The following is a 52,526-nucleotide window of genomic DNA, read 5'->3' as shown; positions in this document are numbered from 1 at the left end:
CTGAGGTTTATTACTTAGGCCTGAGATTTACTACTTTATCACTTAAGCTGCCTTGATCTAGTCTAAGTCATTATCCTCACCAGTCTTTGACCCTTGACCCGCCTTTCTGATCTGCCCAGCTCAGAGCAATGGGAAGACACTGCGTGGTTTAAAGGATTATCTGATTCATATTTGGAAACTGTCTTCTTTTAAAGTATAAAAATTTGTAATATTAGCATTTCCAGGCCCCAGGTCTTCCTCAAAAGCTTTCATCTTCTCTCGGAGATCATCTTGCATTTACAACAGCCAAACTTCACTTTTCATTTCCCTTTTGGCCCCTGCATTCAAGGTACCCCACTGCTGACTAATTATGAGATTGATTTGCCTAGGAACAGAAGGTCCACTTTCTCATGCTCCAGTTAATCAAAGTTTGACTAGAATTCTATTCCTAGGGCAATGTCCTAAATGATGGTCCACACAGCTGAAAGAACAAACGGTCTCCTCCCAAGTCTCTCAACAGTATTTCCTCTGTCCTTCTCCACCTCACCTCTCTTACCACAAAGCCATCAGTGTCTTTTGAAGCCTTCCTAGCACTAAGACCCCTATCTTCACAGTTGGCCAAACCATGTGGGAGAGTGGCCTCTGGTAGCATAACTGATTTTCTAACCACCCTGATTCATTTCCCAAAGGATAATCTAACTGGGTTATGAGTTTCAGTGAAACAAGAAGCAGCATTCCAGAACCAAGAAATCCTTGTTATCCTTGCCTCTGATTCCTGAAGCAAGTCACAGAGTTTTGTCAGTTTGGGGACCTCACTCACAAAGATTTGTTTCTGGGCATTTAATTGGTTATCACAGCATTACTACCCTTTCCTGGCTTTGCTGAATGGTGTAGCCAGCCAGGCTGCCCCAAAACACCTGAGCAATCACACTACAGAAGGACATTAAAAGAGCTGAAAGGATAAGTGTACCTCCTGCCAGTTCAGTGCTGGCTTAGAGGCTGAAGGAAAACTGAGGGTTACAGGATAACCAAAAAATGCTCAGGAAATGAGATGTAGAGCTCAGGAAATACACAACAGCCTTTTCCACAGGGGTAATCTGATAGGGCTAGTGGCTGGCCAGTGGAGACAGTGCTATGGGCCAGACTACTTGCCCACAAAATCCCATGAAGCAACAGCTGCAGGAAGGAAGGACCACACAATAAGAAAGGCCCTTCTCTATGAACCTTGGCTTTGTTCTCTGGGTAAGTATTTGGGTACTGGGGTAAAATCACCCCAGGGCATATCTGAGCATTTGCCTAGTGACCTGCACTATATACCATGTTTTCTTGTTAGCTGTGGATAAAATACAACTGGCAGCCCAAAAAACTTTGTTCATTCTCTTCCTGGGATGTAATTCTGCTTTCTGGGGACATCATAGGCACATCTGTGATTCTAAAATGACTTCTATCTAGAACTGCCCATAAGGCTGTCGTCATGGATATTTGCTGGGCATTTGGAGCAAACATTGCCTAATCTTTGCAAGCAGGACTTGCCTTTTACTTAGTACCTGACCCTTAAATTTGAATAGTAAAGTTGATCCTCACAACAGCCTTATGAAGTAGACATTATCTCCATTTTCAGGGCAGAAAACTGGGGCTTAGAAATGTTAAACGATTTTCCCAAAGCCACAGAACTCTAAGATGACATATTCAGGAAAACACTTGGAGACAGAAGACAGGTTGCATGGGAAAAGAGGGGAGGGGCCAAAACGGGTATGAGGGAAAGGAAGAAATATGGCATGAACCCTACATTTCTACTTTGGGAAACCAGGTACATGCAGATAGCCTTTATTAAAATAAGAATAAAGGCAAATTGCAGTGTGACCTCCCTACACCCCTTCTCTTTGGTGATGGACAGTGAAGAGCAGGGAATAATTGAGTTCAGCTTGACTATTAGGTTAGAAGCATCTCTGGAACATCCTAGTACATAGTAAATAGTTATATGAGTCTGGTGCTCAGAGGGAAGTTCTGGACTGAGAGTTCAAGTGTGGAAGACACAAGCCCTAAGAGTGGATTACAAGACCAAGATGTTTGTCAAACATTATGGCCAAGGACATGAATAACCCTGATAAAGGTTATCCCCACATTTAAAGGATGGGTAAAGAGACAAGGACCTATGAAGGAGACACAAATTGCTCAGTCCTTCCCTTACCATCCTGTTTCCCACACACCACAACCTCTCAAGAACAAGAGCTGGCTCAGGAAGAACTGGCTCAGGAAGGATGTGGGGATATGGAGGTTGAGGCAGACAGCGGTTAAAAATCCTTCAGTGTTAAGTGCTTTATCGACCAACCATTGTCTGGAGGTAACCAGGGATGAGCTGTGAGAAGCCAATCTCACTCAAATGCGACAGTATTTCCAGCTTGTTTAACAAGTCTCTTTCATTTTTAATGAGTTTTGAGGGGCCACTCAGTAGCTGATGCTTGCTGTGCTTGGCAAAGAGCCATCAACTCTGGTACCACCTGGTTTTCTTTTTTGAGTTTAGAGAAATTTCGAGGAATGGCAGGGAGGCTGAAAGCAGGTTCAAGCACCTTGGATTTGACCTTGAACAGTCTCCTGTGCCTTTTTCCTTTACTCTTGTGGGATACCACAAGCTAAATTAATGCTGTGGGAATCACTCCACAAATAAAAGACTCTCTGTTTGATCGTGGGGAGTCACTTATATCCTTCCCAGAACTTAATTTTCCTATCTAGGGAAATATTTTAGAAAATTAAAAACCAGCCTCATCCACAGTGGAAACAGATCACCTATTAAGTTCCAAAATGACTTGGAGGACATTGTTGTCAGTATTATACTACTGATGGAACCATTCTGTTCATTCTACAATGAATTGTTGACCATTTGTTATGTATAAGGCACTGGAAATACAGTGATAAATTGTATCAAACAGAGAAGGCCCTTGCTCTCACCAAGCTCACATTCTAGTGAGGAAGATATTTTTTAAAAAGTGAACAATTAATGAAGTAGAATGATAAGGTCTAAAGCAAAAATAAAATTTGATCATAAGAAAGGGTGTTGGGGTGGGAATAAGGGCAACTTTAGTTTAGATGAAGTAGTTGGGAGAGGCTCCGAGCTGGTATTTGTCAAGACATGAAAGATCAGAAGGAGCCGGGCATGCAAAGAGCCAAGGTAAAAATCTTCCCCAGAGGGAAAGTAGAGGCAGAGGACACAGAAAATTAAGAGGTTTTAAGTCATAAAAATGCTCGGAGTATTTAAGGAATTGAAAGCAGGTTAAGGACAACTGGATGTCCATATGCAAAAGACAGAAGTTGAACCCCTACTTCACGTCATACCATAAACAAAAATGAACCCAAAATGGATTAAATATCTAAATATAAGAGCAAAGAACATAAAATTCATAGAAGAATACTTAAACATAAACCTTCTTGACCTTGGGTTATGCACTGTGTCTTAGATATGGCACCAAAAACACAAGCAACAAAGGAAAAAATAAACTGGACTTCATCAGAATTAAAAACTTTTGTGCATCAAAGGATACTATCAAGTTAGTGAGAAGAGGGAATTCCCTGGCTGTCCAGTGGTTAGGACTCTGTGCTTCCACTGCAGGGGGCCTGGGTTCGATATCTGGTCAGGGAACTAAGATTCCACAAGCCATGCAGTGCTGCCAAAAAAAAAAAAAAAAGAAAGAAAGAAAAAGAAAGTGAGAAGACAACCCACAGAATGGAGGGAAATGTTTACAAATCATATATCTGGTAAGGGCCTAGTATCCAGAATATATAAAGAACACTTACAACTCAACAACAAAAAGACAAACAACCTAATTTTTAAATGGGCAAAGGACTTGAGTAAATATTTCTCCAAAGAAAATATGTAAATCGTCAATAAGCTGGTGTGAATGTAAAATCATGCAGCTGCCATGGAAAAGAGCTTAGCAATTCCTCAAAAAAGTTAAACACGTAGTCATCATATAATCCAGCAATTCTACTCCTACCTATATGACTCCCCCCCAAAAATAAAAACAAGTATTAAAAAATTGTGCATGAATATTCACAGCAGCACTTTTCATAGTTGCCAAAAGGTTTAAATAACCCAGCTATCCATCAATTGATGAATAGATAAGCAAATTGTGGTATAGCCATCAATGGAATATTAAACAGCTATAAAAGGAATGAAATTCTGACACATGGATGTCATTATGCTAAATGAAATAAGCCAGACACAAAAGATCATATATAATATGATTTCATTTATATGAAATGTCCAGAATAGGCAAATTTATAGAGACAGAAAGAAGATTATTGTTTGCTAGGGGCTGGGGGGAGGGGATGGAGGAGTGATTACTCAATATGCATTGTTTCTTTTAGGAATGATGAAATATTCCAAAACTAGATAATGGTGAAGGTGTCAGTGTCACAGCTCTGTGTTTATACTGAAAATCATTTAAAATGAGTGAATTGAATGGTATGTGAATTATATACCAAAAAGCTGTAATCACAAAAAAGCAGGCTGTTATAGGACAATAGTGAGGGAAAGTGATAGAAGGGGCAGAGATGTAAATTACCTGAGGATACCATCGTCCTAAGGTTTCATGCAGATCTAAAGCTTATAATGATAAATGTAGGCTGAGCAGCTTCTTTGGCCCCTCTGTGCTAGACCCAAGGTCTCTAAAATCAAAGATCAGAGAACCCTCTAACTCGGGGAAAGAGAATGCTTTCCCCAATTGAAAGTAATGGAGAGAGGATACAGTATGCTTGTTCCAAGGACATGGAGGTTTAATGGTTCCAACTGCATAACATCAAAAGCTCTACTGTCCGGAACTGTGGCTCAAGGATCCCCTTGCTAACATTAACAGCTACATTTTATTAAATGCTTACTCTGTGCCAGGCATTATGTTAGATAAATTCATATAGGTTATCTCATTTGATCCACACAACAATCCAGTGAGGATTTTACACATTTGTATCCCCAATTTGACAACTGAGGAAACTGAGGCATAGCTGGGTGAAATCCTTGCCTAAGATTTCATAGATAAGAAAGAGTACCAAAGTTCTGTCAATCTAAACTTGCTCTTAAGCTCCACATCATACTGCCCTGCCTCCTCTGACCCCCAGGAGTGCTCCTCTTTGTGGTGTTAGAAGAGGGGGCATTGAGATCCTTCTAGAAGTTAGGGGTATGCTCCTAACACCTTCTATTCTTTCTCTGGTAAATTTAGTGGGCTAAATAGACAACATTTTGGTCAACCAGAGGTGTAGCTGGCTGCTTTAAAGGAGATAGGCAGAGTTATTAGAAACGACCTGTCTGTACACATTCATGGTGCTGCTTCTCTGACCCTTTAAGGTCTGTGAGAAAAGAGAAGTGTATGTTGATCATCAGAGTTCAAGCATGGTTTCCCTCATCACATAAACAACTTTACTCTAGAACTGTAGCTTAAAGGTGTCCTTAGATAGCAATCATTGCTAAAAATACTAAGCACTTACTATCCAGTAAGCACTGTGGTAAGTGCTTTTACATAGTTTATCTCATTAGATCCTGACAGCAACCTTGTGTAGGAGATACTGTGTTATCCTCTTTTTTATAATTGGAAGTACTGAAACATAGCTAGAACAAACTTGTCCTAGATCTCTCAGCTCATGAAAATACTGAAGCCAACATCCACTTTCAGTCAGTCAGATCTCAGAGCCCTTGACTTTTTAAAGGTTTTTTAAAAGAGTTATGGTAAAAACACATAAGTAACAATTTCCATCTTAACCATTTTCAAGTGTACAGTTTAACAGTGTTAAGTATTTTCACATTGCTGTGCAAAAGATCTCCAGAACTTTTTCATTTTGCAAAACTGAAGCTCTATACCAGTTAAACAAAAACTTCCCTTTCTCCTCCCCAAAGCCCCTATTAATCATCCCTCTACTTTCTATTTCTATAAATTTGATTAGTTTAGATAGCTTATGTAAGTGTATTTCTACAATATGTCTGTTTTTGTTACTGGCTTATTTCACTGAGCATGCTGCTTTCAAGGTTCATTTATGTTGTATCATGTGACAAGATTTCCTTCCTTTTTAAGGCTGAATAATATTCCACTATATGTATGTCTTAGTCTGTTAAAGCTGCTATAACAAAATACAGTACCATAAACTGGGTGGCTTAAACAACAGATATTTATTTCTCACAGTTCTGGAGGCTAGGAAGTCCAAGATCAAGGTGCTAGCAGATTTAGTCTCTGGTGAGGGCCCACTTCCTGGTTCGTAGATGGCCATCTTCTCGCTGTGTCTTCACTTGAAAGAAAGGGCAATGAAGCTCTTTAGGGTCTCTTATATAAAGGCACTAATCCCATTCGCAAGAGTTCCACCCATGACCTAATCACCCCCCAAAGCCTCCACCTCCAAATACCATCACATTGGGAATTAGGATTTAGCATAAGAATTTGGCGGGTAGGGACACAAACATTCAGTCTATAGCAATGTATATACCACATTTTGTTTATCCATTTATCTGTTGAAGGACATTTGGGCTGCTTGCACCTCCTGGCTATTGTGAATAGTGCTATGAACTCAGGTATGAAAATATCTCTTCAAGATCCTGCTTTCAATTCTTTTGGATATATTCCTAGAAGATTGTTAAATCATATAGTAATTCTATTTTCAAGTTTTTGAGGAAGCTCCATAATGTTTTTTATAGTGGTTGTAACATTTTACAGTCCCACCAATGGTGCACAATGGTCCGGATTTCTTCACATCCTTACCAACACTTGTTACTTTCTGTTTGTTTTTTTTAATAGTAGCCGTCCTAATGAGTGTGAAGTAATATCTCATTATGGTTTTGATTTGCATTTCTCTTATAATTAGAAATGTTTAGCAACTTTTTACATGCTTGTTGGCCACCTGTATGTCATCATTGAAAGAGTGACTATTCAGGTACTTTGCTCATTTTTTAAATTGTGTTATTTGATATTTTTGAGTTTTAGGAGTTAATTATATATTATTGATATTAACCCCTTAGCAGACATATGATTTGCAAATATTTTCTCCCACTCTAAAGTTTGATTTTTCACTCTGTTTTGATTGTGTCCTTCAATGTACAAAAGTTGTTAAGTTTGATGTAGTCCCATTTGACTGCTTTACTCTTAGTGTCATATATAATAAATCATCACCAAATCCAATGTCATGAAGATTTCCCCTATGTTTTATTCTAGCAGTTTTATAGTTTGGGGTCTTATGCTTAGGTCTTTAATCCGTTTTTAATTAATTTTTGTATATAGTGTAAGATAAGTGTATAACTTCATTCTTTTTCATGTGGATACTCAGTTTTCCAAATACAGTTGTTGAAGAGACTATCCTGTCCCCATTGAGTGGTGTTGGGACTCTTGTCAAAGATCATTTCACCATACACATGAGGTTTTATTTCTAGGCTCTATATTCTATTCCATCTGTCTATATGCCTGTCTTTATGTCAGTAACACACTGTTTTGATTGCTGTGGCTTTGTATTATGTTTTAAAATCAGGAAGTGTGAGGCCTCCAACTTTGTACTTTTCCAAAATTGTTTTGCTATTTGGGATCCCTTGAAATTCCGTATGAATTTTAGGATAATTTTTCTGCATTTTTGCAGAAAAATAGAAAAAAATAGAAAAAAAATTTGTCTATTTTTAGACAAATGGGACTACATCAAACTTAGCAACTTTTGTACATCAAAGGACACTAACAACAGGGTGAAAAATGCTGCCTATGGAAGGGGAAAATATTTGCACATCATACATCTGCTAAAAGGTTAATAACTACAATATATAATGAACTTCTTTGACTCCTTTTCTGCAAAATTGCTATGGGGATTTTGATAAAAATTGCATTGAATCTGTAGATTGCTGTGGATAATGTGGACATCTTAACAATATTAAGTCTTACAATCCATGAACATGGCTGTCTTTCCATTTATTTTTGCCTTTAAAAATTTTTTTCACCACTGTTTTGTTGTTTTCAGTGTGTAAGTCTTTCAACTCCATGGTTAGGTTTATTCTTAAGTATTTTATTTTATTTTTATTTTTATTTTTTTTGTGGTATGCGGGCCTCTCACTGTTGTGGCCTCTCCCGTTGCAGAGCACAGGCTCCCGACGTGCAGACTCAGTGGTCATGGCTCACGGGCTCAGCTGCTCCACAGCATGTGGGATCTTCCCAGACCGGGGCACGAACCCACGTCCCCTGCATCGGCAGGCAGACTCTCAACCACTGAGACACCAGGGAAGCCCTAGTATTTTATTATTTTTGATGCTATTGTAAATGGAATTGTTTTCTTAGTTGCATTTATGGATTGTTTGTTAGTGTATAAAAATGCAACATATTTTTGCATGTTGATTTTGTATCCAACAACTTTGCTGAAATAGTTTATTATTTCTAACAGTTTTTTGTGTGGAATCTTTAGGGTTTTCTACATTTAAACTCATGTCATCTACAAACAGGGATTATTTTACTTCACCCTTCTGATTTGGATGCCTTTTACTTATTCTTCTTGCTTAACTGCTCTGACTAGAACTTCCAGTACTATGTCGGATAGAAGTGGTGAGAGTGGGCATCCATGCCTTATTGCTGATCTTAGAGGAAAAGCTTTCAGTTTTCACCATTAAGTATGATGTTAGCTGTGAGCTTTTCATATATAGTCTTTATTATGTTGAGGTAGTTTACTTCTATTCCTGGTTTATTGAGTGCTTTTATCATAAGAGGATATTGGTTCTTGTCAAATGCTTTTTCTGCATTGAAATAATCATGTATGTGTTGTCACTCATAACGCTAATGTGTTGTATTACATTTATTGATTTGTGTATGTTGAACCATCTTTGCATTCAAGGAATAAATTCCACTTGATCATGATGTATAATCCTTTTAATGTGCTGTGGAATTTGGTTTGCTACTATTTTGTTGAGAATTCTTGCATCAATATTCATCAGAGATGTTGGTCTATTTTTTTTTCTTGTAATGTCTTTGTTTGGCTTTGATATCAAGGTAATACTGACCTCATAGAATGACCTTAGAAGTGTTCCTTCTATTTCTGTTTTTCAGAAGAGTTTCAGGAAGATTGGTATTAATTCTTCTTTAAATATTTGGTAGAAATTTGCAGTGAAGCCATCTGGTCTTGGGCTTTTGTTGGTTAGGAAGTTTTTAATTACTGATTGTAATTTCTAACTTGTTATCAGTAAGTTCAGATTTGTTATTTTTTCCTTATTCAGTCTTGGTAGGCTGTGTGTTTCTAGGAATTTATCTTTTTTTCTAGGTTATCCAATTTTTTGGTACATAATTGTTCAGAGTATTATTTTATAAGCTTTTTTTCTCTGCTATCACTTGTAATCTCTCCTCTCTTATTTCTGATTTTAGTTAGTTAAATCTTCTTTGTTTCTAAGTTAAGCTAGCTAAAGTTTAGTCAATTTTGTTGCTCCTTTGAAAAAGCAAACTCTTCATTTAATTGACTTGTTCTATTATTTTTCTGTTCTCTATTTTATTTGTCTCCGTGCTAATCTTTATTATTTTCTTCCTTCTCCTAGCTTTGGATTTATTTTGTTTTCCTTCTTATAATTTTTTTTTTGCTTGTTTGTTTTTTCTCAATTTATTTATTTTTTATATCCCTTTAGGGTCAACATGTTTTCATTTATTTATTTTTTTACAGTAGTTCATTGTTGGTTATCTATTTTAAATATAGCAGTGTGTATATGTCAATACCAAACTCCCAATCTATCCCAATTTCTTGATATGCAAAGTTAGATTGTTGATTTGAGATCTTTTTTATGTACACATTTACAGCTATAAACTTCCCTCTAATCATTGCTTTTGTTGCATCATATAAATTTTGGTATGTTGTGTTTTCATTTCATTTGTCTCAAGGTATTTTCTAATTTCTCCTGTGACTTCTTTTTTGACCTATTGGTTGTTTAAGAATGTATTGTTTAATTTCCACATATTTGTGGATTTTCCAGTTTTCCTTCTGCTCTTGATTTCTACTTTCATTCCATTGTGATCAGAAAAGATACATTGTACGATTTCAATCTTTTTGATTAAGACTTGTTTTGTGGCCCAACTTATGTCTATCCTGGAGTATGTTCCACGTGTACCTGAGGGGAATGTATATTCTGCTATTGTTGGATGAAATGTTCTGCATGTGTTTATTAGATCTAACTGGTCTATGGTGTTGTTCAAGTTCTCTGTTTCCTTATTCATCTTCTGATTTTTCTATACATTATTGAAAGTGGGTATTCAAATCTACTAATATTGTACTATTATCTATTTCTATCTTCAATTCTGTCAAAATTTATTTTGAAGCTCTGAAGTTGGTGCATAAATATTTATAATTACTATATTTTCTTGCTGAATTGACCCATTTATCATTATACAATGTCCTTCTTTGTCTCTTGGAACAGCTTTTGACTTAAAGTCTATTTTGTCTGATATTTTTATGGTCATCCTTGTTCTCTTTTGCCTACCATTTACATCATAGCCCTTACTTTTAGCCACCCACATTGCACTATCTCCCTTCAGGCATCCTCCTGTGGAGTGAGAATGGGTGACTTGAGTTCCTTCTAGAAGTTAGGTGTGTGCTACTAAGACATTTTTTTAATTTTTTCCCATAAATTAGTGAACTAAAGAGCAAGTTCTATATAGTTGTCCAGGGGTCTGGTTAGCCCCCCTCAGAGAAGGAGGTTGGTAGATTATCAGAGTGTCTTGCCTGTACATTCATAAGGCCATTTCTCTAAAACCTCCCACTGCTCCTCTGTTCTGACCAATGAGATGGTGCTTCAACAACTCAAGTCCTTTTGTAAGGGTCTCTGATATTTCTTACCACTGAAATAGAATGGAGCATAAAGGACTCTCAACCCTTTGAACCTCCTTCATCTCATCTTTTGCCAAGAGTGCTCTGTGACCTTAAAATCCAGAGTTGGCTGTGGTCAAGGCTTGTGGAGTTCTTTTAAGTTTTTCCTGTGAGGAAGAATGAAAAGTATAAAATGAGAATTCTTGCTAGATCTGTAATCAACTTTTCTGAAACTCAAGTCCTCTGAACTGACATAAGACTTTGCTTTCAGAATGAACCTCGTTACCCACATCTGAGTACTTAGCTTCCAAGGCTACTTCCTGAGCCCTTCAAAGCAATCTCTGAGAGCACTGCCTATAGGGAAGACCGCTTACAAGCCAGGGCAGTGGCAGGAAAACTAGCTGCTGAAGCTATCAGTCTACCAATGACATGCACTTCCAATTTTATCCCTCATACCACAGCCAGCTTTAGTTCTCACTGACTTCCATCCTTTGCAGAACAACATCTTCCTATAAATGCAAATATTCAGGTTGACCATAGCTGGCTTTGTGCCTGTGGCTCTTTGATAGAAACAAGGCTAATAATAGAGTTTTGTGTGAAAATAAAGAGCTGAATGACATCAAATAATCATGAGGCATCCTGCTGATTAATGGGCCAATTGTCCTGAAGGTCATCTGGTCCGAGCTTGGCTAGAAATCATTAAAATGTGGGTTGTTACACAAAGCAACAGCTGCCTCTTCAGAGCTTCCATTTTAGCCCAGAATAAGAGATGACAATCAAATTTTTGACTCACAGATGGACTGTACCTTTAACTGAAGCTTGCATCAGCTTTTCTTCATGATTCCTAAGAAGGCAACTGATACATGATGCATGTGACCTGATCTTCCCTTTGTGAAATTCCCACATATCCAGTCTCCAGGTGCTCTTTTTCTTACTCTATGTAATTTCTATAAAAATTGAGCTTTCAATATATACATCAAAGTATAAAAAGTGTAGAGTATATACAAATTATAGAGTTTATTGAACCACTGGCTTCCCCCACTAGCTTTTCTTACTGTCATTTATTTTGTTTTCTTCCTTTAGGTGGGGGTAGGGAATGCTTTCCAATGTCTCCCTTTGGGAATAAAGGAAGCCCTCAATAAAAACATTGTATCACCGAAAACAAACTTTTGGTAGGCTTGCCACAAGAGAAAAACAAACAAATAAACAAACCACATCATCAGGAAATAAAAACACCTTTGGTAGGTTTCAATGTGGAAGCCCCCAGTTTAGCGAGTTTTTCCTAGTGTGCAATGTTTGTGTGTGTGCGTATGTGTGTGTTGTTTTTTCTCAATCATTTTTATCATTTTCCTTTTTTAGTGAGAGGAAGCTCTTTATTATCTTTTAATAAAAGATGACCACTTCAGCTTTGCTAAAGCAAACATTCAGGACAGATCAGAAAGGTTAAGACCCTGGGCTCTCTGTTCACCTTGTCCTTGGGTCTAGCCAATGGACCCTCTAATGGGGAGTTGGCCTTCCCGGGAGGCCTTCTGTGTCTTGAAGTTTACCAGCTTCTTGGCTAATTTTTATTTCATCAACCCCCTTCCTTCCCATATACACACAGGAATCAATACTCCTCAGGCCTCATCATGTAAGACATTCAAGCCATAAAATTTTCTCTTAGAAATCCTGGCATTACACAAAGGAGTGGTGACCTTCTTGTTTGTTCCCTGAAATCAATACTTTTTGTTGCTATTTTTTAGCTTTGAAAATGTTTATTTTCTTTTATTTAAAAAATATCTCCTTTGTTTCATCAGCCAAGGTGAACCCCTGTGGGACCTAAAAACTTAAAAGACTTTCTCACCAGTATCTACCTATTCTTTAATCTTTAAGTAATAGCACACTGTACCCCCTGGGTCAGGCCAAGGGGCTCCCCTTAGAGAAGACTTGGCGCTTGGGCTTTGCAAATTTAAATTACGAACAACTGGGGGGCTCAATGTGGTAGACTCCCTGTCTTCGTTCTTTCTCTTTTTGGCAAAGGGATGGATTTTCTTATCTTTAAAACAGAGAATAGTACCATGTAGTTGGCTACAGCTAGTGTGCGGTATGCTTTGGAGATATTTTCTCATGAACACCTAGAGATTTCCTCATATGATTATACACTCTGGAGTTCCAAATGTTTTAATCTGAGCATTATGTTCCCTCTTGGACTCTAACTTCAGGTCTAGCTAATGGTGCCAGTAAACAAGGAGTTTGCCTTTCCAGGAGGCTCTTTTCATTTTAGTTATTTTATTGACTGGAAGCCAGAATTTTGGTAAACCTCTTCTTTGTACCCCCACAAAATTCAGTATCCTCATTCCATTATCCACTTAAGCCATAAAGTCTTATTCTAAGTGTCCTGGCACCTCACAAAGGAATGATGACCTTCAGGTATTAGCCCATAAAGGGATACTAATAGTTACTACATTTTTCGAATGTTATACTTTTTAAAATTTCTGTTTCAACATCAGAACCTCAGTCATGTGGTTTGTCGAGGTGAAATCATTTGTCCTAAAATGCTCTCCTTCGTCAATGTCTACCTATTTTCTTTATTTTAAAAAATTTTTTAAATTGAGATAAAGTTGATGTACAATATTATGTAAGTTAGAGAGTACAGCACAGTGATTCACAATTTTTAAAAGTTATACTCAATTTATAGTTATAAAATAGTGGCTATATTCCCTGTGCTGTACAATATATCCTTGTAGCTTATTTATTTTATGCATAGTAGTTTGTACCTCTTAATCCCCTACCCCTATCTTGCCTCTCCCCACTGGTAACCACTAGTTTGTTCGTTCTTGCACTCCACCACCGCCTCAGAAATCAGTGGTCCCTGACGACTCCTTAAAAATGTGGTGGTTCTCAATAATTATCCATGAAAGAGATACTTCTTAGTTGTCTTCACTTTGGGAAATTTGTGTTTGTTTTTTCCTATTTAGAAAAGAGCCACTAAGTCTTTAGTCAGCCAAGGTAAAAGCTTGGTAGGTCATCATGTAAGCTTGGAGACTCCCTGTCCAATGTCTCAAAGTTCTATAATTGATTAACAATGATTTGCTATTCCCAGAGTGTCCCCAGAGTGACCCTCTAGCCAACAGCCTTTTGTCATTCTTCCTGCCTCTTTCTCTTGCTGTCAGCTTGGATCCTACTCCCAGCCTTGTCCCCAAAGAAACACATGCGCACGGGCGAGCGCGTGTGCACGCGCGCACACACACACACACACACATACACACACACACACTTAAGAAATTTGTAAGTCTCTCACAGGTATGTAGGTATACAAGACTGAAAGTCGTGTATATGAGAGCTCTTTGGGGTGGTTTTTTCCTGTGTGTAGGATATGTGTGTGTTGTGTGTGGGAGAGTTCATTGCTTTTTTCATTGTAAGTTCATTTTTTTCCTTATTGCCTCTTTAGAAATGTCCCCATGAATGTCTCCATTTTCTGTCATCTTAAAACAGCAGCACATGCTGTCCTCTTTGGTCTGACAAAGCTGACCTTCCTCTGCATTGAGACCATCTTATTCTTTCTCTTCTCAATACCAGGCTTTTATTTCAAGTTCTTCCCCAAAACATTTAAAAAGTAAAAACTTGTCTCCACAAAACACAAATTCATTAAGATGCAGGTATAAATGACTAGAAAGTTTGAATGTCATAATTCCCCACCATCTCCCCATTTTTATGTTTTTTTGTTTGTTTGTTTTCTTTTTAAATACAAGATTTTTTTCCCCCCTAGCATGTCTCTTTAGAGATTTCTCCAACAGAAAGTTATGTTAGCCCTCTGGGTCAAGCAGAGGTGACCTTCCCTTAGGAGGTATAAGTGACTGGGATGGTGCCCTATGGCAGCCACTTGCCTTTTTTTTTTCTTATTTTCTTCCTTTAATGGTAAAAGGAAGAAATTCCTATCTTGTAAAAAAAAGAAAATAGCTTTACTGTTAACTAGAGAAAATGAAGCATCCATTTTTCCGGTGGCTTCAAATTTTGCAGCCTTAAATGTTTTAATCTTTTAAACAAATGGAGCCTCTAAACTGAAAGCTTGCCTTTGCAAAAAGCTGTTGGCATGTCAGCTTTCTATTCACGATAAGTGAGTTTTCTGCCTTACCCCCTTTTTTCCACCCCAACCCACCAGTAGCTTTGTGAAGCCACTTGAACTGTAAATCTTTTGTTGTATAACCTAGAACCACACATACGACTAATAGCCTTCCTGAGTTATTCATTATCCATCTAAGAGAAACTTTTCCTTGTTCTTTTTTTCCACCTTTTTAAACATATTTCCCATTTTCTTAAGTCTTTGGAATTTACTTTTGTTTCCTTCTTTTATGTAAACAATAGCCCCCAGGTTTTGTAATCAACCAAGATTAACCCACATGAGTCTTGAAAGTTAGAGATGCCATCACTGACATCTACCTGTTATGTAGTATCCAAATAACTGCTTTCTTTAAATTTAGATTTTCAATGTATTTTTGTTTTCTTCTTCTATTTCATCAATAGCCCATTAAATCATGCAGTCTGTCAATTGATGTGCTCTGGGTTCTGAAAGCTTGAGGGTGCACTGACCAACGTCTGCCTCTTTTGTCCTCTTTAAATAACACTGCACTTTAGTGCTGGGTCAGGCCACATGACCCTCCTCTGGGTAGCCTTTTCACCCCTAGGCTTCCTATTTATGAGGCACTGACCATAGTGGAAATAAAAACATTTCCTTAGCAAACTTTCAAAGAAGTCAATTGCATGGAGGTATAAACGGCTGAAAGGATTCAATGTGGTAGCCTGTGTTTCCATTTATTTTCCTGTTTATTTCAGTGAGAGGAGGGAATTGGTTTCTTTTAACAAAGCATGCATACATGAATCTTCAAGATTTCCTCACTGATTGCTACATATTATTCAGCCATAAATGTTTTAGTTCTAGTAATCTTGACTCCCCAAATTTGATTCTAACCAATAAACCAATGAATAACAATCTTGCATTCCCAGGCTCTTTTCATTTTTTATCATTAGAAATCAGCATTGTTTCCAGTCTCTCCTTTTCTTGCACCCACCCACCACCACAGCAATCAATATTCCCTACTCACCCCACAGGCCTCCTTCCAGGAACCACTTGAAACGTAAGGTCCAGTGTTAACTATCCAGGTACCAAAGAAAACCGTGGTGGGTTTCATGTACTATCCTTCTAATGAAGCACTCTCCTATAAAAATACAATGTGAATAAAAAAATGTAAGCCACAGATATAAGTTAAAAATTTCCAGCACCCCACGTTTAAAAAAAGAACTTATTTTTAACAGTGTATTTTATTTACAGCCATACATACAAATATTATTTCAATATTTAATCAAATATTAAAATTTATTAATGAGATAGTTTACCTAATTTAAAATTTGGTATGTATTCTGCACTTACAGCATATCACAATTCAGGCCAGCCATATTTCAAGTGGTAATTAGTTACATGTCACTAGTGGCTTCTGTATTGGACACCTCAGCTCTATGGGATACTTTTTGTTGCTGTCTAAATTTTTTTGAGATATAATTTACATACTGTCAAGTTCATCCTTTTAAAATGTATAATTCAACACGTTTTAGTATAGTCACGAGGCTGTACAAAAATCACCACTATTTAACTTCAGAGCATTTTCATCTATGCAAAAAGAAACCTTTTACCATTAGCATGTATTCCTCCCTGTCCTGTCCAAGCCCTGGCTACCACTAATCTACTTTCTCTCTCTGTGGATTCGTATTCTGGACATTTCATGTAAATGAAATGTAATATGTGGACTTTTATGTCTGGCTTCCGTCATTTAGCATAATGTTTTCTAGGTTTATCCATATTGTAGCTTGTCTCAGAAACTCATTCCTTTTTCTGGCTGAATAATATTCCATTGTACGGATATACCACATTTGGTTGTATCCATATACTGGTTGATAGACATTTGGGTTGGGTCCACTCTTTGGCTGTTATGAGTAATGCTGCCATGAACATTCATGCACAAGGTTTTGTACGGACATATGTTTTCACTTGTCTTGGCTATATACCTAGGAGTGAAATCACTGGGTCATATGGTAACTCTATGTTTAACATTTTGAGGAACCGCCAAAATATTTTCCACAGCAGCTAATCTATTTTACATTCCAACAGCAATGTATATTCTAGTTCCTCTACATCCTTACTAATACTTGTAACTTTCCATATTTTTTAAATCATAGCCATCCTAGTGGGTGTAAAGTGATATAACATGGTGGTTTTGCTTTGCATTTCCCTAATAGCTAGTGATGGTGAGTATTTTTTATACACTTATTGGCCAGTCCTAGATCTTTTGTGGATAAATGTGTATTCGTGTATTTTGTCTGTTTTTTAGTTGGGTTATTTGCTTTTTTGTTAATAAGCTGTGTGTTCTTTATATTCTGGGTACTATACCCTTAAATACATGATTTGCAAATATTTTCCCCTATCCTGTACATTGTCTTTTCATTTTCTTGATGACATCTTTTGAAGCAAACTGTTTTCAACTTTGATGAAGTGCCACTCATCTGTTTTTTTTTTTCTTTTGTCACTTGTACTTTTGGTGTCATTTCCAAGAAATCATTGTCTAATTCAAGGTCATGATGATTGACATCCAATTTTCTTGTAAGGGTTTTTTTTTCATTTTTAAAAATCGAAATATAGTTGATTTAAAATATTTTGTTAGTTTCAAGGGTGGGTATAGCATAGTGATTCAGTATTCTTGCAGATTATACTACATTATAGGTTATTACAAGATACTGGGTATAATTCTCCATGCTATATAGTAAATCCTTTTTGCTTATCTATCTTGTGTATAGTAGCTTTTATCCGTTAAGCCAATACCCCTAATGTCCCTCCTCCCTTCCCTAGGGTGACCATAGGTTTGTTTTCTATGTCTGTGAGTCTGTTTTTATAGTTTTACCTATGACACTTAGGTCTTTGATCTATTTTGAGTTAATTTTTCTAGTTAATTTTTGTATATGGTGTGAGGTGAGGCAGGGGTCCAAATTCTTTATTTTAGTTTTTTAAATAGAAAAAAACTTTTCTTTTAAATAGAAACAATTTATAAACAAAAATACATTTAACTATATGTTATATTTACCTACACAGTTACCTTACTCAGTACTTAGGGCTTTCTCAAATTTTTGATGAGCTGCACACAGCCTGGGCATGTGTGTGGTCATCTAGACTCCCAGGAATACATAAGAGCCTTTAAAAGTTCATTTGGACATCTCATTCTCCAGCTTTTCATTTTAAGTTTTTGGTTAGCCTGTTGTTTTTTCTTTTTTTTTGCTCCAACTATTGTCCACTATTTAAGGCAATCCTGAGGTTAAACAATGCTTGTAAATATTTTTGACAAATACCCCCAAGAAAAGGGTTTTTAGGACTATGTGAGCTCTGAGTACATTCTTGCAAGTAGGGACATTCCAGGATCAGTCAAATAATAGCAGTTCTCTGGGAGTGAGGCTTTGAAGGAACTCCAGAACTGTCCTACTCCCTCCAGTGCTCCCATTATGTTGGTTTTTATTGTGATTATGACTACCACAGAGCTGGAAAGAATGTAGTGTAAATAAGAGATGTTAAAACACCACAGCTCACTATTCTAATCAAGATACAGATGTTTTTCTTGAATAAACATTTCCAAAATTGTCATAAGCTTTTTGTTAATTTCCAGAGCTCTGAAAACATTGATTCTGATACATTTTATCTGTTTTCTCATTGCTTTTATGGAGGAGAGAATTTTGAAATGTCCTTTGCCATTTTTGCCAACATTAGCCTGTTATTTAGCTTTCACAGTTATTTTTTGCTTGTTTGTTTCTTCAATTTGGACAGCAGCACATGTCATGGGATCAGCCAAGGTGATCCATCCCCTGTGGATCCTGAAAAGTCAGAAACTTATTTTCACCATCTGTCCTAGTACGCCCTTGGTCAAGACAACTGACTCTTCTCCTGGCAGCCTTCACACTCTTGGGCTGCCTAATTAAGAAGATCTCACCTCAAATGGAAAAAAAACCCATGGGGCTTCCGTGGTGGCACAGTGGTTGAGAATTCGCCTGCCAAGGCAGGGGACACAGGTTCGGGCCCTGGTCCAGGAAGATCCCACATGCCGTGGAGCGGCTAAGCCCGTGTGCCACGACTACTGAAGCCCGCGCACCTGGAGCCCGGGCTCCGCAACAAGAGAAGCCACCGCAGGGAGAGGCCCGTGCACCACAGTGAAGAGTAGCCCCCGCTCGCCGCAACTAGAGAAAGCCTGCGCACAGCAACAAAGATCCAATGCAGCCAAAAATAAATACATAAATAAATTAATTTTAAAAAAATCTTAAAAAAAACCCCCAAAACCCATGGATCCTCAGGGGACTATCTTAACTAGTCATTGACAAGGCACCATATGCAGCTGGGAGTGATCCATGTGGAAGCTTCTTTTTATTTTCCTCTTTTTTGTGATAAGTGGAAAGAATTCCTATTGTTTAACAGAGGATAATGTCTTTTAGTTAATTAGACCAAACAACCATCATGCATCATTAGAAGGTTTACATACATGTATATGTATGGCTGAATCGCTTTGCTGTGCACCTGAAACTATCACAACATTGCTAATCGGCTATACTCCAATATAAAATAGAGTTAAAAAAAAAAAGAAGAAGAAGAAGGTTTAAATGTTTACTCACTGATGGATGCGTACTCTGCATCCTTATTCCAGTGCTTGGCTTACTCCTTTCACTGAACCCTTGCCCCACTTGTCCTTCTGGTTAAATGTGTGCTTAGTCTTGTGCTGAGTGCTGTGACCATTATCACAAATGTGACACCTGGAGGCTGTCCTGGTGTGGGGTTTCCCAGTTGAATGGTACCCAAAGGGTTCCCTTGAAACCCTGGGGTTTGCTTCCTCTGGCATCACTCCAAAAACTGTGGAGACTGTCCAAAGGAGAGTCAGTCAACTGAGCCCAAGGGCTGCAGGGCACTGTCATTAAAAGATTGCAGCACAGGTAGACATTGGTCAGGGAGTCGCCACCGTGGGTCACCACACAATGCCAGGCGATGCTAGAGAAGAGGAAAGTCTACCAATCGATCAATCCATCAACTGATCGATAGGATGGTCACCTTACATTTGACACTATCTTCTCTCTGAGTGGTTTTTCAGACATCCCTGTCTTCTTGCAAAATTTCAAAAATTTGCAGTATTGCCACATACACATGTACACTCCAGTCATTGGAGCTTACTCATAAGGTCTGTTGCACACATTTCAAATCTTTTAATTCCCATGTTTTCTATGAACTTTGTGCTTCATAGCATCCCAAAGTTGAACTGAGCATGGTCTCTATCTAGTAACATAGTCCCCTAAGGAGCATGTTAGCCTACTGCAGTAACCTGCTATTTACAAAGCACTCTATTGCCTGTATTCTCCACAGTGCCAATCTCCTGCCCTTCTTTACCTATCCCTAGCGAGACATCAAGGTGTTCTTATCCCTGGGCCATAGCAGCTTGCTATCTCCCCTGGAATTCTGTGTTAACAACTGACTTATTTACACTAATTAGTGACTACATCAATGAGAGCAATTTAATCACACAGCCTTGGTTTGTCCTACTATACAATGACTAACATGCTTCCTTATTTTATTTTTCTCATTATCTCTGACCAGCACTCTCCTTGGGGTAGTCCCACAGTGCCATCCATCCCAGATTACACTATGCGTTGCCTGTATTTCAGGATGCTAGAGAGGGACCTCTCCAACCTTGGAAGAGGACTGTTCCTAAGAGAACAGGTAAGAGTTAGGGAAGTACGTGCACTTTTGCTATACCTAGGGGGAAGATTGACATTTACTGGTGAAGATTTACAGACTCACAAATGGGACTTTTTCTGTCACAATTTCAGTTAAAAATCCCAAAGCTGAAGATAGTAAGAGTGAACTACCTCTCCACATATACAAATTCCAAAAAAAGCAACAAGAAGCTGCTAGAAACCCACTCCAAGGCTTTCTAACAGCTATTTCAAATGTTCCTGTAAACCTTACCCTACCCCCACCCCAGCTGAGCTAGATGGGAGAAGTATGTTGAATTAAATGAATTCGTAAGTGTTGTGAATGATGGGACGATGGGGCTTTCCCCCCACAGTTTGGATAGTTCCCTGAGCTAAGAGACACGGAAAATGGAAAGCAAGAAGTATGTGGATATCAAAAACAAAGGCCTGTGTCCCGATTCTTGGCAGTGTGAATAGTGAGGTCTCATGACTCCAGAAAGGAAATGGCTATGGGATGTGTGTCTAAGATAGGACCATAAGAAATCTCATAAAATATACCAGTGTCCCAACAGAAAGATTGCCATGTCCCAAGCAGGCACTGAACAGCAGCTTCCTGCTGGGCCCCATGAGTCATCAGAACAGGGAGAGTAGCAACAGGGCTGTGGCAACTTGCGTGAACTAATAGACAAGACCAGATGGCTCCACGTTTCTCTCTTCTCAGTGCCTTAGTATTGTGTAAGCTCTCACTGAAAGAAGTGTCAATTACTCAGACTGATTATTGAGTGGGGTTAGACTCTTAATAAAGACAGCACACTTTTTGCTGGGGTTAATGGGAAAGTGAAGAATGCAGCAGGGGCTCCAGGTACAATTTGGGCATTGTCAGGATAATTGGTGAGGCTGGAAAGGATATTACTGTAGGACCTAAGGTTTCTTCTGGGAAAGAGTTATATGGGCAAATGAGCAAATTTGATTCAATGGAAATAAATTAGTAACTGAGGATGAGGGGAGGTAGACTTTAATTATAGCATGGTGTATATCAGATTGTATTTTAGGTCAGGCCTCAGAGACTTAAGTCCAAATCCTTTAGCAAGGAGGCTGCAGTAAACAGAGTAAATCTCCATAGGATATTGAAAACCAAAGAAGCAGCAGCATGGGTGCCAACAGCTTTGGCAGCAATGTGAGGCATGACCTCTGATACAGTGTCAGTAGTCTAAGTGCAGGCATCTGCAGCATTGTCACAATGAGGGATGCAGCATCTGCAATGTTACCTTGGTCCAACAAAGAGTATAGACATTGGTGTTCCTGGTGAAAGCATCCTTATCCTGGAGCCATCTGTGGAGAGTAGCAGCAAAATACATCTTAAAAATAGATAGGGAAAGAAATGGGTTGATATCCTTTAGAAGGAGATTGTTGCAAGCTGGGCAAATTAGTCAAGAAGCTCACTTTACGATCCTACTTGGCTCACCGCAGAGCATCCCAAATCCATTTCACCATCCTTGTCAAGGTAAGCAAGAAATGGCTACTGCCTGGACAATTGCAAGGGAGAGGCTCTAGAAGAAATGGACTTTGTAGTAACAGAAAGCACAAGAGTGGGTGGCTGGAAGTAATAAAACTTCATGTGAGATTCTAAAGTTGACTGCAGCATTCCTTTGGATATATGGATGAGATTTGATGTATATCTAGCTTCCTCCTCCCTCCTCTGACATTCAGAGCAAGACCATGTAGACATAAACATTTTTATCTGAGATGACATCAGCATCTTAACTCCTTACATTGCTCTTATTTAACAGGCGCCTAGTGGAAAGTGACGAAGAAAGCCAATCAATCAATAGGCATCAATGGTGTCAGATGTGACAAGAGGAACACTGGGAATCTTAAAGGAGAGTAAAAAGGTATTTGACCAAGGGGCCCTTTTACCACTTCTATGAGGAAAAGAGAGGCCAAAAACCAATACACTTTTCTAACATTACAACTTTGTCTAGTATTACCTCAAGCTGAGTGTAAGTGTAGAAAATACCCAGAAACTGAAGGATCCCCACTTCAGAAATGTAGTCTATGAACAAAGATCAACTTTGCTCATTTTCTAAGTGAGTGATACTTTCCGTGCCACAGACCTAAAATTTAATAGAAATAGTGTTTTTGAGACATCTGCCAATGTGACTGAGAAGAAGGAATTTCCAACTAAAAAGTCCTCACTTCCAGGCACTGTTTTCATTGACATTATTACTGTGATACAAAAATCCATGTGTGACTATTTTTGTGGCCTGGCTGGTAACATACAGATATGGACTATTTTTTTTCAAACCAGAAATCAAGACAGATGGTTTATCAAGATTTCTTTTTCTGATTTGCTAATGTATTATGAACATTCTTACAAGTAAGTAAGAATTAACCCGCACTTAGTTATACATTTACTTTCCCTTTATTTAAAATAAAATAGTAACAAATTGAAACTCTTCTGGAAATACCTGCATTTTTTTTACTTATTTGTGCAATGAATTTGTTGATAACTATTTCAGCTATACTTTAAGTAGCATCCTAGAATCCCTCAGTCCCTTACCCTTCCATGCTAACTGCCTTGTCACCATACCCAAACATCTGTTTTGTTTGTATCTGCTGAGCTCTGCAATACAAAGTTGGCCCCACTACAAATGAATGCCATTTAATCTCAGTTCAGCCCTAAATACTGATTGGCATTTCTTATTCTGCTCATCCCTGTGTTGATGCCCTTCAAACAGCTGTTCAAAATTGTTTCACTTTTCACAGGCTCTCAATCGTCAAAGAAGAAAATCAAAGGAAGGAAACAGAACAATTTCAAAAAAGTATAATTCATGAAAATGTATCTGAAATAGGATTTGAAACTGCATAGTAAAAAAGGAAATTGACCCAGTCAAAGCAATGAGACATATTCAAGTAAAGTTACTAGACTCTAAGGAGAAAAATGTCAGTAAAAGGACAAAATTGCTCATAAAGGAGAGAAAGCCAGATTGTTGTCAGACTTTGACAACAAATCATTATGCCAGCAGGAAATGGAATAGCATAGTTAATAAACTCAAGAAAAGAAAAGATGAGCCAAAGGTTTTATACCCAGTCTGATTTTCAAATGGAAAGGCTACAAACAAATGTTTCCACATGTGAGAATTCAGGGAATATTGTCCCCACAATTCTCTCCTTATTTTAGAGGATGAGCTTCTGACAACCAAAACATCTAGAAATATCATCAACCTAAAGCCTGATGGCATTGATCATTAGTAGCAGCTAAAATGACAGGAAAGAGAGGAAACCAACATTGTGTACCTCCAAACAGAACACACCACCACCTAAGAAGTCAAAAGAAAAAAATAAATAAACCCAAATCTGATCCATCCTGTAGAACCAACCACTAATCTACAGGAAATTCAGGACTGAGAAACATATTAAACTGCAACAGAGAATGTCATCAAGTGAAATCAAGACTGTGGGAAACTCTGGAGAAAAAGAACACCATTTCTTCAACAAACAAATTACAAAGGAAAAAGAGGACAGTCTCTAGATTAAAAGAGACTTATGGGAGAGTGGGAAACAGAACTAAACTAGTGCTTAGGAATGAACACTTGTCTGATAAACTTATAAAGAAAATAAAGAAATGATTACTATAAAGGTCAGGACTGTGATTAACTTTGAGAAGAGGAAAGGGGTTGCGGGTAGGGTAGGTAGATGGCAAAATTCTATTTTTTAACCTAGTGGTGGTGGTTATAATGTTGTTTGCCTCATAAAAACTGGTTGACCTATACATTTATTTTATGGAGTTTCTTATATCTGTTAGATTTTATACTAAAAAACTATTTTTAAAAATATACTATATATTGCTTCATATAGATTTTATGTTACAGCATTAAAGCATTAACAGCCAGTCCAAATACAAAGAATTTTACACAGCAGGGCAGGTCTAGAATGGTCTAGTTGCTTAGGAGATAAAGAAAAACTTAGGGTTTATGCAGACTCTTGCAGCAAAAAAAAAAAAAAAGGAGAAAGAGGAAGAGGAAGAGGAGGAGGAGGAGGGAAAGGGAGGGAGGAAAGGAGAGAAGAAGGGAAAAGGAAAGGAGAGCGGGAGGGATAGGGAAAAGGAGAACACCATAAAACACATTCTCCTTCTCTTGTCTACAAGAAGTCTCATCACTTCCATTATTTCTGTTGTAAGTGGAGTTCCCCCATGTTTGCAACAAACGAGCAACAGAGAACTGTTTAAGAAAACAGTGTGCACAGGGACTCAGCCAAATACTGCCAATTAACACAATTGCTTGCAGAAGACCAAAGCTAACAAAATCAACAACTGTGTCTGGAAGTTTTATAGTATCTTACGAAATTTTAAGTTTGCAGTGTTATAGCTGTACTTTAAAGTTCAACCATATGGATAAAGGAAGGAGTATTTACCTGGAAGCAAGATTTGGGGTAGCCCCAGCTACACGTTAAATTACATCACTTAAAACTTTGAGCCTGTCTCTTCAGAAGATGAGTGATACCAAAATTTTCTTGAAGCTCTATATCTCTAAGTTTTTAATAAATTGATTTTGAGTAGTATTATCTTTCTATGGAGTTAGACGATAAAGCTTAAAATCTCTTCACAACGAGTTAACTGTAGTTGAAAAACGCTTTAAGAGAAATAAGAAATAATATATTAGCACTGGGCTTCCATGGTGGAGCAGTGGTTGAGAGTCCGCCTGCCAATGCAGGGGACGCGGGTTAGTGCTCTTGTCCGGGAGGATCCCACATGCCGCAGAGCGGCTGGGCCCGTGAGCCATAGCTGCTGAGCCTGCACGTCTGGAGCCTGTGCTCCGCAGCAGGAGAGGCCATAGCAGTGAGAGGCCCGTGTACCGCAAAAAAAATAAATAAATAAAAATAAATTAAAAAAAAATATATATAAGCACTTTAAGAAACACTTTCAATACAAGTTTTAGCTAAATATACAATTACAGGTGTTCCAAGGAGCTGCTATTTCTAAGATTGTTTTTCTAGCACAGTTCTGGAGATATATTGTTCTCTAAAGAGTTGGAAAAGCGTTGATTTGCTATATACTGAAATACTCACCTAAGAAGTAGGAGTGGAGAGGGAAAAACATGTTAAACCAGAATTCTGTTTCAGATAAATTTCAGGGCCAGATTTTTACCCTCATCTTAACCTCCTGTAATAATAATGTTTACATTCAAATTACGCTTAGCATTGTCATTTCTAGAAAAGTATGGGATGTAAAACTGCTCCTAATAAGAAAAAATCTCTGGATTGAAAATGCTTATTAACCACTGATTGGCATTAATAGCGTTCCAAACCCATCCACCTACCACCATGAGAGAAGTCCAGAGCGTGGCACGATGGGCCACACTCTGAATACCCTCCTTTAGTGAATGGCAACTGCCATATCATGGGAGTATATCACTCAAAACAAAAAAACACAATTCCTAATTCCCTCCAAACGCTCACTAAAATTAGTATAATAAATTCAACTTCCTTTTCGATGTCTTACCCATCTGAAGGAAGCCTTCAGATTGCAGTTCAGATTCTGATCCTTCTGTTGCTGCTCTTACCTGGGAATGGAGGTGGAGGGTTCTGCCACTCACTGGCACTTCTCTCAAAAGTCCAGTGGTCCAGTAGTCAAGATCTCTCCCTCTATGTTGCTGACCTTGTGGATTGTGGTTGGCTGGCCACTCTCTGCACACATTTCTACTCACTTGAAGACCTACTCATTTGAAGATCAATGATTCCAGACTACCTGGAATTCTTTGCCCTCTACTAGTTGCCCACATTCCTTTCCACAGTAAGATTTCTGGCTGCTCATCCATAATCAGGATGCCCTGGGTATGCAGTTGCACACTTTCCTTTCCACTAAGAAACCAGATTTGATTGCTATTATAGTTGGAATTTCCTATCCACTGACAGATTTCTTGTCTACTACCGCTGTAGCTGGAGTTTCTGGCCCACTATAGCTGTCCATTTTCTTTTCCAGCATGACCCAGGATAACCTATTGTCAGGATTCTAGAGCTTCCTGTTGACTCTGAGGCAAGACTTCCACTACTTCTATTATAGTTTGCTTCTACCACACTCCAGTATTTTCCTCATACTAGGAGACTCTCTCATGTCCTTAATTATTTTTCTTCACCAAATTTGCACTTGGGGACAAAAACCAATGCCAGTCACATCCACAAAGTTTTTCTTGATAAGCTAGTTGTATATAATACAGCTTAGCTGGCCATGTATTCCCCCCCTTTCTTCAGATAAGCATTTACTCATATGGATCAGACAACATTAATAACTAGTCTAGAAACAAATGCCACTGCAATTCATTTGGGATGATACTTTTTCCTCTCTTCCTTCAAATCAGCACTTACTTACAATTGATCAAGCCCCATAACTAACTTGCCCGGGATCCTATATCACCAGAATTAATTTTGGTATTAGAATTTGTTCCCCTCCTCTCTCAGATTAGAATTTACTTAAACAACACAAATACTAGCCTAGAAACAAACATAACCTCATATAATTTGAGAAGTCACTTTTTTCTTCTCCCTCTTCAGGGAAGGGATTACTTATATGAATTGGACCCCATGAATACAGGCATATCTTGGAGATATTATGGGTTTGGTTCCAGACTACCACAACAAAGCAAATATTGCAATAAAGTGAACCACACAAATTGTTTGGCTTCCCAGTGCATATAAAAGCTATGTTTACACTATACTGCAGTTTATTAAGTATGTAATAGCATTATGTCTGAAAAATATGCATAACTTAATTAAAAATACTTTACTGATAAGAAATACTAACCATTATCTGAGACTTCAGTGAGTCAAAATCTTTTTGCTGATGGAGGGTCTTGCCTGGATGTTTTGTTTGTTTTGTTTTGTTTTGTTTTTTGCGGTACGCGGGCCTCTCACTGCTGTGGCCTCTCCCGTTGCGGAGCACAGGCTCCAGACGCGCAGGCTCAGCAGCCATGGCTCACAGGCCTAGCCGCTCCATGGCATGTGGGATCTTCCCGGACCGGGGCACGAACCCGTGTCCCCTGAATCGGCAGGCGGACTCTCAACCACTGCACCACCAGGGAAGCCCTCGCCTGGATGTTGATGGCTGCTGACTGATAAGGGTGGTAGCTGCTAAAGTTTGGGGTGGCTGTGGCTATTTCTTAAAGTAAAACAACACTGGGGCTTCCCTGGTGGCAGGGTCCTGAGCCTGTGCTCCTCAAGAGGCCACAACAGAGAGAGGCCCGCGTACCACAAAAAAAATAAAAAATAAAACAATACTAAAATCACATCAAAAAAAAAATACCTAGGAACAAACTTATCCAAAGAGGTGAACGACCTATATTCTGAAAACTATAGAAGAGTAATGAAGGAATTTGAAAATGATAGAAAGAAATGGAAAGATATTCCATGTTCTTGGGTTAGAAGAATTGATATTGTTAAAATGGCCATACTACCCAAAGCAATCTACAAATTTAAAGCAGTCCCTATTGACAGATGAATGGACAAAGATGTGGTACACGCGCACACACACACACACACACAATGGAATACTACTCAGCCATAAAAAAGAATGAAATAATGCCATTTGCAGCAACATGGATGGACCTAGAGATTATCATACTAAGTGAAGTAAGTCAGAAAGAGAAAGACAAATACAATATGATATCACTTATATGTGTAATCTAAAATATGACACAAATAAACTTATTTACAAAACAGAAATAGATTCACAGACATAGAGAAAAGACTTGTAGTTGCCAAGGGGGAGGTAGGTGGGGAAGGGATGGATTGGGAGTTTGGGACTGGCAGATGCAAACTATTATATATAGAATGGATAAACAACTGTATAGCACAGGGAACTATATTCAATATCCTGTAACAAACCATAATGGAAAAGAATATGAAAAAGAATATATATATATATATATATATATATATATATATATATATATATATATATATATAAAGGAATCACTTTTCTGTATAACAGAAACCAACACATTTTAAATCGACTATACTTCAATAAAAAATAAATTTAAAAAATAAATAAAGAAGTTCCTATCAAAATACCCATTACATTTTTCACAGAACTAGAATAAATAATCCTAAAATTTATATGGAACTTCAAAAGACCCCAAGTAGCCAAAGTAATCTTGAGAAAAAAGAACAAAACTGGAGGTTATCATGCTTCTGACTTCAGACTATACTACAAAGTTATAGTAATCAAAAGAGTGTGGTACTAGCACAAAAACAGACACATAGATCAATGGAAAAGAATAGAGAGCCCAGAAATAAACCCCCACAGCTATGGTCAATTAATCTATGACAAATAGGCAAGAATATACAATGGAGAAAAGACAGTGTCTTCAATAAGTGGTGCTGGGAAAAACTCAACAGCTACATGTAAAAGAATGTGATTAGAACATTTCCTCACATCATATACAAAAATAAACTCTAAGTGGATTAAAGACCTAAATATAAAACCTGAAACAAAGGCAGAACACTTTTTAACATAAATTGTAGCAATTTTTTGATCTGCATCCTAAGGCAAAAGAAATAAAAACAAAAATAAACAAATGAGACCTAATCAAACTTGAAACCTTTTGCACAGCAAAGGAAACCATCAACAAAATGAAAAGACAACCTACAGAATGGGAAAAATATTTGCAAACAATATGACCAAAAAGGGGTTGATATTCAAAATACATAAAAAACTCATACAGCTCAATATCAAAAAAACTAAACAAACCAATTAAAAAATGGGCAGAAGACCTAAGTGACATTTTTCCAAAGAAGACATACAGATAGATGGCTAACAGTCACATGAAAAGATGTTCAACATCACTAATCATTAGAGAAATTTAAACCAAAACCACAATGAGATATCACCTCATACCTGTAAGAATGATGGTCATCAAAAAGTCTACAGTTTGGGCTTCCCTGGTGGCGCAGTGGTTGGGAGTCCGCCTGCCGATGCAGGGGACGCGGGTTCGTGCCCCGGTCCGGGAAGATCCCACATGCCGCGGAGCGACTGGGCCCGTGAGCCATGGCCGCTGAGCCTGCGCATCCGGAGCCTGTGCTCCGCAACGGGAGAGGCCACAACAGTGAGAGGCCCGTGTACCGCAAAAAAAAAAAAAAAAAAAAAAAAAAAGTCTACAGTTTACAAATGTTGGTGAGGATGTGGTGAAAAGGGAACCCTAGTACACTATTGGTGGGAATGTAAATTGATGCAGCCATTATGGAAAACGATATGGAGGTTCCACAAAAAATTAAAAATAGAACTACCATATGATCCAGCAATTCCAGTCCTATGTATATATCCAGAAAAAAAACAAAAACACTAATTCAAAAAGATACATACACTCCAATCTTCACAACAGTATTATTTACAATAGACAAATGGAAGCAACCTAAGCATCCATCAACAGATGAATGAATTAAAAAGGGAAGAGATATGGGAACATATGTATATGTATAACTGATTCACTTTGTTATAAAGCAGAAACTAACACACCATTGTAAAGCAATTATACCCCAATAAAGATGTTAAAAAAAATGTGGTATACATATACAGTGGAATATTAGCCATAAAAAGCATGAAATTCTGTCATTTCCAACAACATGGATAGACCTAGAAAGTATTCTGCTTAACAAAATGTCAGACAGAGAAAGACAAATACTGTATGATATCACTTATATGTGGAATCTAAAAAATGAAACAAATGGATGTATATAACAAAACAGGAACAGACTCACAGATATAGAGGACAAGCTAGTGGTTACCAGTGGTTAATCCCAAACCAGGGGTATGGGATTAAGAAATACAAACTACTATATATATATATATATATATATAATAGATAAGCAACAAAGATATATTGTATAGCACAGGGAATTATAGCCATTATCTTATAATAACTTTTAATGGAGTATAATATGTAAAAATAATGAATAACTATGTTATAGACCTGAAACTAATATAATAAATCAACTATACTTCAATAAAAAATCAATAAAATTCTGATAAAAGTGAATAAAGCATTTTAATCTATAGGAAGAAAGGAGGGAAGGAAGGAAGACAACAATGAAGTTTGCCACATTGACTGATTCTTCCTTTCATGAATGATTTCTCTGTAGCATGCAACGCTGTTTGATGGTATTTTACCCAGAGTAGAACTTCTTTCAAATTTAGAGTCAATCCTCTCTAACCCTGCTGCTGCTTTATCAACTAAGTTTATGTAATATTATAAATCCTTTGTTATCATTTCAAAATCTCAGAGCATCTTCACCAGGAGTAGATTTCATCTCAAGGAACCACTTGCATTGCTCATCCGTAAGAAGCAACTCCTCATCCATTGAAGTTTTATCATGAGATTGCAGCAATTCAGTCACACCTTAAGGCTGCAACCTTAATTCTAGTTCTCTTGCTATTTCCACGACATCTGTGGTTACTTCATCCACTAAGTCTTGAACCCCTCTAAGTCATCCATGAGTGTCAGAATCAACTTCTTCCAAACTCCTGTTTATTTTTATATTTTGACCTCTTACCTTGAATCATGAATGTTCTTCATGGCATCTAGACTGGTGAACACTTTCCAGATTTTCAATTTACTTTGCCCAGATGCATCAGAGAAATCACTGTCTATGGCAGCTATAGCCTTACAAAATATATTTTTTAAACAATAAAACTTGAAAGTTGAAATGACTCCTTGATCTATAGGTTGAAAAATCATGTGTTAGTAGGCATGGAAACAACATTGATCTCATTGTACATCTCTATCAGAGCTCTTGGGTGACCGGGTGTATCGTCAATAAGCAGTAATATTTTGAAAGGCATCTTCTTTTCTGAGCAATAGGCCTCAATAATGGGCTTAAGATATTCAGTAAACCATGCTCTAAACAGATGTGCTGTCATCAGGGCTTTATTGTTCCATTTATAGAGCACAGGCAGAGTCAATTTAGCATAATTCTGAAGGGCCCTAGGATTTTCAGAATGGTAAATGAGCATTGGCTTCAACTAAAAGTCCCCAGTTGCATTAGCCCCTAATAAGAGTCAGCCTGTCCTTTGAAGCTTTGAAGCCAGGCGTTGACTTCTCTCTAGCTCTGAAAAGTCCTAGATGGCATCTTCTTCCAATAGAAGGCTGTTTCATCTACATTGAAAATCTGTTGTTTAGTATAGCCACCTTCATGAATTATCTTAGCTAGGTCTTCTGGATAACTTGCTGCAGCTTCTACACCAGCACTTGCTGATTTACCCTGAACTTTTATATTATGGAGACAGCTTCTCTCCCTAAACTTCATGAACCAACCTCTGCTACCTTCAAACTTTTCTTCTACAGTTTCCCCACGTCTCTCAGCCTTCATAGAATCGAAGAGAGTTGGGGCCTTGCTCTGGATTAAGCTTTGGCTTAAGGGAATGTTGTGGCTGGTTTGATCTTCCATCTATACCACTAAAGCTTTCTCCATATCAACAATAAGGCTGTTTCACTTTCTTATCGTTTGTGTGTTCACTGGAGCAGCACTTTTAATTTCCTTCAAGAATTTTTTCTTTACATTCACAACTTGGCTAACTGTTTGGCACAAGAGGCCTAGATTTTGGCCTAGTTGGCTTTTGACGTGCCTTCTTCACTAAGCTTAATCAAAATTTCTAGCTTTTGATTTAAAGTGAGAGACGGGCGACTGTTCCTTTCACTTGAACACTTAGGAGCCATTGTAGGGTCATTAATTGGCCTAATTTCAATATTGTTGTGTCTCAGACACACCTAGAGTCTCAGGTAATAGGGAGGCCCAAGGAGAGGGAGAGAGATGGGGCAATGACCGGTTAATGGGGCAGTCAGAACACACACAACACATATTAAGTTTGCTGTTTTATATGAGCACGATTCGTGGTGCCCCCAGGCGATGACAATAGTGAAATGAAAGATTACTGATCACAGATCAGCATAACAAGTATAATAATAATGAAAAAGTTTGAGATAAAATGTGAACATTACCAAAATATGATACAGAGACACAAAATGAGCAAATGCTATTGGAAAAATGGTGCCTATAGACTTGTTTGATGCAGGGTTGCCACAGATCTTCAATTTGCGAAAAGCGCAACATCTGCAAAGTGCAATAAAATGAAGCCTGTCATTCATACAGAATCCAATAGCATTTGGATTAATTTTGGTGCTGATGGATTTCCCCCTCCTCCCTCAAATAAGCATTTGCTTCGATGAATCGGACAACCCAGACAACTAGTGGGGAAACTAATGTTGCTGGATGTAATTTTGGCAATAACTTCTTAATCCTCTCTTCCTTCAGATAAGCATTTAAGTATATTAGCCAGACCCCACAGCTACCTCATCCATCCTCAATACCACTGGAATTAATTTCAGCGTTCACCTAGAGCCTAAGCTTTCCCCTGGGCTTCGGGGTTTTGTCTGTTTCTTTGCCCAGTCACAACCTCAAGCCTTGCCCTTTTCTTGTACCATTCTTGTTCTTTCCATTCTAGTTAGCACTCTATTTCACCTCTCCACTTCATAAAAATACAAGAGTCTTCAACTTGGCATCTATAAATTACTTGACTATCTGGTTTAAAGATTGTCTGAGGCTGACACACTCTAGCCTTGGGATTGGATGTAAAGAGTCCATATTGTAAAATATGAAGAGAGAGAAAGGACAAGCGGAAGGAGAGCAAGATACTACAAAGAAGCCGGTCACATAATGTGGCTTATAATCAGAAAGAGCTGAAGAATGCCAGCTTTGATGTAGGAAAGAAAACCCACATAAAAGAGAAGTTGGTCCACTGTCTATTTAGAACCTTGAGAGTCATGCTCATAATTGATAGTCAGTCTCCCTATCCAGAAATAGCCTCTGATAAGCTCTGCCTTTTATCACATAGCTCTTTTCCAGAAAGTTCTGTCCTCATTCCTCCACTTTCAGAGGAACACTCAGGGGAGGGGGTTTAGTTCAGCTATTCTTCAACCAAACACATCTGACCTTCCACCTCACTGTTTGATTCTTCCTGAATGTTCTGTTTTCATGCCCCTGCCCTTGCAGAAATTCCCAGAGAGGGGAATTCTACTCAATTTTCCTTCCATCAATCACGTTCTGAGCCTGCCCCTGATATTTTCCTCAACTAATTTTCACAAACGCTCCTGATTAGGCTTCTTCTGCTTCCAGAGGCTAAGTTGTCTGGCCTCTCCAGAGCCTTGGGCCCAGACAAGGCCCTGAGGGAAACCTGCTCAGGAACTGTGGCAATGGCAATAGAGAGCTGGGTTTGGAGCGAGGGGCCTCATGGATACTGTCTGTGCTGTGTGCAACAGGTGGCCCTACCCTCAGGACACACACATGGCTAGACATGCAGGTCCTGGGGAGTGGGCCACAGACACAGCTCCTCAGGGGGAACTTCTGAAAAGGGGCCTGCCTGAGGCCTGAGCTTGAGCGACTTTTTCTGGTTTCCCTCACGTCTCCATCAGTCCAGTTCAAGAGCTTTGCCTCACTCATCCAGACCATACAGCAGCTCCCCCAAATAATACCCTAATGAAATTTATAAATAATGATGAATTGTCTTCTCCTCTTCCAGCAAAACAGTCCCACTCTCAGTGTATGCATTGATGGCATTTTCATGAACCAAAAAGTAGGGCACATTTTCTGTTGTAAGGACTTAGAGCCAGACAGAGATTTTGGAATTGAGTCTACCTTGGGGGATTCAGACCTTTCGGTTTCCAGGGAGTTGTCTAGACTAGTTTGGGGGAGGAATCTGAAGTCCAGTTCACTAAAATGAACATAATTCATTCAGCTGGACTTTATGAGGTACTTCTGCGGTCAGCACTGTGCACTGTCAAATCAGAACTTTCATCATCCTTGTCCTCAAGAGAATGACAGAGATTGTTCCATCTCCAAAATATTATAAAGAGCACAAATTTCTCCTTAAATGTGAGTACGTATAACAGTTGGATATGCAGGGACTCTGATGACTGAATAGTCTGAACACTAAGTAAACATCCTCAGAGTGATTATTTATACAATGTAGGTTTTGTTCATATACCACTGACTATCAATACATATTGCAAACATTTCCAAATCATGCCTTGTACAAGTACAGTGATGGATGACAAGAGTTATGAACTGGCCATCAAGAAACCCAGGCATTACCATTCACTTGCTATGTCACCTTAACCAATATAAGTTGCTTAAAGCAGGTTATCTAAAAATCTTTGCCAGTTCCACAATGGATCAGAGCCTCCACCTTGGCAGTTTTCAGGATTCAACAGAAAGGAAAATAGTAACAGTTTGGAGCAGTAAATTGTTTCTTGGCTCTATAGGCTCTCTTCAAGTCTAGGTATATCTGGAAATATAGCTAAGGCATCTCAAAGGAAGAATAACTCCTCTCTTTCTCCAGACTAAGAAAGATGCTGTGGTCTACACTGCTATCTTTGTTCAAATACAAATGACCACTCTACTCAATGGAACCCAAAACAAGGTTGAGGCATTTCTCTCTTTCTTCCAGAACCAGACATGTGTTGCTAAATTTTAACAACTGGCTCTCCAGCAGGGAAAGTGGTCTCTATTTGTAGCATCTACATATTCCAATGGTATAAAAATCTCTTGCTGTGGGCTATTTCAAGCCATCAAAGTGATATCACTGAATGGGGAGTCAGGAAGAGGTGCACAGTATTAGCTCTCACGAGATGATGTGAGTCAGTTCCGGCTCTGTGACCAGAAATGTAAGTCATTCAGAAGAGAAGAGAAAGTTAAAAGGATAAAGAGAAGTAGCTTCCAGTTGTGAAGGGCTATCATAAAAAATGATGATTATTCATTTATTTCAATGGTGCAAAAAAAATACATGAAACTGTATATTGCAGGAAGATGAGCAATTGGTATAGAATATAGAAATTACAGCCAATTTGGATTCAAGTCCTGGTTCTGTCATTAACAACTTTGGTCACTTAATCTTATGGAGCTTTAGAATCTTCATCTAGCATAGCTTAAGATGGTAGTACATGCAGAGTTCTAAGAACAACATATAGCACAGTCACTAAAATATTAGCTCTTATCATCATCGTCACTATTATCTGCAGAATTGGCATAACAACCAGCCTATCTTCCTCACAGGGGTTTCACAAACTGAAATGCTGCATGTGAAAGTAATTTGTAATCTACAAATGCTAGTCCAATCAGGTATTTCCATAATCATTTATTAACCTAGAGAAGTAAGAAAGCTAAAGGCGTTCCCGAGGGAAATATATCCTTTCTCTAGGAAGCTCTAAAAATAAGAGTGTCACTGTCTATGAAGGATCGTGTCATAGTCACAGTCATAGTCACAATCATGGGGAGTTTGTTAGGTTTTAGAGATCATCTGATCCACACTCTCTTGTATGGATGTGAAAATAGTTGCTGAAAGTTCAGGTAACTTAACTAAGAAGTTATTAGCAAAGCAAGGATTAGCATCCAGTCCATTTGACTTACAGTATTCTTGCCATCAAGGGCACATCAATATTGGACCCTACACTCTTCAGTCACTTGCAGATCCTGCTGACTAGGTAGCTAAAGTGGGATAATAAATGAAAATGAAATTCTTAACCAACATCCTAAGATCAGAAACTAGTGGGAGTTTTGATACATGTTACACGCTTAATTCAGTACCAGGGTTTTGGATTCTCTCTCATGATATTTTGTTACGAGGTAGAGAAACTGAAGGATCTGATTTAATCTAAGTTCTACTGCTGCACTTGTATTCTGAGGTCATTTTTTGCCTATCCTTTCCAGGGACAAGAAGAAAGGCCCCCTGGCCCACTGGGATCCAAAATGTAATCTCATCTAAAAAGTCCCATCACCTCCTTGAGCTTCAGTTTCTTCATCTGTAAAGACAGATGGTTTGATTAGCTATTTTAATTTTCAGTTTGGAAAACATTTATTGAGTACCTAGTATGTGGCAAATGTGTTAGACTCTGGTGGTACCAGGAGAAAGCAGACAAGCCCCTATCCCTATTAAGAGTCTAATGGAGGAAACAGACACATCGGTTACACTACAAATGTAACTACTACAACTTGTGCAATAATAGCAATATGTACACGACGCCACAGAGGAGAAAATGGCCCCTGGTAATGAGGAAGGCTTCAAACAGTGGGTGACATTTAAGCTAGGTCTCGAAAGATAGATAAGAGTTTAATAGGTGAAGAACTTACTTAAGATAGAGCATTCCAGGCAGGATAAACAGCATTCACAAAGGCAGAGAAGCATCAAAGTTCCTGGCTGGTTTTGGTGACATCAAGGAATTTGGAATGACTAGAATTGAGTGTCTAGTAATAGTAACAGCTAACATTTATTGAGCACTTCACATGAGCCAGGAGATGTTCTAAAATCAATATAAAAAAAGATTAATGACATACTTTCTTTTAAATCTGATATGTATTTTACATATACTCTACATCTCAATTCAAACCAGCCACATTTCCAGGGCTCAATGGCCACCTGTGACTAACGACTACTACATTGGACAACTCAGCTTCTAAGTGATACTTTTTGTACCACTGCAAAAAGAAGATGGGAAACGTCATCCTTTCTGTTGTTTACCATCTTTTTTGTTGTGATGTAGTATTTAGAGGGATTTTGTTGTTGTTTTTTCTGTTTCAAAAATATCAGGTGATGCCCTGTGGACCCTGAAAACTCAGAGACTCCCTAACCAAGTTGTTCTGTAGTCTTGGGTCAGGTCAACTGATCTTCCTCTGGCACCTTTTGTGCTCTTGGGCTTGTACAGTAGGTAAGCGAATATGCATATCTGGACTTCAGCATAGACTTAATAGTGGGAGATATGCACGGTGACTTATTCATCAGCACATGTGGGGAATTGAAACCATGGGGATGGATGAGGTCAGTCAAAGAAAGTGTGCGTGTATATGGTGCAGAATGAGAAGACAGGAGGGCTGGGGGGATCAGGAAAGCTTCCACACCAAAGGGGAGAGCAAAGAGAGAGAAATGGTCAAAAACTTATGAGCAGAGCCAGGGACAGAGTTGTGTCTCAGGAGCCAAGGAAGGAGAACCTTTAAAGAAAGGAATAGACAACGATATCAACTGCTGAAGACCGGTCACAGTGGTTCAGGAGCCTGTCAGCTCTATCATTATACAAATCCATGATCAGTTAACTAATGTGTTTTCAAAGATCACAAATTTAAATTTTTTAGTGAAAAGAAAATACAGTAGAGCCTGAATTAAACTGCCTTTATTTTCATTTTAGCTAAAAGCTCCCTCTTGTGTCTAGAAAGGGAATTTCTTTGACAGTTGGCAAAAGGTTTTGTGGTTTTTGTTTCTTCTTTTTTCTTTCTAATGAGAGTATAGTTGATTTACAATATTGTGTTAGCTTCAGGTGTACAGCAAAGTGATTCAGTTATACATACATATATATCTACTTTAAGAACATCTGTTGATTTATATTTTTCCTAATATTCTTCCATAATACTCACTCTGGCCAAGAAATGTTTATGAATGTTATAATCAAACAGAAACATTATAATAAGAAAAAAAAACAAGACAGTGCTTTCCCTTCAGATTTAGGGCTGCACTGGAAGGAAAGTCATCATGTAAAAACACAAAAAATTCCGTTAAGTGGTATACCTTTCTCAAAGGGGTGGAGAGAGTTCACTGAGATTCAGTAACAGCTAGGAAAGACTGACGTGTTTAACAATCATCTCAGGTGTTTCAGATCAGTTTAGAGTTTGAAACTATCTCTCTAGACCCCCAAACTCTATCTATCGTGTCTCCACTACAAGGAGAAAATAAAAACAAAAAACCTCTCTTTTAGGGACTCAAGACATCTGTAAGGCTCACAGTCCAGACACAGGGAATAGAGTAGCAGTGGAAGGTGCCAGAAGCAGAGGTCCTAGCCTGGTTTGTTCGACTGGTGGAGGTGCTGGGGAATTAAGAGCACTGTCCTGGGAAGCTGGCGGCCTAGGGCCTAGCATTCCAGCTCTGCGTGTGTGTGTGTGTGTGTGTGTGTGTGTGTGACCTTGGACAAAGTCCTTCCTTTTCTGGACCTCAGATTTTCCTTTGATTGGACAATTCCATCCCATGATCTGAGTTACACCCCAAAGGAGGCAAGACTATAAAGCTGGTGATCTTTCCCATCCTCTCATCTTACCTGTTTTCAAGGCTATTATCCCCTGAGAGCTCAAGGCCTGATGCCACCAACCCTAAACTACCAGGGACCCTCTACCTCAGCACCCTGTGCAAACCAGGAGCAACTTGGACCAACCTCCTCTCCACAGTAAATCTTACCTGTGACATAAGGAATGCTTAACAGTGGTTCCACAGTTACATTTGGATGAGGAACTGAGGGTTTTTGTAGAATAGGGAGTAGTATACCTTTTGTTAGGTTTGGGTTGTTTACCCCATTGTATGTGTACAAGTGTGTGTCCATATGTGTGTGTGAAGCAATACTTTGTCAGTTGGAATCTGTTTCCCTTATAGCCAAACACCTTTGAGAAAAGTAGATTCCCAGTGAGATGTTACTGGCACCACATAACGATAGAAAAATATACAGCCCAGGAATGTTGGCATTGCTACAGGTACTCAAATACAAGAAAGGGAGTTGATTTGGCACTGTGGGCCAGAAACTGTGCTAGGTCCTGGAATGAGAACCCGGGGTGATCCTGTTCTACTTCCTGTCCTCTCTCCATCATATCATATACTCTCCTGACCCCAGAGTAGACAATGGAAAGGCTGTGGCTCAAAAACACCCATCATTTGTTTAATGAATTTCTGAGGCGAGAAGCAGGGAAAGCCACATGAGCTAGGCGTGGAGCCTGGGGACAATTGTTACAGAGGTTTTCTTTTTTTTTCTTTCTCTCCTTTTCTCTTTTCCTGTTCTTTTTTTCCTTTATCTTACCTTTCTTTTTTTTTCTTTTCTTTTTGTGCCAAAGGCTGAAAAATAAATTTCCCTTTCCTTCATCTCCTGGAGACAGAGGTTAAGAAAGTGGCAACAGCAGCGGACACTTGGTGGTGATGAAGGCTGATGTTTGTGTGGTAGCTATAGCCTGGCCAGGGGAAAACAACCCTCAGCTGATTGATGAAGGCTTCACCTTGGATGAGAGCACAGCTTACCTGTGGAGCAGCAAAGGGCAGCAGTTTTGTAGGGGGCTGTAAGGAGGAGTGGGTTATTGTAACATGGGCTAGAGTTTTTGTTTTTTGATTTCTATTTTTAAACTCAACACTGTACTTAAAAAAAAAACAGGTATGTAGGAAACAAAAGACTCTATCTTCTCCTCATGAACAAATCAGGGATCACGTTTGGATTAGATTGTTACCACTAGTCATTGGGAAGAAAATATCTTCGTGGGATTTAGGACACATGTGGGTATTAACCATTAAAAGTACAAAGCACACACAGGAAAGTAGTGCATGGCAATGGCAATGCATCCTCTCTTCCCTTCCTCTTACTCTCTCCTCCTCCCTCCTCTTTTTCCTCTTTTTTTCTGTTTCTTCTCTCTCTCTGTATCTCTCCACTCTTCACTCTTCTCTTCACTTCTCCACTCTTCATTCTTCTCTTCTCTTCTCTTCTCTCTCTCTCTCTCTCTGAGGTAATCCAAACAGAGAGTCTTTGCAGAGATTTATTACAATTACATTGAGAGAAAGCAGAATCGCTTGGTTCTCCCCTGTAAAACCCTATGCACAGATGGCAGCTCAGTACTCACCAGGGAGATCTCTAACTTCCCTTCTCCCTTAAGAGGGAGAGGATGTAAGCAGCTAGTCAGGCCCGCCCGCTGAATGGAGGCCAAGTGGTGGGGGGGGGGGGAAATGACTGAGTGCTACTCCTGTGCTGGAGTTTGCCTTGAGAGCCAAACCCACTAAAATGGGGTCTGGAAGCTATCAGAGAAGAAATCTGATGCATGTATGTTTTTACCCACAATCGTCCATCACCAAGGATTTTTGCATTTGAGGCATGTTGCAGAGACTCAGGCAAGCTGCTGTATATCAACTGTGATCAGTTTTTAACATGCTGTAATAATCTAAAGGGAAACAGCCCCTGGAATCTACATACTGCCTTTTTTTTTCCTTTTTCTAATTTGCCTTTCAGTATGAAAAAATTAAAACAAAAACCTGAAGGGCAAGATTGAAGGTGAACCATCACTATTTTGGAAAGACCTAACTTACTTTCATGGTGTGTGCGTGTGTGTGTAGTTACAGGATAGTGTGTGCGTATTTAGGTAAAAACAATGAATTCAGGTAATGCCACTTGGATTGTTTTTGCCACCTGCTATGTTGCTAAGCGCTGTGTTTGGTGCTTTACCTAGGTTAAAACTAAGAGGAAGCAACTCTTTCTTAGTCAAAGGGATGTGGTACTTCAGAGCATTTAGGTAAATGAGACAAAGAAAATAAATAGAATTTTTCTGCTTATAGAGGTTTTTAGTTAAGGAACTCGGAAAACTTTGTAATGAACATTTTTGCAAAGCAATTTGCAACAATATTCAGAAGAAGTTACTACATTAGAAGTTGAAAAATATGCAGTCCTAAAATTTGTTAAGATCCTCAATCATATAGGCCACAAAAAAGGTTTTAGAAAGTTCCAAGAAGGAAAGATTGGGGCTACCGTGTTGGGGTTTCTCATTCAACCCCACGGTTCCTAAAACATATAGTCCAGGGTAAGCACCAAACTTTCCTGAACCCTCTGCTCTGTCTGCCCATTGAATACTGATAGTCCCAAAAGTTTTTATCTTTGGCCCTCCTCTATTTTCACTATACATCCTCTCTCTGGTGATCTCATCCCCTCTGATGACTTTTACCATCATCCATATTCTGATGCTTTCCAAACCTAAATCTCCTGCCTTGACATCTCCCTGGAGCTCTAGACTCATATATCAAAAAATTTCCAGTGGACATTTCCACTTGGATACCCCACAACCATCTGGAACTCAAGATGTCCAAAATTAATCTCATCATTTTTCTTCCAGATTCTGCTCTCCACTCTTGGTTGGTGAAACCAAAATTCACTCATCATTAAGGTCACAGACCTGAGAATCCTGCTTAACTCCTTTTCCATCAACCACCACATCAAATCAGCCACCAAGTGCTGCCACTTTTAATCCCCCCGATCACTCCCCTCCTCTCTATCATACCTGCCTCACTTTGGTTGAGTCAGTCATCATCTCTAGTGTGAATTGTTACAATAATTTCCTACCAGGTTTTCCTGCTTCTGGTCTTGCCTCTTCTAATCTCACCCCCTCCAATCCCAGCCTCCACACTACCACTAGTCTAATAGGTGCATCAGTACCTCTGGTAGGCCCTTAATTAAGTTACTTCAATGAAAGGGAACCCTCCTACACTGTTGGTGGGAATGTAAATTGGTACAGCCACTGTGGAAAACAGTATGGATGTTCCTTAAAAAACTAAAAATAGGACTACCATATGATCCAGCAATCCCACTCCTGGGTGTATACCCAGAGAAAACTATAATTCGAAAAGATACATGCACCCCGATGTTCATAGCAGCACTATTTACAATAGCCAAGATGTGGAAGTGACCTAAGTGTCCGTCGACAGATGAATGGATAAAGAAGATGTGGTACGTATATACAATGGAATAGTACTCAGCCATAAAAAAGAATGAAATAATGCCACTTGCAGCAACATGGATGGACCTAGAAATGATCATACTAAGTGAAATAAATCAGAAAGAGAAAGATAAATACCATCTGATATCACTTATATGTGGAATCTAAAATATGACACAAATGAACTTATCTATGAAACAGAAACAGATTCACAGACATATAGAACAGACTTGTGGTTGCCAAGGGGTGGGGGTAGGGAGAGGGATGGGGTGGGAGTTTAGGGTTAGCAGATGCAGACTATTATAGAATGGATAAACAACAAGGTCCTACTGTATAGCACAGGGAACTATATTCAATATCCTGTAATAAACTATAATGGAAAAGAATATGAAAAAGAATATATATATATATATAACTGAGTCACTTTGGTATACAGCAGAACTTAACACAACATTGTCAATCAACTATACCTTAATAAAATAAATTTTAAAAGAAATAAAATAAATTACTTCAATGACTCCCCTTCACCTACTAGATTGAGTTCAAACTCCTTGGCATGGCACATAAAGTTTCCTCAACTTGGCCTCCGCATTTTTCCCTAACCCCATACCCTACCCCTGATGCACTTTCTGCTCCATCTATACTGAAATACTGGTTGGTCCTCCCACATTCCATGCTGCTGCCTATCTGCGCCCTTGCTGTGTTACTCCTACGACTGGAATGACAACACTACTCCTACCTTTTCTTTGCTTGGATAATTCTTTCCACCCTTCAAGACTTAGTTCCAGAAGTTCCTTTTATGAGTAGACTTTTCTGACCTCCCCTCACCCCTGAACAATGTTCTTTCTCTGTACTTCTCCAGAGCCCTGTGTGTGGGGCTCTCCCACTGAGCATACCACATTGTATTGGAACAGTTGGTTTGCCTTTGATTTGGGAACTGTCTTCTGCACTATATTGTGAGGCCCTTGAGGTGAGAGTAGAGGCTACATTGCAATTGAACTTATCTCTGTATTCACACTGCTACTATGTTAGTACAGACCCTCATTATCACTAGCTTAAATTCCCTCCCTGTATGCAGCCTTTCCACGTCTTTGATGATTCTCTCGGGTGTAAAGTCCAAACTCCTCAGTGAGGCAGACACAAACGGGTCTCAGTCAACCTTCAGGCCTACTTCCTGCTGATACCCACCTTGCCCACATCTGCACTCCAGCTATGCTCAACTACCATGCATTCACCTTTGCATACTGTCTGCCCCTCTTGGTGAATCCTTGTTTATCCTTCAAAGCCAACCCTATATGAGCTCTCTTCTGTGATGCCTTCCCCAGGTTTCCCCAGGAGGGGTTAGATGCGTCCATCTTTGTATTCCTATTGCACCTGTCTATTATAGCACCTTCTACACTCAATTATAATCATCCTCTTAACTGCTCTTAGCCTCAGTTTCCTCATCTGGGAAATGGGGGATAATAATAGTTTCTGCATTATAGGATAGTTGTAAGAAGTAAAGGACACAATGCATGGAAACCATGTAGCACAGAGCGTGGCAATTAGTAAGTACTGAATAAACAGAAGTTGACATCAGTTGAGCACTCACTATGTGCCAGGTACTTTACAGGTATAAGCTTGTTTCACTGTCCGCATGAGGTAGATACAACTATTGCCTCCCTATTCTAAATGAGGATACAATGAGTCAGAGGAGGAAACGACTGGCCCAAGGGCACCTGGCTGGTTAGTGGAAGATCTGGTTGAATTCATGTGGCCTGGTACCAGGGCCATGTTCTTAACCATTATACATCTGTGTACACTTTTCTCTTCCCTAAACATAAATTCCTTTAAGACAGGAACTAAAAATTAGACTCACAATCTCTGACTTTCTCAGTTCTGCTCCCAAGAGGAGAGAGGGACACAGGTTTCAGGCCCTCAGCTCTGCTTAGACAAGTAGCACTTTACCTCTCCTCCCTCAGTGGCCCCCAGCTATTCAGCCACGTTGCCCTAAAACAACTTGCTTTACATTTCTAAGCCTGTCTCCAGCTGCCCTTTTGCCCCTTCACACTGCCTCAGTGCCTTTAATGCATTCCAGATCCACCTGAGGAGGCCCAGAGCACTTCAGGTGAATAGAATGGGGTTCTACACTGCATAAGGATTTCAATCAATGCTCGTTAACTGTTTTATGGAGTACAGTTTTATAATGATTACAAACAGAACTGCAAGGGCACCACAGAGGCTGTTATCCTGATTGGTGAGTCCAGGCCACAATCTGGGACCTATATACCAGGTAAATTCTACAAACATTGCAGTCCATTCCAAAGATGTTAAATGTTGGTATGGTTTTGCAGTCTTGAGAAAGAGAGTAGCATCTAAAGTGGATGGACAGTGGTAGCTCTAGAATTTCTATATGGGGAAGCTGCCCCCTCATCCCTATCTATCTATCTATCTATATATATATATTACTGTTTTTGTTCACATTCTCTATTTATGTGAAGGGGCTTGGTGGGGTTGGTAAAGATTAAGGGATTTGTCTTGAAGGTGTATTTGTAGAGCAAGCAAGCACACTTTCTGTAAGCTGATTTGGGGTAACTTGAGGGTGGCTAATATCCCCTTCCACAGGCCAAATGGCATTGTCACTGAGAACGGCTCATGGTCACATAGTGAGTCTTGAGAAAAGATAAATTAGAAGTCTCCATTTCTTAGCTCCAACTGCTGGGTTACAGAAAACTTAGTTCCACCATCCTTTCCAGACACTAATTTTGGAGAAGATGGAAACCCTTTGCTGGTGAGAAATCCCAATTAGAAAGATAAGAGAGTTAAGCCAGGAAAGGAGGGAGTAGGGGAAGAATGGGACAGGAGCCAGGAAGAAGGAAATCACAACCACACCACAGTCCAGGCAAGGTTTGTAGTTCCCACTAAGAAACCAGAAAGCTCAAAACAGGAAGAAAGAGGTGAGGTGTAATCCAAAAAGCAATCAGCTCGCTGACATTTTATTTATTTTTACCTGGGGGAAAGCGCTGTGGGGAGGGGCTGGAGCTCCCAGGCTGACCCAGCAGCTGCAGCTGCTATAAAGGAAGTGGGTGTTTGGGGGAGGGGAAGATGGGACCGGGGCAGGGGGGCGGCCGGTTCCCTGCCCCCAAAGGAGGCTCAGAGAATCTGAAGGAAGGAACCTGAGACTGTGTGAAGCCCAAGAGACTGAGATATTTCCAAGCCTCACAGAAAAGGAAGCCGCTCTCCATGGACACGGAATCTACCCCAGTCCGGACCTGGAAACCCAGAGGAGACCTCCCAGCTCCCACTGCCTTTAGAATGCACTGTTTGCAGATGAAGGCAATGGAGGCGCAAAGGGGATGAAGAGAAAGACATAAACTGTGCCAATAAGATATACAAAACTAACTGAAAACAAGACTTTCCTGGGATTTTTCCCTTGGTCTTAGAGCATCTGGTTTCATTTCTCCTCCCTGAAAGAAAAAAAAGAAAAGAAAAGAAAAAGGGGGTGGGGCTGGTGAACACAGCACGTATGTTTTCAATGGAGTCCTTTAAAACATACACAGGCAGCTGGGAGCCTGAGCCCTGCCAGGAGAGTGTATGCTGAAAGGTATAATAACCCTAGCCCTAACATTTTCTAGAAGCTTTCCTGTGCTTTACCTGCATTTTCTCATTTAATCCCTGCAAAACTTGAAGTGATTATTATTATTATTGTTCCATTTTATAGATGAGAAAAACAGATAATAAAGAAGTTGACTTGCCAAGGTCAAACAACCAATAATTGGAGGGACTTGAATTCAGTTGTACGGACTCCGGAGCTTTTAACTCCTAGATTATATAAGGTAAGATTGTTGGTTTTAACTAAATGGTACACTTCGTGGTTTCCACAGTTTGTCTGGAGGAAATGTTAAATCTGAGTACAATTTTCTTATCTGATTTTGAGAGATGAAGACTGGGGTGCTTCAGCCTGTAAAGTGGGAATTGAGAGAGAGGAACATTTGATGCCATGATGCAAATTCCCAAGTTATGACTGGAGCAAATGACACCTCCCATCAGGCATTCTGGACTCAGGAATGTCAGCCTGAGCTAGTCAAGGAGTACTTTGCCTAAGTACCACTGTCCTCAACCTCTCTGTAATCCAGTTTTCTCATCTATAAAATGGAACAATAATACTACTTATTACATCCGGTTTTGTGGGAATTAAATGAAAAAATGCATGTAAAGCACAGGAAACTTCCAGCCAATGTTAGTGCTTTTATTATTTGTCTCCTGTCACTCAAGAGTACCATCCATGGGCTGCGTCCAACTGCACCCTCCTAAAATCCAGAGCACATGGGGGAAGGAACATGCCCACTGGGTATGGAACAGTGGAAAGATCTCTGGAGTTAAGGATGAGATCCCTTGAGTGCTATCTTTCCCTTTCTCTAGCAGTATGACCGTGGGCAAGTCACTTGCCTGTAGGTTTATGGGGTTAATCATACTTGCCTAGTCAGCTCACGGACTCATAGCCCAAAAGAGAGAGAGTAGTACAACAGAAAGTTCTAGAGTTGGTTCCACAGGGCGCATTCTTGACTCTGCCTTGTAATATTAAAGACTGAAAAACTATTCTGAGAAATTGAAAGTAATATTTTAACATAGTGACACCCTTATTTTTTTTCATGGGTTTAGAATGCAAGTTTTATTTTTGAATCCCCATTGAAATAAATATGTTAATCTTTGAAAAATATTTGGTTATATGCCACTAAAATTATCCCTAGAGCCCCCAGTGATAGTCGTGCCCCCATTCTGGAAAACACTACTATAGGGAATTACTGGAGGTACCCTGGGGAGGTAGGATGAGGCCATTGTTTGTTGGTGACACCCTTATTTTTAACTGACACGTCACACCATTTGTCAATGAAGAGACTAATTTTCAGCTTTGTCCCTACTGAACAGAAACGGCCCCCCCCTTCACTTCCTAAATTTTAAACATATGTCTGGGTGGCTGTTGAGAGAATATGATGATCAGAGGCTTAGAAGAGGAAAATGTGACCAGCCAGGAAATCACCCTGGAGAGTAAAAATACAACTCTCTTTTCTGGCCATGGCTTAGCAAGTAAATATGAAAAGGGAGTGAGAGAAGTGGGAGATGGAAACAGATAAAGGAACAGAGAGGCAGAAGGCAGAGCGGAGGCAAAGGGAGGAAGGCAGGGTGAAGGACAAGGAGTTGAAGAAATCCAGATGGAGCCTTGGGCTTTAACACATCCAGCAGAGGCTTGACCTGGAGCAGACGTGGAAGGGTGTACAGATTTTTAATTTCCTCTGTGAAAAATACAAAATAAGCATTCGGTTCACATGAAGATAGCTTGCGATTTCTTTTGTCAATCAGTGTTTGCCTGAGTGTAGACACCAAAGGATGTTTCTCTGCTGTGAACTGACTCGGCTTTTGCTCCAAGTCTTTCCCATTCCCTGCACTTTGGGGCTCTCAAAAGGTATTGGAAATGTTGGGGATGGGAGCAGAGGAGGGGAGAGAGATTCAGAACTGAGGTGACTTGGATGAGAAGGGACATCCTGTCCTCTACAATGGTCCCCTGACTGGCCAATGATGCCATTGTAGTATGGTCATGACGAGTATGGGCACTGAAGTTGCCCAGACACGGGCTTGAATTTTGCTTCTGCCACTTATCAGATATGTGTCCTTGAACTTGTTGCTTCCTGTCTCTGTGCCTCAGTTTTCTCCCACGTCATGTAAACATAATAATCACTTCTGTCTCCTAACGTTATTGTGAGGATTAAATGGGTAAGTACACGTCAAAGGCCTGGCGCAGGGCCTAGCACATAGTCGTAGGCGCTTAATAAATGTTCAGCATGACTCTCATAATTCAGAACAAGAAAGAGCTGCCGGGCTTCCCTGGTGGCGCAGTGGTTGAGAGTCCGCCTGCCGATGCAGGGGACACGGGTTCATGCCCCGGTCCGGGAAGATCCCACATGCCGCGGAGCGGCTGGGCCCGTGAGCCATGGCTGCTGAGCCTGTGCGTCCGGAGCCTGTGCTCCGCAACGGGAGAGGCCACAACAGTGAGAGGCCCGCGTACCGCAAAAAAAAAAAAAAAAAAGCTGCCACCTGGGCCATATATTTCGCAAAAATGTCTTATCTCATGCAGAGTGATCACCAGAACCAGACTAGCCCGTACCCTCCATACTTTTTCAAACGTTTTCTCAAAATAGTGAAAAGGTTTTTCTTTTATCCATCTCTTTCTCCTGCCCTAGTACCCTCTTTGGCTCTCTCACGCTCTCTTGTGCTCTCCCCACCCCGCCTCCCCTGCTACCACCAAAGAAGCCCCCAGCTCTCCAAAGAGATATAAAGATGTGACAGTACACAGGCCTGGCTTCATTTGAAGCTGGGTAGACTTGTCCAAAACGGATGACAATATTGCTTTTGTTTCTCAGATCCTAAAATCTCCCACAAATCCTTAAGTGGACATTCCAGCGCCTCTTCAGCCCACTCCTAGCTACTTCAGCCTGGGCTCTCAGGAATCCAACAGTGCCACCTTTAAGGCCTCACTCACAATTCTGACACCTGCATCCTGGCTCCTATAGAAACTCTTTCCCTCTTCTCAATGTATGTGATGTTGAGAAAACTACAGGATGAATGGGGAAGGCATAATCATAATGTTAATGGGACTTTAGACATGCAAATGTATGTTCAAAGCAGGGATGAGCTGAACAAAGTCAGTGTGAGGGGCAGGAATGGACAATTGCCATCAGAGCCCCAGATGTGTGATGTTGGGAGGAGGGGACCGAGAAACGGTGAAAGGAAACATAGGGGCTATTTAGAAAACTGGGACATTTGAAGGACTCAATGAGAGGTGTGTCAATGGACAGACAGCATGAGAAAGTCGGGGAAAGAAGTCTGAGTGCCTGCAGGGAGCACAGTTCAGAGAATTCTTGAAAGCCAGAGAGCAGGAGAGGAGACGGGTGGGAAACTGCTGGAAGCTGGGAGCTTTGTGCTCAAAGAACTCCAGGACAGGAGGCCATGGGAGCCTGTCTGCTCAGGCTGCCAGGTAGATTCTGAACAGTTTCAACCTGGGACCAAAGCACTCACCTAGGAATTGGGCTGAAAGGATCTGGCTTTCCACTGATGAGTTAAGATGGACTGTGAACCTAGGCTTTTGCTATGTGTAACCTTTGAACCTTGCATTTCTTCCCACTGTAATAATGCATTTCAAAGAGCTAGCTAAAAATCCTGGCAAAGAGGACCGAGGAGACTGAAAGGACACAGGAACATCCCTGGTTTTGAGTCTAACCTGCATCAGTGTCTAAGCCCCCAATAAATTGCTCTTCTCTTAACAGTGTCTTTCAAATTATGGACAAAACCAGAGTATTCTGCCACTGAAGATGAAACGACATGATAGTCTTTTCCCCAAATTTTTCAAGGAAGAGCAATAAGCTAATGGATAGAATGTGTTCTGGTCCCGTAAATTTTGCTGACATCCTTGGTGCCTATACTAGAATATAAAAGATAGCACTTGAGTTAGCATGGAATTATATTGGTAGATATTTTATGATTTAGATGTGAATATTTTATGATATTCCACGAGCTCTGTGATTTTCAGTGCTATGTCACTTAAACAGGTGTAGAGGCTCTAGAATTAGGGATTGAGATCATTATCTTTATTCTGCATGATGATTTTCTCCCTTTCATGCTTGTTCCCTTCCAATTCATTCTCCACGATGTAGCGAGAATGATCTTTCTAATATGTCAACAAGATCATGTCATTTCTCAGCTTTAACTTTTTTAATGGCTTCTCATTGCCCTTAGACTAAAATAAAGCCTCCTGACCATGGTCCCACAGGCCCTGTAAGCTGGCCTCTGCCTGCCTGTCCACCCTCATCTTGCCCCACTGTCCTCCTTGCTCACAATATTCCAGCTACACATGTTTCTTAGTTCCTCAAATGTGCCAAGCTGGAGTCCATCTCACTGTACTTGTGCATGCTGTTCTCTTGGCCTGGAATACCCTTTCTATCTGTGGGAGGCCTGATAAGACCTTTGCAAGGGGAAAAAGAAAAAAATACACATATGCACATGCAACTTTGCATACAATTTCAGGGAATTCAGAGATGTCATAAACCTCAGGTTAATTTATATGCTACCTGCATCAAAGGGTAGTCACATTTTAATAGAAGTTAGCTGGCTTTGATCAGATGAGCTTCAGATGCCCTTCTAGGTTTTAGATGGGTATTCCTGAAGCTAGGGAAAAGCCTTTATGACTCAAAGACATTACATGCCAACAGTAAGGTGACAGGTATGGTGGTGGCTAGGATTTTAGGGATGAGGCTCTAACATCCTCTATGACTAAAAACCATGTGTCCCCCTGGTAAGACCTATAGGTCTGTAGCAGTTTCTCTGGTGGAACCTAATATTCCAAGTATTTGTGAAGTCACCAGAGATTTGAGAATAGCCTGAAGCAAAGTGAGTAAGAAAGCTCACCACAGAGCTGTGAGTTTTGAGGGAGGCCAGGATTCCTAACCACCCAGCTCCTGTGGTTCAAGGTCTGGGAGCTGTGACAGTTTCCCTTTCTCCAAAAGCCCCCGCCCAGCCCTGGCTCCGAGGAGTTTCCAGTCCCCCTCTGAGGACTGTTTCATCAAAACCAAGTATTTGTGTTCCCTCTCAGCTTTGTGTAACACTTGAAATTCCTTCCAGATAAACAACAGGATTGTGCCCAAGAAGGAGCCCAGAAAGAAGTGAGAGATAAGACCGTGAGGTTTGATTGATGAAGTCGAGTTTCTGAAAACTGCTCGTATCCCTCAGTGGCCGGCAGCAGCTGGCAGACTTCTCTTTTCCAGCTTCGCTGCCACCGTGCTAGGGTTTGCCAGGGCTCTTCTGGTGCCCACAACCTTGGAATGCCACTCTCCCTCTCCCTACCTCTCATCTCCTTCCTCACAATGAGTCATGATGACCCCAGACTCTCAGGCTGGGCTTCCCAAGGGCAACTGAAACTACTCTGGGGCGGGCAGCAAGGAGAGCATCGGTACACGCAGTTCACATGCAAAGCTTGCTCATTCTCCACAGAGGGGGGCCACCCCAAAACCTGTGTCCTCTTAAGAGTCTGGACGTTTTCCAGCTAAATCCCCTTCACTTTTCTAAATGGCCTGCTTGCTCCCCATAGCCTTCCCTAGGGTTTCAGCTTCCAGTTTGCGAGGGGAGAGCATAGTGGTTAAGAATTCAGGCTCTGGAGTCACGCTGTCTAGATTCATATCCAGTTCTGCTACTGTTTGCTAGCTGAACGGTGTGGCCTGCTGCCAGTTACCCAACATCTCTGGGCCCCTTTCCTCCTCAGTAGAAAGTATAGTATAGTTACTATGAAGATAGTAACTATAGCCCTGAACTCTTGGTGTTATGAGGATTCAACGAGTTAATATAAGTAAAGCACTTAGACCGTTGCCTGGCTCATAGTTAGCACTCATCGAAATGTTAACTATTACTCTTTACCTATTCTGGGAGGCAAAGAATCCTCTTGTATATCCATAGCACAGCTAGATACCTTACCTGCTGCTTTCAAGGCCATTGCTATGTATCATATAGAGCAATGTGTGATGGCCTCAACTTGGAGCTATGCATTGCCCCGCCACATTAATAATAACAGACATGACTTATTGAGCACTTACTAAGTTTCAGGCCCTGCCCTAAACACTTCACATACATTATTTCTTTTAATGCTCACTAGAAACCTAAGAGGTGGATGCTGTTGTTTTCCTCACCTACCCCATCAAGGCACAGAGAGATTAAATAACTAGGGAATGTAAAATATAAGTGAGCTTTGTGCAAGGGGTAATTGTCATGGGTTGGGGCAATAAAGGAATGCTCTATGGAGGAGACAGAATGCTGATTTTGGATCACATAGATCCATAGATCATTCAGATAAGCAAAGGGGAAGAGGAGGGAGAAATCCAAGTAGAGGAAATCAAGGAAATGGAAGGTGGAAATGAGCCTGGCGTGTGTCCTGATCAGTCCAGAGGCCAATGATGGAGAAAGATAGGAACTCAGGCTGATAGCATTATCCTTCCCACCTCACAGATTGAGCAATTGAGCCTTGGTCCTGGAACAGCCACCAAAATCCAAAAGCAGCAATTTTTTGCTTTTCCGCCCTAGTCTATCCACTTTAGATGATCTTGCTTTCTAAATCATCCCTCCGGGCTCCCCCCACCATGGGCTCCATGGCCACATGATAGACCCTCAGTTTCCAAGGCCAAAATCTCACCCCCACTGAGATATAGCAAGGTGTATAGGCTAGGTCAGGAGAGTAAGCCTTGTGAAGTCTGAGCCAAAGTGGATCTATTCCCTACCTTAAAGTAGGGCTATCCCCTACCTTAGGATCCAAAAGCAATTCAAATCCATGCCAGAACCTTACCCCACCCCCATTCCTGCCCTCATTTAAATTTCTTACTTCTCTGCTGACCATGACTCTTGGGTTTTGCCCTAGGTGGGGAGAGCCCTTAAGAAAATTAATATTTATTTTTGCCACAAAAACTTGTGACTCTCTC

At 39.9% G+C, this 52,526-nt stretch overlaps 1 long non-coding RNA gene across 1 annotated transcript; it reads right to left on the bottom strand.

The window, feature by feature from the left end:
* Nucleotides 1-6,114: 6,114 nt before the first annotated feature.
* Nucleotides 6,115-31,475, bottom strand: LOC141277630 (uncharacterized). The gene is made up of 4 exons (XR_012329359.1): nt 31,048-31,475; nt 15,843-15,956; nt 10,792-10,928; nt 6,115-6,249 (listed from the first exon to the last, which is right to left on the bottom strand). It is a non-coding gene; the product is annotated as an uncharacterized lncRNA (long non-coding RNA).
* Nucleotides 31,476-52,526: the final 21,051 nt, after the last annotated feature.

Source organism: Tursiops truncatus, chromosome X (genome assembly GCF_011762595.2).
Source record: "Tursiops truncatus isolate mTurTru1 chromosome X, mTurTru1.mat.Y, whole genome shotgun sequence".
Taxonomy (NCBI): domain Eukaryota; kingdom Metazoa; phylum Chordata; class Mammalia; order Artiodactyla; family Delphinidae; genus Tursiops; species Tursiops truncatus.
Note: the sequence above shows the minus strand (reverse complement) of the source record. Positions and strands in the feature narration are given on the sequence as shown.